The following is a 72,089-nucleotide window of genomic DNA, read 5'->3' on the forward strand; positions in this document are numbered from 1 at the left end:
AAAAACACAGCAGCAATAGTCCCAGACGAACATTTATTCACCACAGTTTTAGCGCTTTCATTTCAAAACATAGGAACTTCATCAGAAACTGTAAAAAAGTAACGTTCTTCCTTCTTCTTTTAAAACCTCAGAAGGAGGCACCATGCCTAGACCTGCAGGATTTAAAGGTACATGCACTTGTAGATGCAGACTTAAAAGTAACACTAAAAATAAACACCTAAAAATGCTTGCATAGAATATATTTGCATGAAACATGTTACATGAATAAATAAAAATAAATAAATAAGAAAAAGTTGGCATTCTGTCCTAAAATGTTCATGTAAAGGTATTAAAAATTGCAACGTCACCAATTTTTTCGTATTTATTTTTATGAAAGCTTTTAAACAACTTTTTACAGCTAAATTATTTGAAGAAATATTTATTGTCATATATTTATTGTATGCAACATATTCATGGGCTACCTAGTGCTTACCACTCCCACTGATAAGCTAGAAGGCTTCCCTCCAACACAGAAAGGCTTGGGGGGCTCAGAAGCTTACAAACAGTCCTGGATACAGCAAATCTGTATCTGGACTAGACTAGTTACAGGAAAGATGGGAAACAAGCGCAAACGTGGGCTTTTAAACCAGTAAGTTGAAATAGATGAAGAAACTGCCAAACGGCCAATAAACTACAATTTCTGGGCCAGAAACCACTCTTGTGGTAGATAGGCTACCTAGTGCTTACCACCCCCATTGATAAGCAAGAAGGCTTCCCTCCAACACAGAAAGGCTTGGAGGGCTCAGGAGCTTACAATCAGTCCTGGATGCAGCAAATTTGTATCTGGGCTAGACTAGTTACAGGAAAGGTGGGAAACAAGTGCAAATGCAGGCTTTTAAACCAGAAAGTTGAAAGAGATGGAGACACTGCCCAAATGGCCAATAAACTACAATTTCTGGGCCAGAAACCACTCTTGTGGTAGATAGGCTACCTAGTGTTTACCACTCCCACTGATAAGCTAGAATGCTTCCCTCCAACACAGAAAGGCTTGGGGGGGGGCACAAAAGCTTACAAACAGTCCTGGTTACAGCAAATCTGTATCTGGACTAGACTAGTTACAGGAAAGGCAGGAAACAAGGTTAATTTTTTTTTTTGTAAAGCGGAAAGGGAGAAAGGAGAAACAGAAGATAATTCAAAATTAAGGACCTAAGTGGCTTGCCCTTCACAAATGTTCTCTCTGTATTAGGTAGAATGAGCTAGTGACAGTAGACTGGAATAGAGCTGGGATAGAGCTGAACAGATGGGACTGGTAGGAGTGTCTGAATGTATAAGGGAATTTAAGTACCTTTATCTGCACTTTTTTTTCAAATAATACAGTATTTAAATTGATTTAACTGTGTTGCAGGAATGTTAACTGAACTGGAAGTTTTGACTCTGCTCTTCAGTCAGTGCTTGCTTGAATTTTATTATTTGTTAGTAATTGCAGGTGTGGGGGTAGCCACATTCTTTGATTTCCTGTCCTTGCCTATTTAAGTGGTACAGTTTGAAATATTTAATGCTTGAAAACCTCAGCTTTGGCCGGCTAAGATCTGGCTGTGTTCAGCTGGACGTATAAGAGAATTTAAGTACCTTTGTCTGCACTTTTTTTCAAATAATACAGTATTTAAATTGATTTAACTGTGTTGCAGGAATATTAACTGAACTGGAAGTTTTGACTCTGCTCTTCAGTCAGTGCTTGCTTGAATTTTATTATTTGTTAGTAATTGCAGGTGTGGGGTAGCCACATTCTTTGATTTCCTGTCCTTGCCTATTTAAGTGGTACAGTTTGAAATATTTTCTGCTTAAAAACCTCAGCTTTGGCCGGCTAAGATCTAGCTGTATTCAACTGGACGTATAAGAGAATTTAAGTACCTTTATCTGCACTTTTTTCAAATAATACAGTATTTAAATTGATTTAACTGTGTTGCAGGAATATTAACTGAACTGGAAGTTTTGACTCTGCTCTTCAGTTAGTCCCATCCACCCTCCCTGTTTTTGTTTTGGTGTGGAACTTGGTGGCCTTGAAACTGCCCGCCCCTCTTGTGGATTTGTGTTTGGGTGCTCCTTCTGGGCCCATCTCATTTGCTCACTCGGCTGAGTGCAGTGAGATCGTGTTCTGATTTCAGGCACTCCTTACTATGTACAAAGACAGCATCTGGGAAATAGAAAAAAAAAAAAAGAAAAAAAAAATTTAAGCTTGTTTCCTGCCTTTCCTGTTAAGTGGTATAGACTGTGGGCTTCTGAGCCCCCAGGCCCTTCTGTGTTGGAGGGAAGCCTTCTAGATTAGTTTTTTTTTTTCTTATAACTAGCCAGTTTTCTAGTTTCAGCACTCAAATCTGTTTCTTTGAACTCAGCACTTGTTCAGAACTCATTGTAAGCACTACATAAGCTGCAAATTACTACAGCACTCAACTTTCCTCACTTGTCTAGTGGAAAGCAGTTTTTAGTACTTAATAAATAAGCACTTATCCAGGCATGTCTAAGGGTCAGCTCCCAGTGATTTCTCCTGTCTACCTGATGAATCTGGGCATCTTGGGGCAATGTAGCAATTGCCTCATGTACACAGACAACCCTCTCCTCCTACCACCCAACACTACAACCTGTGAGAGATGCACTTATATAGCCAAACTGGAAGCAAAGCTCTCTTCACCCAAGACTGGACTAGACAGTTAAGAGGAGAAGGTAAACACTTGCACCACACCACACTCATCACAAAGTCCCTCAAAACCTACACCACCAAAACACACACATAGAAACACAAAACACACACCTACATTCGCGGAGGCTCTCAATAAAAACCTGCCCAAGCATCAGGGACATCCAAAGCATAAACGCAAGCAAACTCCACCCCCCCAACACAATCCAAATGACACATAGCCCACAAACTCAGTGTGCCACTCAACCACAGCCCATAAGGCATAACAACGCACCCAACACTCTAGTCATAGGTGACTCTATAGTCAGGCACACTGATATTCCACTCACTAAACTAAACAAGGAGAAAGTTACTGTCAGCTGCCTGTCAGGTGCCAGGATCCGCCACATAATGCATGCACTCAGTTCACTCCACAATAAGTACAAATATGACACTGTCATTGTCCATGTTGGTGTGAATGACCTGAGATGTACCTCCCTGGACTACATGAAAAGAGACATGGAGGAGCTCTCTGATCTTGTATCCCAGGCAGGTATGACCCTAATCCTGAGTAGCATCCTGCCATCACCCAGAATGATACCACAGTACAAGGACAAAATGATTGACTTCATCAATTGGCTAAGCTTCTGGTGTCATTCTAAGGGGATCCAGTATTTGTCTGCCTGGGACAACATGACTGACAGTCCACGATGCTTTGCAAGAGATGGCCTGCACCTGTTGCCCTTAGGATTCCGGATACTGGCTAAGGCTCTTGCCACCCCTATAGTCCCTTTTTTAGGCAAGGTTCAAATAACAAATTCACCACTGTAACAGGTACAAGCAAGCAAAATCTGAGGGTAATGCTACTCAATGCTAGAAGTCTAAACCTCAAAATGCACTCACTCGAGGCACTCCTTAAAATGGAGAACATTGACATCTGTGCAGTGACAGAGACCTGGTTCAAAGCTCCAGAGAGCACCCCTGCATTACCAGGCTTTAATTCATACCACACCTTTTGGCCACCTAACCCAGAAAGAAGCACTAAAGGTGGAGGCGTGTCCATATTCATTAAGGATATCCACACCTCCAGGCTAGTTAAACAGCATAATGCATCCGAGATTATCCAAGTGCAACTAACTCTGGGCAAGACCGCAATCCAAATTGTAGCTTGCTACAGACCCCCCACCATGCCCCAGGATTCACACTCCTCATTTCTTGATACACTGGAAAGTATTAGGATACAACCCAACACCCTAATAATCGGCGATTTCAACTACCCCACCATTAACTGGGAAACTACTCATGTACCAACTCTTTTGCTCAACGTTTTCTAGAATTCATAAATTCCAATGCCTTGGATCAACTTATTCACACCCCCACCAGGGGCAGCGATATCCTAGACCTGGTCATTACCAACATGGAAAACTGGTGTTCCACACCAGAGGTCAATTCCTCATTGGTCAGATCCGACCACAAGCTAATCAGCCTAGACATCCACATCCCACCCCCAGCCCCAATTAGGGAAACCATCGTAAAAAACTTCTCAAAAGCCAACTTCACACTTCTTAAGACAGAAGTGGCAAACTTCATGACATCCATGCAGACGGACAATAGAGGTATGACTGCCAAATCTACACAAATGCACTTTATAAGCACTTACACGAGTGCATGGATCATGCTATCCCTAATAGAACCAAGATGTTATCCTCCAAAAAAAGGAAGCCAATCTGGTGGTCCTCTGCCATAAACAAACTCTACAACAGAAGAAAGAAACTGTTGCAAAAAAGAGTAAAATCCCATGACTGGAGGAACTCCCTGGTCAACCTCAGTAAGAAGCTGAGATCCCTCATAAAATCCTCCAAAGCTAGTTATGAAAACAAAATTGCCACTGACTCTAAAGACAACCACAAAGCATTCTATAGCTATGTCAAGAATCTAAATGGGAACACTCAGATCTGCTCTGAGTTACAGTATAATGGCACTAAATATACAGAACCAACTGATATTGCCAACATCCTAGCAGATAGGTTCAGTGCTAACTTTACCCCCCCTCTCACCCCCTAGAGGGCCCATCTCTATACCGGAAGAATGCAAAGTTTCTATAATCACAGCTGCACAGGTAAAAAACACACTCTCCAAAGCCAAGAACACAGCCTCCATGGGACCTGACAATATCCCAGGCTGCGTTCTACACGAACTACAGAATGAACTGGCACCCTACCTTAGTACCATGTTCAATCATAGCCTCACCTCAGGCTTTGTACCCACTGAATGGAGCATCGCGACAGTTATCCCACTCCACAAAGGGGGAGCCACGACGGACCATGGGAACTACCGCCCCATTAGCCTGATGAGCCTGGTCTACAAGGCCATGGAATGTATCATCGTGGAACTCATAAACAAAGACATTGGTAATCTCCAAACTCTGGACCCTACTCAGTTTGGATTTGTAAAAGGCAGATCATGTCTCCTAAACCTGACTGACTTCTTTGAAGCAGTCACCAAAGCCATAGATGAGAGTAAAATGGTTCACACAGCTTATCTAGATCTCGCCAAGGCTTTCGACACAATCCCCCACTCTGGAATTATAGATAAGCTCACTAAACTAGGTATAAATCCCTATGTCACAAGATGGGTTGCCAACTGGATCACAGACAGAACCCACACTGTGAAAGTAGCGGATTCCAAATCCGACATCAGACCAGTGACAAGTAGAGTACCACAGGGTTCAGTCCTGGGTCCGCTCCTGTTTGGTATCTACTTCTCTGAAGTGCAGGCCAACACAGAAGGTCTTTGGCTAACAAAGTTTGCAGATGACTGCAAACTAGGAGCTATAATCGAAACTCCTAACGATGTGGGCAAACTACAAAAGGGCCTCACTGAGACAGATACCTGGTGTCAAAGCCATGGCCTGAAGCTCAATGCCAAAAAGTGTATTGTCATCCCCTTTGGTAAAAACTCTGTACCCATGAACTACCACATAGCTGGTAGTCTACTTAATGCCGAAAATGTGATAAGAGACCTTGTGACACAGGTGGACAGTAGTCTCTCCTTTGATAATCACATCGCCACAGTGGTCAGGAAATCCTTCTACGTGGCTCATCTCATCACAAAAGGATTCTCATCCAGAAAAAAAGAGGTCATTGTTCCCCTTTACTCATCTACTCATCACTCATTAGACCCATTATAGAGTACAACGCCCCTTTTGGTATGTACCTCACAAGACATCTACAACAACTGGAAAGACCACAGAAATACCTCACAAAGAGGATTACTGGCCTCAAACAGATGCCCTATGCAGACCGTCTCAAAAAACTACAGCTTTACTCCATCGCATATCACCTACTCAGGGGCGATCTCTGCCTAACATACAAAGCTATGTCAAACCCAGAGCTGTTGGACATGCTCCACTTAAAGAAATCCCAATCCCTCCGAGCTACACGTTCTAGGGACCTTAACCTTGTCACCACAATAAACAGAACATGCTGGAGGGATAGATTCCTGTCCCAGAGACTTCCCATACTCTGAAACAGACTACCTATCTATGTCAAACAAAGAAAAATCTTGATGATTGGATGGGAAATGGGAAATTCACCCCGGGGATCACTTCTGTGGCTCTGCTCGACAGGGGCACAGGAAAATAATTTTCTTGGGTGGCGAAAGCCAGGGTCCATTTTTTGGCTAGGCTTGTATGGGTCTTAGGGCCGATAGCCTAGTACCTACCTATGAACCTATGAAGTCAAAATATGATCTAACTGTACTCAGTTGAGTGAGCAAATGAGATAGACCCAGGAGGGGTGTTCAAACACAAATTTACAGGAGGGGCGAGCAATTCCAAAGCCACCAAGATTAATACCAGAACAAGAACAGGGAGGAAGGGCAAGAAACTAACTGCAGAGAGAGAGAGAGAGAGAGATAGAGAGAGACCACAGTATTTCATGAAACAATTAAATAGAAAAATAAATAGCTACAGAGAGACACAGACCACGATATTCAATGAAACATAAAAATAAAATGCAGTACAATCTTTAACACTGCAAGTTTGTACTTAACTCAGCTAGTAATGCAGTTGATTGTAGGTATATAGCAGAAGCCAAACAACTCAGATATTGACCAGTAATAAATTCAAAGAAATGTGACTAATACTTATAAATACAAAGAAACCCTCTCGGCTAAGAGTTTAACACTGAATATCAGTGAAGTGAAACACAATAGCCGCCACTTACTGCAGAGAGAGAGAGAGAGAGAGAGAGAGAGAGAGAGCACAGTATTCTATTCTATTCATTAGCACTACAAGAAAAACAAAAAAACAAAAAACAATGTACTTTTATTTGAAGACCTAAACTGTGTTTGGTCCCTGACCTTCTTCATGAGTGATGGTATCCTAGTGTAACTTTAGATATCAACTCAGGATCAGTATACCATAGAAAAAAAATTACTTAATGTTCTAGTGATCTTTTTTTCCAAAAAGTTCTGTTATTTTTAGTCAACTGTGATAATAAACAATGTTTTTGTGCATGATATCTTTCAATGACTGGTACACTGCCAAAATTTCTTCAAAATTTTAGTAAACAAACCAAATGTATCACTTTCCTCCCAAATGAAAGTTAAAGCTAAATACCATGTGTATAAACAAACGCATGCATACATACACACACGCGTGCACATGCGTGCACACACACACACACACACACACACACACACACACACACACACACACACAAATGTACATAAACTGAATATCACCATCATCTCGCTCTTGGACGGATTTGACTTTTCTATTTCTCAACAAAGAGGTCTGACTGACTGGTTTAGAGTTTGCACTTTCTGTTAAACACATCTTTTGTTGGCACAAGCTGCTTTTTTTTTGCTTCAGCATAGCATTTACAAGCTTGATATAAATTAGACGTACGGCCTACTTTTGCTTTTGTTATCTATGGCCTGAGTGTTTGAGATGTAGTATCTTATTTATGGGTGGGGCTTACATTTGCTGTGTTTGCAATCATCATTTCTTGCTGACATGATAGATAACTTGGCTAATGCCATACTGTTTTGAAGTATATGTGGAGGAATGTATGCCTTTTCTTCTGTCTCTTTTCAATAATTTTGAGCTCTTTCCCTCAGATTTGTCAACTGCTTTTTTGTCAATAGAGTCATGATTGTAGCCATGTGATTGCTTTGTTATAGTGTTGATATGACTGAAGGTAATGTTACTGCAGGTGCTGTAGGTTCTTTGAGGTCATGTGATTCAAAGAAAGGGAAGAGGTGAATTTCTTTTTTTAATTTTCCATTTTATGTTTCTGTGATCTTAGAGACAGTGTTGAAAGTGCAGGAGTAGGGATTGAGTACATCCCTGAAAAAACAGTGTTTTGTAATGCAAGTTGGAGTACGCATTTTTGGTGTTTACGGATTTAATTTGATATTTCAGTTATCATTATTTACCCGTCTAATCTGCTCTGTGTAATATCACACTATCAATACCATCTTCTTGAAATAAAAAGCACGGATGCGCTTTCTTTGAGTCAGTAGCGGAGGCTGATGCATTATTAATTGCCAGGGCTACAGTTAACTAGATAATTTTATTTATTTGCTTATCTTCATGGACCTTGAAATGATACAAAACTACTGGCACTGTTCCAGCACAGAGCTTGTGTGAAGCATGGGGTCCAGAGATTAAAGTGATTACATGTTATATTACACATTACACATCACATAAACTATCAGCATACTGTAGGAGATACGAGAACTGGTAATAATATGGGTGTCTCATAAGAGTTTCATTGTCTACATATGCACAAACACTCAGCGACAGGTGTGTGATATAATACAACAAAGATCAGGAATTGTACTTTTTGGCTTGGTTCGAATAGAAACAAATGTGAATGTTTTGGCCTTCTGAAATTGCAAGGAATGCAGTCAAGTGAGCTGAAGAGGAAGCAGAGGCAAGATCACTGTTTCATTGTAAAGCTTAACATTGGAATTATTATAAGATTTGTGAAACCAGAGCTATGACCTGAGCACTGGAAGTGTAAAAAGTCAATGCCTTTGAATAACTGTGAGAAGCCTTCAAAAGGAGGGGCACTCTATTCAAACTAGGACTTTAGTGGGCTCTAGCTTGAAATACTCAGGAGTTTTAATTATAAACAACATAAGTAGCAGACAGCCTAATCCTGTGCTATGGTTCAAGTACCTTACAAGAGAAACGAGCCGGTCAGAAGACTTATGCTACCCATCCCCCATCCCCTGTAGCCTGATCTCTGTTAAAAAGGCACACCCTCACATACATGCAGTTTGTAATTTCTTATCTGAGCACATCTCTCTGTTCCCTCTTATTTTTCTCCCCAGGGCCTACTTCTTTGCTTTCAGAGTAAATGTGAATCAATGGAGAGCCTATTAAGAATTAATTGACATCCTCTCTGAGCTGAGTGAAAAAGATTAGTGGTTCCCAGGAGCGAATGAAGACACAATAATAGTTTGCATGTCTGTTGTGCAAGCAGGGACACATTTGTACACTGCTCTTCCCCGAATCACTAATAAAAGCATGAACATGTGCATGCTGTATGTACAGTTATCATGGAATGGCTATTAGAGCAGTAGCTTAAAATAATAAAATACACTGCCACCCCTGGTTTCTGACTTACTTGTTGACCTTGGAAATCAAACAGCCACAGGAACTTAAAGGCCAGGCTATAAGTGTTGATAAAAGCACTCTACAATACTTGTGATTTTGTATGTTAAGCTAGATGTAAGGCTATCGATTTCTGTAAATAAATACAGTGATTTGTACCTTGGTATACAAATAACCTGACCCGGAATAACAGTGTAATTTGTCACACACTGATTAGAAGAGTTGACCTGGAGACAGAACTACAACCAGGCAGGATGGGTTATTGTAAAGCTCATTCAGCTACCAAAGACTCCCAACAATAGCTGAAAGCTTAGTACCAGGGTCTATGTCACATGAAAGAAAGGGTAATGGATAGTATGCTTTTTCCAGTAAGGGAACAGTGTGTCCTTTCAGAAAATGTCACTGTGAAGGTAGAAATGTGCTTTTATTTATCAGGAGAAGAAAATACTGAAGATAGTATGATTTATCCTTTCTGATGACTAATGGTGTTTACCAAACTGTAGAAATAAGGAACAGATCGAAAAAGCACCCAGAATGCAACAGAACAACATTCAACAGAAAACATATGACAATTAATTGCATGGAAATACAGCACTAATGATTTAGGGACTAGTAGTTGTGGTGGTAGATATCAATAGTTTGATTGGGTAGATCTGATTGCCAGACATGTGAGAAGGGGTCAGGCAGGGTGCATACATCACCACAGAGGCAGGACATTAGGACCATCACTGGACCAAAAGCTGTGGAGAAAAAGCTCTAAAATAAACCTCATATCATTTAGAACTACATAGCTTCTCAGGTCCTAGTGGTCCCCAAAATCCCAGCTTAATTAAATTCTTTCCTGTACAATTATTGTAGTACAGTATTGGCCAGTTAGGATGTGCTGAATGGATGTAGAAAAAAAGATGGCAAGGTGTGAGAAAACAACAGAAAAGTAGTCTCGATAGTATAAGGAGACAACATTGTGAGGAAACCAGGAAGGCACTGGGTGTATGCCACTGGGACAGTAGAGCTTTGGATGGCCCATGCTTTGGAGCCCTTTGCTTAGGGCTCCATATCATCTAAGGTTACCCCTGCAATCATTGTATATGGCATTTAAAATTATTGATGCTTCTGGATGTGGTTTATTAAAAAGGGTGTGATTATACCCTCAGGCAAGATCTGTGTTTTTGGTATGCAAAGGAGTGTGGCTGACTTCTTTGGAAATGGCAGGGCACAAAGGTGGCAACCCTACATTCACAGCTCCAGTTTCATAAACATTGTCACAACTGTAGAAATAAAGTACCAATGATTCAGTTACAATTCATACCTCACCATCTGAGATACAATTCAGTCTTCATCCCTCCAAAGTTCAAGAGCATAGACTTAAAGGATACAAGACTAGAAGTAAAATACAAAGTCAGTAAAAAATACTGATGGAGTGAGACAAAAGGAGATACAAGTGGAATGAACAGTATGGTAAGATAAAAGAAGAATGCTAGTCAGTGGCCTTCAGCAGAGCCGATGAGGGCATCATAAGTTAAAAGGTGGCACTATAACTGCTGAGTCAATGCATTTATTTGCCAGGGGTACTTAGGTATACAGCCCATCAGGGAAAATTGTTCTCTCTTGTTATGAAATTTCCTCTTGCTGCTACTAAACAATTAATATTAAGCATCGTTCATAGTTCTGTGATTGCTATTTTGTAACACAGAACATGCTACATTTATCATTTCTAGGATTCATTACTAGACACTCCATTAGATAGCTGAACTTCCGTTATGCTCTTAACATTATGGTATAACTTATAGCTGCACCTCTGCTGGTGTATTAAGTTAATTTATGCAGTCCAGATCTATAGAAAGACTCATGTTGAAGACAGTCCAGTAGAGAAAAGTATATATAGTACCAGAAGTGCATGAAGGTCTGGCAAGGTCAGTCAGAGATAAAGAATGCTACCAGGAGCACAATGAGGAGGAAGCATGAATAATTCAGTTTTTTTAATACCATTGGATTTGGAACAAGTTTGAAGAATATTTTTTTCAGAATACATTCCATGATAAGATGTTATAGATTGCTACAAATTTAAATAGGTCAACACAAAAAAGAGTTAATGAAATTCTTTGCAGTAAGAATAGTGGATGTTTGTAATAATGCCTCATCAAGCTAATGGAAAAAGAAAAACTGCCCATTTTTATAGGAAGGTTGGGATAGCTGTCTCATATATAGCTGCATGTTTTCTAGGGACTGATAGAATATCAAGCATGGATCTTTGTTATTCTTCTTCTGGGACATTGCAGTTATGCTTAATTTACTTATACAGGCATTTGGACAGGTGGGCAAGGTGACACATTAGATGGGCCCCATGGTCATCATCTGATTTTGCATTCTGTCTCTGTATAAGTAAGGAAATAAGTCATTCTCAGTCTTACTTAAGCTGCAATGCCATGTACTGTTTTTAGTATGACATTCTAAGAATGAGTGGGGCAGGCTAGTGGCAATGTATTTATTTCCAAAGAAATACAGAAAAAAAGCCGGTTAGTAAAGTTAAAGATCTTAGGATGTGTATCATGAGAGGAGGTGATGGAAAAGAGAAAGAAGAAGGAAGAGACATGACAGAAATCTTCCTCTACCTCCTGGTGAGGCATACAATCACCCACTCAGGTCACCCAAACTCACGTCTCTTTTGCATGGGTATAAGAGCTCAAACAGTCATTTGTGCATATTTTGTTGCTTCATTCTAAGTAAAACAGAGATCATAAGTACTCATGTAATAGTCAATTGGTGGTCAGAAGTTGTTGCATCCTGTAGAAAGGCAGAGAAAGGACTGACATTTTCCTTTCAGTGACAGCTCTGTCTTTGAGGTGTGGCAGCCTTGGCGTGTGAATAATAAATTAAGGGAATGTGTGAGGTTGAAGTCCCCATATGTAAGATGCACAGGTCTTGCTTCTCTGAAAAATGCTTTTCCCACCTCCATTCCTCTTGGTCAGCCCAACAGCTATCATATCTGCACTTAATGAATCCATTCATGCTTCCTAGCTCATTTATTCCCAGGACAAGAAAAGAGTACAACACAGCCCATTTGTTCCCTGACTGGGATGAGAGCTTAATCTGCAGACTGAGTTGTATGCCACGGACCAGGTCAGTCTCTGGACCAGACAGGGAGGATCTAAATTCCTCATCCCCAAGGCAGCTGACATGACACTATGTGCTGCTTGTAAGGAAGATGAACTATGTGTTTCAACAAGATCCAACTCTCCAGGCTTCTTTGAGCACAGCATCTTTAGCCTACAACTGATAACTGCAGTGCCTCTACAATCCTGTAGAGGTCACTGGTGTAGTGACCACATCACCTGCCTGCCCTTAGGAAGATTGATGGAACAGTAATCTCACTTTCTCTCTCATCTGCTCTTTGCATTCATTCTAGCTCCTGGACCCACTAAAGACATTTAAGTTGTAGTCAAAGCTTTATCTCTCTACATCACAGAGCTGTGACACAAAAAATTACTTTACACATCAGCTTCTAAATAACAAGCTTGAGTACCTCCACTGTGGCAATGTGCATCGGCAGGTTACTATTTACAAGCTTATGTGGGTGAGCTTCTATGATACACAGGTATATGAATCAAGCAGACATAGTGGATCCCATATTGATAAGATACGTACACAAGCGGGGCATTTTTCTGACAAAAAGGTGCCTAAAAACAAAAGGGCAGGTGCTGAAGCTAACAAGAATTAGTGAGCAGCATGAAAATATACTTCATCAAAGAAAGCATGGTGAAAACATTTTTCAGCAGTTGCTGTATAAGTAAAACTTTTTTTAAAACACCTTTATTGAATTATCACTTGTGACATAAGCAAAATCATATTCATATAAAAGTAATCAAACTGTAGTAACAAGTTAAAATTAACAAACATTATGCTTCATGTATATTACTATATCATATAACCTTAGCAACATTACATAAATTATTCAATTCCTCCCCTTTTTTAAACAAGAAACATCTTTATTAAACCATTACTTATGATATAAGCCAGTGATGGCGAATCTTTTGGGCTCAGCATGTCAAAAATTCAGGAAATGCCTAACTTGACTCTGCTGGCGTGTCACCCCCCCCCCCCCAAAAAAAAGAAAGAAAATAAATAAATAAATAAACAAATAAATAAATAAATAAAAATAAACAGAGTAGCTCTCAATATATCAGGAATAAATCTCAACAGGATGAGGGACAAATCTAGAAATAACAGACGTGGACAGTTTTAAACTACTAGTATATTAATTTGAGACACTGACGAAAAAAATAAATGTGAAGTAATATACATTTCTGAAGTAAAATAAATAGTCTTTGAGGTTAGTAACTTCCTTACCTCTGCAGCAGTATTGTTGAACTGGCTCCTGGCACAAAATAATTCAATGCACTTCATATGAGCAATGAATGCAAATGCAATTTCTTTGATAGCTCAGGTGTTGGTGAATGCTGGTGTCACCCAAAATGTCATGGCGTGTCACATTTGACACACGTGTCATAGGTTCACCATCACTGACATAAGCAATCATACATTTATATAAATGAAAACAAACCACATTGACACAATCCAAGTTGCAAGCGTTTTGCATTACAAACCATACTGACACATTTCCAGTTGCAAACATTATACATCACTTACAATCTACCCAATTATTTTCCATCAAACATTACATAGCTCCTTTAAGTCCTGCCTTCTTTTAAACCTCATTCCTCTCCTGTATGCATTGTTCCCACAATTCCCATTTTTTCCTATGTAGTTTGCTCCTACCTTTTCTAAAGATCTCAGTTCCAGTTGTTTTATCTGTGTTACTATATTCACTACTTCTAATACAGCTGGCTTAGATTTTGATTTCCATTTTCTAGTAATTGCTTTTTTGGCAGCCACCATCATTAGAGACTCCAAGACCTTACCATGTCTAGGCAATTCTGATTCTGTATCATAGCTCAGAAAAATCATCTCCCTCATCATACCAATCTGCCCACCCAGCATCTCCAACAGTTCATCCCACATGGAATCCTTGAAGTCCACCAACTCACTGCACTCCCAGAAAACATGTTCCAAATTATCTCTTTCTTCCCTGTCACACCTCCAACATTTGCTATCTACCTCAGGAAAAATTCTCTGGAGTCTACTTGGGATATAAAAATATCTATGTAAACATTTCCAAGAAAAAATCATAAATCTTCTACATTTTTGTTGCATATATTCTTCCATTCTTTCATTTTGAATTGCTTATTCAGTCTCCCTTCCCAATCCTTTTTAAACTTCTGTGATTGATTGTTATAGTTATCATGCAGTATATTTTCTATGCCCTACTAATTATTCCTTTTTTAATGGCAGCTTCTTTTCTAGACTCTACCAAAAACTGTACCAGTGATGGTCTTATATTTAGGACCCCATATTATTTTCTCTTTGCCTATACTCTGATATCAATCCTTGACAGGGAAGGCAATCTCTAACCTGCAGTTCAAATAAATTCTTGGCATCTTCCCATTCTATCATCTTTCCCTCTCTAGTTATTTGCTCCAAATACCCTAGTTCCTTTACCAGTTTTCTCCCATAAATTCCAGCCCCCTTTTAACTATTGTCTGTATTCCTAATTGCTGTCATTCCTATCGGCAGAATCTCCTTTCTCCGTTCCTATGTTTGCTTAGTTCTTAGAATACTTTCTGCTTCTTTATGGATATAATATTCTGTATGATTATTGTTATTCTCCTTGAAGGCTTGCATCCAAAATCCTAGTCTCTCCTTATTTCTTCAGCTTCCCTCCATTTCAACATAATCTCTTTTTACTTTGAATTATAGTGTTCTGCCTGTGGTATGTATAGGAGCCTTAACTGTGTAGCTCTGAAATACCCCTTCAAATTAAATAATTCCAATCTGCCCTGTTCTACTGGAATCATCTTATCCCACTTGACTTTTGTCATCTCCCCCTCCCAGATAAAGTCCTTCAATCTTTATTAATTGCTATCCACAACTTCTCTGGTTGATAAAAAATATGCCTGACCTGTGTATAAGACTAAAGGGACTAAAACATTTTCACTGCTTGTGTCTTAATATCCATATCCATATAACAAAGCTTCCATTTTCTCAATTTTTGTATTATCTTCTGTTTAATCTCTTCCCACATATCATTGGCTCACACCAGAATCATTTTAATCCATATTCCTAAATACTTAATTTTATCATGTCCTATAAATAAGTATATTGGTGAACCAATTCATGAGTGGGTAAATAATTTACTGATATTCCCTTTGTTTTAATTTCATTAATTTTGTATCTTGAAAAGATCTGAAACTGTTTCAAAATGTTCCACAACACTGTACTTTCTCTTTCTGGTTTTGTCAGGTGCAAAATAATATCATCTGCAAATAGAGCCAGCTTTTCTTGATTACCATACCAATTATATCCTTGAATTTCTGAGTCCCTTATTTTCTTTGCCAGTGGTTCTAAATATAATTCAAATAAAGGGGAAAGAGGATACTCCTGCCTGGTTCCTCTGCTCAAGCAGAAATTATCAGAAAGGACCTCACCCACTTTATTTTTCACCTCTGATCCATCATATATCCTTCTAATCAACCTTATATTTTTTTCAGGAAATGCAAATACTTCCATTGCCCTACTCATAAAGTCCCAGCTTACTCTGTCAAAAGCTTTCTCTACAAGACCCACCAACAACAATGGTATTTTCTTATATTCTGCTTCCCTCTGGATCATGAATATTTTGTTAATGTTGTCAAATGCTTGCTGCCCTCCACAAAACTACATTGATCCTTATCTATTAATTTTGGCACTACTTTTGTCAATCTTAGCCATTATAGGCATGAACATTATAATCATGGTTTAGTATCGAAATAGGACTGTATGATGCTGGATTCGATGGAACCATACCCTTTTTAGGTATTACATCTACCACTGCTTTCTTTCAGGATGTTGGTACTTCCCCTCCTCATAAAATGCTGTTAAACAAAATCTTCCAGATCTTTTATCAGATTTTCCCTCCTAGCTTCCAAACTTCCATAGGAATACCATCTATTCCTAGGGAACTTTCCTGTAGATTGGTTATACATCACAATTTTTACCTGATCTCCTTTTATCCTAAACATTAGTAATTGAGCCTCATCTACCTCTAAATTTGGCATATTTAAGATTGTCTTAAACATTTTCATTTGCATATTTTCTTGATTTCCATATTTCTCTGTTTTATACTATATATTTCATAAAATGTTCAAAATATTTCTAATATCTCTACAGGATCTCTTGCTACCTACCTTGTTATAGCCGCCCTAAGCTTGGCGACAGCCCTTTCTACTTTCTGTTGCCCGAGTCGTTGTGCTAAAAGTTTTTGTACTCTAGTATTATTATCAAAAAGCATCTGCTTAACAGCAATCTTTCTAAACATGTGCATATTATCGAGGTAATCCCTTATGTTCTGCTTAACATTCTGCAGTTGATCCTGTTTTTGTTTTGTGAGATTCCCCCTATGCTGCAATACCTTAACATTTGTTAGTCGCTCTAAATAATTCATGTTACTTCTTAACCATAGCTCCATTTCTTTTACTTCCACCCTATTTTAAACTTCACCTTAATTTTATCTTATTCCCTAGCAATATTTTCAGAAGAAATTTCTATCCTCTGTAACGTTCCTAAATAATCTCCACTACCCATTCCTTAAATTCCTCTCTTTTCAACAGATGAGATCATTACGTTTTATCTACTTTGTATATAATAAATCTAACTGTATGTTGTCATTCACTCTGTATAATGTCATGCATCTGTTGTGTTTACCACAGGCTGACACTGAAATAGATCCAGAGGGATCAGTGCTTTAACTCAGTTAACAAATTCAAAATAAATAAAAATAAATAATCTTGAGGGACATGAAACTCTGCAACAATCTTGGTAAAAAAAGATTTACACAGTCAAAAAAAAATCACACCACCATGAAAATCACTGTTACCTAACTGTTCATTCTGAATTAAAGGATCATCAGTATAGTAAAATTCTACTCTCCAACTTAATAATATTACTCTAGAGTTATTTCTTTTCCCCTGTGATACAACCAAGACATCATTTAGTACCCAGAAAGCCTTTGGTAATTTTTTTTTATGTCTACCTGCTCCCTTGCCATATATCATGAATGTCCCAGCATGTTTTTATTTTTTCAGAATGGAAATTGTCTCAGCCTGAACTGGGCTGGATAGTAGTTTTTAGATTTTATCACAGCCCAACATTTTCTTTTTTTGTGTCAGTCATGGGCAGAGAACAGCTAAAGGGAAACTATTTTTTTCAAAAATGTAGTTGTTGGATAAGTCAAATATATTTGAAGATGCTTTTAGTTTAAAACTACATAAATAAAGAGTAAGTTTTCCCAGTGTTGGTCAGTAAAATGTTTTATTTATTTAACTACAAACTTAAGTACTTTAATAAACCTAGAGGCAGCTGTCTTTTGTCTTACTTAACTCTTAACTGAAAACCATCAGACACTTGTGATGGAGGAAAGGCGAACAACTTTTGCATCCTTCAAGAGTGTGGTGGAAGGGTTTGTAAAATACTATGAGAGATTGCTAGTGTTTTGCAATAATGATTAAGTAAGCCAATTTTTTTTTTTTCAGGGAGCTGGCAATGAATGAAAAGAAAAAAGGGATATGCATACAGCACAGGCTCAGTTTGTTGCACTCAAATATGATGCTCCAACAATTAACTCACAAATGACTGTAAGAGTCGGTAATGTGGCTTCATTGTAAAAGAAGTGACAATAGTGTTCTAGGTTTATGGATGTGTCCGTATGCAAGATGTACAACAAAACTGAGATTTCATAATTTAACTGACAGGATTTATGTCTTAGTTGACTTGGATAAATAGCATGATGTACTAATTTGTCATGCTTATTTAGATTGTGCATTAGTATGCTACAATGTAATAAATGAAACAAAAGGGATATCAACATGTCACACAAGAAGACATTTGACTCTGAGTTAAAAAAAGAAAAGGAAACGTATATCATTCTGCAAGAACTAGACAAATTCTAGAACTGAAGGGTGTGTAGATTTTGTACAAATCCTAGAGGAAAGCTCAGGTTTGGAAGGGTAGAGATAAAAATACTTGAGTCATACAAGGAAAATTGATTTAAATGGATTGAGATCATACACAAGAAAATACAGCATATTTATGTGTCTACAAATTTAAAATTTAACCCAACATAGACTCCCACTGTGACTGTACAGAAAACAAGTATAGCTTGCATGTTTCTTACAAGTCTTAAAACTTCTTTCAACTACAAAAGCAAGACTTTTCAAATAGACTGGCAAGTTTGGTCCCTACATAAAAGGAGGAGCTCTTGGACTACAAATTGATAGCCTAAAAATGGTAATTTAAATGGCTTGTTTTGTTGGGATTTTTAAAATAGGAAGAAAGACATCTTGCTTTTTTATGTAGATCATGAATCTCATAAAGGGACTTAAAATGGGATTTAGGAGAGAAAGTGAAGCTGTAAAATAAGATCACATCAATATGGCAAGCCTCATAATGGCCATCTTGTGGTATAAAATATTAAAATATAATAAGAAGCAAATGACTTCTGAGGCATTAATATGACATACAAATGTCAAGCTATAATGAAAATAACATATATATATATATATATATATATATATATATATATATATATGTAGATAGATATTGGAATTTTAAGGTGGTGTTTTCCTTTAAGAAATGGAAATTCAGTGTAACTTATTTGCAAATCTGAATGATGTTTTACACAATCTTTCCAAAAAAAAAAAAAAAAAGAAGTTATGTCTTAACATAATGTTCCATCTGTGTTGTCAATCTTCACCAATCCATGACAGTGGGTTCAGTTCCGAATCTCAGAACCTAGACAGACATTTACTTCAGCTTGCACCCTCCAAACTGTTGAACCAGGCTCTATCCATAATGCTCCTCACAGAGAATTACCTCAGATCAAGTTTGCCAAGGACTGGCAGTCAGACATGAAAGGTAAAAAAAAAAAATACATGATAGATTAATTGAGGCCAGATATGAATCCTTAAAGGAAAGCAATCTAAGGGCTAAATTCAGTCTACTAAGAGTCTCAGGATGGGGGACGGAGTGTGGGGATGCCAAGGATTGGTGATCGACAACACAGATGGAACATTATGGTAAGACATACTTTCTTTATCTGATGTTGTCACTCTTCACTCAATCCTTGACAGTGGGACAGAGTCCCCAGCTACTTTAGCCTCAGGAGGTCTTATGGAAGAATATTCCTAAGCACCATAGAGCCAAAGGATGCTTGTCCCCTTGAGACCTGCTCTCATTTGTAATGAGTGATAAAGGTATAATGAAATGACCAAGTGGCTGCTGCACAAATGTCATCTAAAGAAGTTCTGGCATGAAAGACTGCAGAAGTACCTACTGCTCTTGTAGAATGGGCTTGAACTGTTTTTGGGAGTTGGAGTCCTTTAGAATGATAAATTAATGCGATGCAGTCTCTAAGCCACTTGGACAAAGTAACCTTAGAAATTGGGTTACCAAGATGGAGAGAAGAAAATGCCACAAAAAGTTGATTTGATTTTTTTAAATACTTTATTTCTGTGTAAATAAAAATGTAGTTGTCTTTGCACGTCAAGTAGATGGAGGGCATATTCTCCCTTGTTTGAAAAATTTGGGAAAAAGACTGGTAGCTGTAAAGTCTGAATTATATTAGTCTCAGATACAACCTTGGGCAGAAAGGAGGGATTAGTTTGAAGCACAACTCTGTCCTTATGAAAAATTAAGTATGGAGGTTGGCACGATAGGGCCTGAAGTTCTGAAACCCTTCTGGCAGAAGTGATAGCAACCAAAAATAAGGTTTTCCAAGACAGATATTTTAAGTCACAAGTTGCCAATGGTTCAAAGGGGTTCCCAGTTAGGGCCTGAAGAACAATAGTTAAATCTCAAGGGGGAAGAGATTCTTAAATGGGGGTCATAACATCAGAAGACCTTTTAAAAACACTCTACACAGTTTGGGTGATGTCAGAGAAGCACCTTCCAGTCCTATATGAAAGTTTGAAATTGCAGCTAAGTGCACTTTAATTGTTGAAACCGAGGAACCTGACTGGTAAAGTGAAGACAGAAAATCTAATACTTTGTGGATAGGGCTGGAATAAGGATCTGTCTCATTATCCAGAGCGCATCTAGCAAATTTCTTTCATTTACTATGGTATAATCTCCTAGTAGATGATTTGTGGTGAGCAATAATAATTTGTTGAACAGGTGAGGAAAGAGAAGGATGCCTGGCAATCATGGGAATTGGTGAAGCCATGCAGTGTGCTTGAGGTTTTGGAGATTCAGGTGCACAGTGCCCTCTGGGTGAGACAATAGATCTGGAACTAGGTCCAAAATTCATGGTTTCTGAATTAAATGGGGCCATAGGAAGGGAAACCAAACTTGTCAAGGCCAGTTAGGGGGCAATGAGAATTAATGAATTTTCCATCCTTTTGGCTTTCTTTAGGAACTGTGAAATGAGAGGAATTGGGGGAAAGGCATAAAGCAGTCTGGGAGGTCAATTGTGGAGAAGACCATCTTTGGGTGGGAGGGGGAGATTATGGCAAAGTAACTTCTGCACTTGTTGTTGAGAGGAGAGGCAAAAAGGTCTCAGCAAGGTTGGCCCCAGTGGTGAAAAATGTTGTCCACCACTATCAGATTGAGAGACCACTCATGAGCAAGAGAATAGTTCTTCTCAATTTATCTGCTATCACATTGGAGTTCCCCAGAATGTGCATTTCTATGAGAAAGCATTTGGAAGAAATTGCCCATTGCCATACTCTGAGTGCTTCTCATCACGATGGGTAGGATTTGGTTCCCTCTTGTTTTTTTATGTACCTGACTACTTACATGCTGTCCATCTGAATTGTTACTGCTCCTAGAGGAAGGGCATCTTGGAATTATTGCAATGCTAACAGTACTGTCCTCATCTGCAGTACATTGATGTCCAAGAGGGCTTCAAATTGGGACAATGTGCCTTAGACTGTCCTTCGCAGATAATGTCCCCCCACCCTGTCTAGGAAGCATCCATGGTCACTGTGGCTTGCGGCTGAGGAAGAATGAAAGGACAACCCACGAGAACCTGGCTGGAATGTAGCCACCATAACAGGTTATGCTTACAATGGTTGGTAATCAGAATTAGCTGAGAAGTAACTTTATCTCATACCCCTTCAGCCACTGCACCATTGGTTGTTGAATGAGAGACTATTGAGACGCTAGTAGCCATTGCAATATCTGCATTTGATACCTTGCCAAAGGAACTATTGCTGCTGCCTTGGAGCCTAAGGTTTGAAGAACTAATTTTGCTGGGACTTTGTTGTTGCATAGTAATAGACCAACCTGGGATCTTATACATTGTAGCCTTTCTGGAGGGAGAGATGCAATTCCCAAGACAGTGTCTAAGTGAGCTCCAATGAAGTCCAGTTTTTGAGTGGGTTGAAGAGCGGATTTTTTGAAGTTTATAGTTATTCCTAGAGATGCACAGTGATGTATGGTGTAATCTCTTGCCCATTCCAAGTGACACCTGGTGGCAGTGGTGAGGAGCCAGTCATCAAGATATGGAAATACTCAAAACCCTTGTAGCCTTAGATGAGCTGCTACCACTGCCATGCATTTGGTAAACACCCAGGGGGGTGTGGTGAGTCCAAAGGGCAGTGCTCTGAATTGGAAATGACTGGCTCCCAGCCAGAAGCACAAAAACCTCCTGGAGCTCTTTTCCATTTTTATGTGGTAATAAACATCTTGGAGGTTGATAGAGCACATCCAATTGTGTTTTTCGAGGAATGGAAGTATTGACAAACATGACCATCTGGAATTTGGTTTGTTGAACTGCCTTGTTGAATTGGCTGAGATCCAAGATGGGTCCCCAGTCCCCTGTTTTCTTGGGCACTAAAAAGAATCTTGAGTAAAATCCGGATCCTTTGGGACTTGTGGGAATTTCTAGAACTGCTGCTTCCCTGAGATTGGGTAGTACATCTGGGAGTTTTTTCTGGGGTTTTGCAGGTTGTGAAAGAGGAATTTGGTAATCTCTAGATATAATTCCCTGCACCCATTTGTCTGTTGTTAACATTTGCTAGGCAGTTTGATGCAGAGAAAGTTGTCTCCCGACTGCCTCCAGGGATTCAGGGGTGCAGGTAGAAAGCTCCAGAGACAATCTCTCTGGATCCATGGTTTTGCAGACCATTTCTATCTCTAGGGTGGTGTCTTCCATTGCTTCACCCTATGCCCCATGAGAAGTCTTTGCCTTGTGAATCCTGGAAAGGCCTTTTGGATTTTTTAAATCATAGTCTCCCACTTCTCTGGTTCCTAGAGCATGATCTCTGAGGAGTGGAGAAAAATATGCCAATGGCAGAAAGGGTCTTACCATCATTTTCACATCTGGCTAGGGTATCGTTTACCTTGGGACCAAACAGGGAAGATCCGTCAAATGGAGCATTGATGAATAACTCTTTAAATGGCTCTGCAAATTCTCACAAGCGCATCCAGGAATGCCTTCTAATGGCTATGCCTGAACCCACTGCCCCAGATGCCCCTTCAGCTGCATAGGCAGCAAGCCTCATGGATGAGTTAGAAATTGCTTCTAGGGTTGCAAGCTAAGAAGTAACTTTATCTCATACCCATTCAGCCACTGCTCCTTCAAGGGTATCCAAAAGCTCCTTGATCAGATCCCTCTGTAGTCCTGTAAAGTGCTCCATATAATTCAAGGACCTTAGAGTAAAGGTTGATGAAGAATAAACACGCTTCCCAAATCTATCCAAAGTCCTAGAGTCCTTGTTAGGAGGATGGATAGTAGGACTTTCCTCAGAAAGTTCCTTTCTGGTGGCTGCCGCTACCACTATGGCATCAACAGGAATTCCTTTGGCCCAATGTGGTTCCTCTTTAGGAGCTGATAATGCTTGATTAGGTCTCTTAGGGATTGGCTCTATGGCATTGGATATCTTCCATGCCTGCTGACCGATCAATTTAACGAGATCGTCAGCAGGTGGAGAGGTCCAAGAAGTAGAGGGTTGAGCATGAAAAGCCTCCAGGTATGCTGATTCCTCTGAGGAAGGTTGGGAGGAGGACCAGCCACCCCTCTGTTTCAGGATTTCTAGGATGTCCCTGAAGAAAACATCATCAAGCGGTGATGTGGGGGAACCTCCCCCTCCATCAAAATCAGTTATTTCAGAGAAAGAGTCTTCTGGGGAGTCTAAGTGCTTCCTCTTGTATTTTCTTTTCACAGGGATTTCCTTGGGGGGATAATCCAGGGAAGTATCCAAAGAGGAGACTACCAAGGTAGGTGTTACCTGGGATTTGTGTGCTCTCTGTCCTGGGGATGAAACTAATGGTAGCTCAGGTCTAGGGGATACAGCAACCTGTCCCGACAGGGAGGGCACTGACTCTGAGCTTCCAACAGACAATGCTCTTTTCATAATTTGGAAGGCTAGCCCTTCCATAGAAGGGTGGGAGCCCGGAACCAAAATAGACTTCCTCAGAACTGGAGTCACACCCCGTACCAAAGAGACCGCCTCCAGAAGAGAAGCCTGGGTCGATGCTGCAAAGGCAGAGGCACCGAGAGACATAAACGGTTCTAAAGGAACCGAAAAGTTACTATGCATCTTGGACTGGACCAGGGAGTCTCAACCCTGGGAAGTCTCCTGTGCCGAAAGCATGGAGCTATTCAAGGTGGTTCTCAGAACCAGAGATGAAGATGCTACTGGAGTCAACACAGTCAGAGCTGGGAGGGTCATGGCCGGGGGCTCCAAAGGCTCAGCAAGAGTTGGAAGAGGAGGATATGGAGGTGTCATAGAATGAAGAGTTCTGACATTGGTGTGGCTCAGAACTGAGGACAATCTCCTCGCCACCAGTTGCTGATCCATTAGTCTCATGATGTGTGTCTCTGAGAGACTCCTATAGATCGAACAGATGCAGTGGAAGAAGATTTAGGGGGTCTCACTTCCACAAAAGGAGCGTCTTTAAATAGGTCTAAAGATGGGGAATAAGATGTTTTTCGAGCGGAGGCAGCCCCAGTTGGTACCAAAGAGGAAGCTGTTGACTCTGAAGCCAATTTAGTGGTAGTAGCAATAGTCGATGCAGTCAATTTCTCTAGTGCCGATGAACTCTTTGGTACTGAGGAACGTATGGCTATCTTCCTTGCCAGTTCCGAGGATTTTGGAGCTGAGGAAGATCTTTTCTTTGAGGCAGGTGAAGAGGAAGAAGAAGAAGTACCAGCTTTCTCTTTGGACTCCGAAATAGCCTAGTCAAATCCAGTTTTAAGTAGCCCTTTTAAGATTAGTTTGGTTTTCCTTTATGTTAAAGTACGGGTTGAAAACCCATGACAAATCGCACAGTTTTCCTGTAAATGTATTTTATCAAGGCAATACACAAGCAGGGTATGTCGGCCAGAATTGAGGATGTTGCCCTCACATTTTCTTATACCTTTTGAATCCAGAGGTGCCTTTAGAGGGTTTAGAAGGAGAAAGTGTCTCCTGTTGTTCCACCATAACAGCTTGAAAGCAGTCACACTAAAGTTGGGAATACTGATAAATACTTTTTTATTTATTTTTTTGAAAATAGAAAATACAAATAGAAAAATACCAGTGATGGCAAGAAAAACAAACTTTAAAGGTATGAAAGGGAGTGAAGGGGAGTACCAACAGTCGTATTAGGCAGTCTACCAATGGTACAGGGAAGACAAATAGAAACCAGCTACGGAATGACGGAGGAGGAGTGGGTAGAAATACAAGGAATTAAGAAGTGGTATAAAGAGGAAAATTAGAAATAACTTGCCAAAAATTTTAAATTTACTCACAAAAACCAAGCCAAGGCTACAGAGATTGAATGAACACATCTGGTCTGCAAAGTGGCAGACGAGCTCTGGGGTAATCTCTGTGAGGAGCATTATGGATAGAGCTTGGCTTGAGAGTTTTTAAGAGCGTGAGCTGAAGTAAATGGCCATCTTGGTTCCAAGATATGGAACAGAACCCACTGTTAACAATTGAGTGAAGATTGACAACATCAGATCTACTGTTTTATATTAGTCCCTCTACCATGTCATTTCAGTTATATAAAATGTTTGATTTATGATCTGCAAAAGTGCTCAGGGAGTTTAAATGACTTTTATATCATAATATGCAATATATAAGAAATTGGAATTTGAGTTTATATGTATTAAATGTTATTTGGGAATAATAGCATACAGAGTGCAGTGTTCAGGCAAGACACTCAAGGAAGTACAGCTACTGAACTGGAAATTCTGCTTTTTTTCCTTTATTTTTAGAGTGGTGTAGCAGTTAACTACTCTAAGTGGTATAGCAGGGAGCTGCAGCATTCCTGAGAGCTTACTGTGTCATAACAGCCATGAATATATCCTTATGGTATGACATCAATGCATTTGTGTATCCCTACATGTCTGTAGTCATAACCAAGTCCGGAGACTTCTCACATGAGGGCATATAGAAACATCTACATGTTGGACAGGCCATACAACATGCTATAACATGTGGCAATATGTAGTCAGAGACATAATTTGGAGATGGGCATGCTATATTTGTAGCATGTACCTGCTTTAAGGAAAATGGTTAACAAAAAAAAATGCATGTTTACAACTTAATTTTCTGCAACAAATTCTTGACAGCCTGTTACTACCTACAAGTGAAGTTATTGATATTTGTGTACATATTGACATTTTGTATATAAAACTTGTCTGCTTGCATCTCTTCCTATGTTTAGCACACTTCTCTCTCTCTTGTTACTGTTCTGCCTTTTTGCTGTAATCTGTTTTAAATAACCTGCATTTCATTAATGCCCTTCTAATGGCACATTGTACTGCATCATATCACATCTGCCTGCTGTTGTTTCAATGCTATATTTTTGTCTATATGCACAGGTCATGGCTGAATTGGGTCTTTGGACCAGTGCACCTACCCCATTATCAGATAGTAAAAAAAAAAAATAAATTACAATAAATAAATAGGCATACCATGGCTCGTGTCAAATAAATGAAGCCCAAATCATCAAATCCATTATTAATTAAATACATATAATGAAATAAGTTAATACAGTAACAGAAAGCCACCGTTATCAAAATATTTTAAAAAGTACAAAAACAGCATATCTTGCAGGGAGTCTTTTGTTTATAGGTCTATACTAGCTTAGTGGTAGACAGGAATTGAGTAACTTAGCCACATCACCCCTGTAATGATAAGTATGGAGACGTTCTGTTTGAACAGATCATTAGCATCAATGCCAGTCATGAACTTGCAGTTAATTCAGTTATTTGCACCCAACACCCCATTACTTACTTATATATACAAACGTCCTAGTCAGACATTCATGAAGCAATAATAAAAGTCTACCATAACTGAAAATTGTTCCTGCTTCTATCTGCACATGTGTACTAAAAGTCAGTAAACTTGAACAGAAAAAAACAAAACAAGGGTGGTATTCATAGTCATTGCACCAAAATGCAGCAGCTATGTGTGCAGGTTGCCAACAAGCACAGCCTAGGAGTGACTCAGAGACAGTAGCTGCTCTTAAGCACAGCTGTAAGAAAAGGTTTGAGAAAAATGATATGCAAATTGAGAGAAAATGAGATGCAAATGAGAAAGGCGTAAAAAAATCTGGAACTATCTTATGCAAAAAAAAGAGTATCTTCCCACCTTTATGCAATTCATAATTGCATTTTGATGTGCATATGTGCTATGCAAAGATGGGATTATAAAAAGTGACTCCGTACATTTTCTATTAACTTTGCATACCTTGAAGATGTCTTCCTTTTGCTGACACTCTGTTTGTGCCCAGTTACAAGTTGCTTTCTTCGGTTGCACCAAAACCCCATGAGTGAAGTGGCAGTTAATGGCAAAGAAGAAGGAGATATAGGTGAAGGGATTAATCATCCCAACTTTGTTGAGTAGGAATTGTTGAATAAGATTAGAGTGGACACAGATATTATACAGGCGTTGGTTAGTTTCACTCTTTGGCTAATGACAGTAGTCCATAGCCAACAGGGAGCTGCCGAAAACTCTGCCCTCTCTCAGACATGGATATCCAATCTTTGACCTGCTCAAAGCCCATTTCCATTGCCTGGATGAGACAAGGAGGCCCTTAAGTAGTACCCCACTATTGCACACAGGATGTTTGCTACCTGCTGCATTCTGCACAACACAGTTATCCATTGGTCTAGTGTGCAACTGCCACAGCCAGTCACTGATAGTGACAGTGCATCACCCTTAATCATTTCTCCCACCAGTGATGATAACTGTGGTGGCCAGTCAATGGCAGAGAATCATAACCCCTCTATTAGACTTGTGCATGGTACACAGCTGTGTAAGCGAAGAGGCAGTGTCTGGTCCACAGCTATGCTTGACGAACACAGGGTTACTTGTGGGCTATGCTGAGTGGTTTTTGATCAACTCAAATAGTACATCAAACATTTCTTCTTATACCATATACAAAAGCTTTTTTCATAAGGTGTTAGTCATCATCATTTTAACAGAGTTAATGAACCTGTGGAACAAATGCTAGTTATACTGGCAAACTTTTATTGAAGTGTAGAGTATCGGGTGTTATGAAAGATGCATAGGGCTATACTGTCATTGTATTACTGCAGTGCAACTCAGTGAGTGTGACATTACCATTGACAGAAAAAGTTAGTTGTTTTTTATTAATGAATTTTGTCTTTGTGCTGTTTTGTTTTGTGGGGGGAGGGTTATTTATTCATTCATTCATTCATTCATTCATTCATTCATTCATTCAGGTACAAGGAATAATTGCAGCATTTGCCTTGTTTGTAGAGTGAGCTGTGGGTGAATACTGGTTTGTTTTACTGATGGATAAACATTAACTTAGATTTTAATGTTCCATACAAAAAAAAATCCACTAAGGGTGGTGGTCCCAGAGATTATGACCAAGTGCTAGCATGTGAGCTTGATGCTGAGTTGTTCCACTGATATGATCTAAATACAGAGAACCTCTTGATATTGACCTAACTGCTATGGAACACACACCTTGACTGAGAGGTTCCACCACATGCTGTGGAAGTCTAATGAGGCATAGTCATTCATCTACATGAATGCCTGAAGCTTGTTCCTGAGATATACAATGGTGTATGGCCTACTCATTCACTATACATATGAACAGTCCCTCATCCATGCCCATCTGCATTCCCACTGTGTGCCTGTAGGGTGTGAGTGGATATTGACATCAATGTTATATATACAAATATAATACACATGAGGTTCACCATGGCATTGTCCCTGGCCTCCACCATTATGATGCACTTGTGAATTTCTTCACATATAGCCTGTAGCACTCTAGCGACCTCTGCCTGACTCTTCGTGGGAGTAGCCTTTGCCTCATATCTGCTGTTTGGCAGCCAAGGCTTTCCATATTTATTCAACTAACTGCGAAATACATCTCCACCTGTCATCCCAATGTACAGATGTGATAATGGGTACTACTTCCTCCAAAAGAGTTTTCATTGAGGATTTTAAACTGACATAAGATGCAGGTGTTAAGCTATCTAGTGTTCCCCCCATTGTAATGTTTCCTCATTATGATGAGTATGTAAGCCTGTCTCACTGCCTATGAAGTTATCCACCTGCTGTGTGAGTAGGTGGCCCTGCCATTACACTTTGTGACTGTGTGCCACTGACCAGAGGCTGTGTTATGAGAATGAAAATTATGGCATCATTGACAGCCATACTGCTGTCAACATCAGCCTGCTGTGGTACAGCACAGCATGTCATTGTTTCTAGAAAAGACCCTATGAAGAAATATTTAAAGATGGGGTTAATGTGATGGCAGATATCATGCCAAGTACATCTAACCCAAAATTAGTAATGGCAGCCAATCACTAACCTTCCACTGTGCCTGATTGGGGATGTTGTAGGTGTCTAAAAGTAGTGTTGTCTACACCACCTTGGATGATTCATGCAGCATCCTCATCTGCACAAAAGTCATATTCAAAAAGTACTACTTACCAGTGTTAAAGGTTGGCGTGATGAAGGTCCACCAAAAGTGCTGCTTTTAGGAATTGCATTCTGATTAATTTTTGTCCTGACACAGCCCACCATGTCACTCTCTTTTCATACACTGTGCCAAGGTGCATTTCCTTCCAACAACAGCATTTATATCAGTCATTGCTTAATACCATGCCTTAGCTTTCTGTGCCTGTTTTAGCCCCCCTTTTCCAAAAATAAAATTACCTATACATTCTCAGTGCATCTTCAAGGATGTGATTTTTCTCAGGACTGAACTTGTACCTTCTGCATTTTGCTCCCTCGTGCTCCATTTTGTAACCTGCGAGTACATTTTACCATTCTCATCTACGTGACTGTAATCAGGTTTGGGTTATGCATTTCATGTGCAAATGCAGGGAAACGTTAATTCTGACTTCTGGGTCTGTCATTCCTTTGCCCTACTGTCACTGTTATGCTTTAATCTACTGCAGAATGTGGATGATCAAATGCAGGCCTATAGTGGTTTGTTGTAAGGGTGTGGTAAAGTATTTATTAATTAATGTGTCATATATTTCATTCCATAGTTTCAGGAAACCCGTCTACAGTGTGGATCTGAGGCCTTCCATTACTAGATACCATTACATGCATTAAACATCTGTTCAGCTGAAATACTAATGTAGACAAGACTGAATAAGGTACCTTACACATTCCAAATGGTGGAAGGCAGAACCGTATGAGCACTATAATATTTTCCAACATTACTCACAAATCAGATACTAATCCTGAATATATTATGAAATAACTGACTTTTTCAAAAATTCCTGCTATCTCCATAGCTTATAAAATAATTTTGTAACCTTCCAGTTAAATTTGAACCACAGTAATATCATGTGAAAGAAGAGAACCAAATCACATTCACCAAATGTTAGTGTTTACTTTTAATAAAAAAATAGATTCAGTTCTTTGCTTTGCAGTGACTGTAGATATTGCCTGGCATGCAAAATATCAAGTTTTATTTCTAAAAAATGTCTCACTTTCAACATCTGAAAAGGTGGCAACCCTAGCAGAGTATATGGGCTAGGCAGAGTGATGTCACACCTGACTGGGTGCGGTTCACACCTTTGAAATCTCAGATTCATACTTGGACATCTCATTCTGAACTTGAACCTTAAGGAACCAAATCCATTAAAGCCCAAGGTTTTCTCCCAAACTGGTCTGAGAAAGACACAGATATTCACATCTATCTACATCAGGAATTGTACTTGCAAAAGTTGGAGCAGACCTTCGAGAGCGGCAGTGCCTAGAAAAAGATCAACATTTGGAAGGAGAAGGGGGAAATCACCTTGTTTCTATAATGAATCCTCCACTCAGGAGAGCAGTGCAAGCCCTAATACAACAACTAGCAGATATGGAAGAATGAAGTAACCAGGCTTGTTTCTGATGTACAGGAACAAAGGCCAGAGTACTAGAAAATCATCAGACAGCCTATGTAGAAGTTCTATAGGGATGAAAAGTGTACTAACTGGTTCTCAGATAGCGCAGCTGATGCATGGAATATACTACCAAATTACATTAAAGCAAGTACTAGTTTAGATGTTTTAAGAAAAGCTGTTCTGGTATATTGGCAGGCTAGAAGGGCATTAATGCCTGGGCTTAAAATATCTGTATGTATGTATGCATTGTCTGTCCATGTTAATATTATTTGTCTTTAACTAAAATGCTGATAATGTGTTATACGAACTACAGTTCTGATGCTGTAATTTTATTTTATTTATTTATTTTATTTTATATTTGTTGACCGGGATAGTCCGACTGGATGCATGTGCATTTTCTGCGGAGGCCCGGGGAGAAAAGCTCCACTTTTAACACAACTACACTAATACAATTACATAGATAATACAATAGATAGACAATTCAACAATAATAGAACTGAAGTGACATAAGATTATTGGTACATCCTTTCACAAGGTTTAAACCATACAAACCAAACACAGTAGATAAAAACACATTCCACAAGCTTAAGATTTAACATAGGTATAAGCAGGCATCTCTGAACATTAAAATATAACTCAGTTGCTCAGTAGAAAGATTGGCTTGATAGTAATCAAAGGAGAAGGGGAATATTAAGTTGTAGGGTATGGTTAGTCAGGGTTAAGGCAGGGACACAGCCAATATGATTAAAAAAATTTTTAAGGCCTTTTTTTAAATATGGATAGTGAAGATTCTTGGGTTAGAACTGCAGGGAGTTGGTTCCAAATTTTACCAACTGAGTTAATAAATCCCCTGCTGTGTTTTTGGATTTTGTGGTTAGGACCAATAATTTATTTGAGGATCTAAGTGGCTTGAGGGCATTATGCGGGCTTATCGTGTTTTTAAGAGCTGGGTTATTAGCAGGCTGGTTGAGTACTTTGTATGCTACTATAAGTTGGTTGTATTGTAGAAGGGATGGAAGTTCTAGCCAGTCGAGTTGAACTAGGTTATTGCAATGGTGGGTTTTATAAGCCATACCAGTGGCAAATCTAGCTATATGATAGTAGCAGGAGGATAGTTTGTAGAGGTTGGCTTTAGAAAGGTTGGTAAATACTGGAGAGGCATAAAAGACAGATGAGAGAAGATGGCTACGTGGTATAGCAACCCTGGCAAAGGGGTAAGGAAAAGTTTGAGCTTGTAAAGGGAGGCAAGTTTTTTGTTAATGGACTTAATAGTGTGGTCAATATGTGAGTCAAATTTGAGGTGGTTGTCTATCAATACTCCTTGTAGCTTAGTTTGGTCATCTGGGGAGATAATGGTCCCATTGTTGGCGTTAATAGTGAATAATGGATGTGAGGACCTATGGGTAGGGCAGAAAAGTAGCAGCTTGGTTTTATTAGGATTCAGGAGCAGCCGGTGGTTAGTTAGCCAGTTTCCAATACTATTAAAGGTGTTCTGGGTTAGGGAAAGGAGATCTGTTTGAGAGGTGGCTGAACAGATCAAGGTTGAATCGTCTGCGTATTGGATACAGTGTGCTGTTGGGATGGTGGTATGAAGCTCATTTATGAAGATAGAGAAAAGGAGTGGTCTTAGTATGGAGCCTTGAGGGACACCTAGGGTAACTGGGAGACGAGATGACAGCTTACTTATCCTGCCATAGGACAGGACAGCCTGTTGTCTACCAAAGAGATAGGACTGAAACCAATGTAGCGAATGTTGGTCTAGGAAGACAGCTTTTAATATACTGAGCAGTAACTGATGGTCGACCATGTCAGAGGCCTTAGAAAGGTCAAGGAAGAGTGCTTAAGATAGTTTGTTGTATCGGTTAAGGTTGATTAAATTAGTGAAAGATAAGAGAGCCGAAGTGGTGCTATGGTGTGGTCTGAAACCATAAGCCAAAAACAGTGTCTGGAAAAATGAAGCAGGAGTATATGAAAATATTTCAGTCCTTTATTGAGCCCAAACACCAGTATAAAATAACACCACCATAAATGCCTTAAAACATACAAATGCGTTTTCGTCAAAAACAGTTCGACTTCATCAGATGACTGAAGCCATTTGATTCCTCATATTTATATTATTACCAATTAATTAAAACCATTTAATGTGCTTCTAACAAATTTAAAACAACCTATTATATTGATGCCATTCTCTTCATTTAAATATTTCATAAATAAATCATTTAAGGTAAATCCCTACCTATACATTATAAGACTTTGTGTTTCCATAAAACCAATCTAAAAACTATGATTCCTTAAAAATCAATATACTTCATTTTCCAATTTAAAAAGTTTTCCTTTTTTATATGAATACATAATTAAAATAAAAATGAAAGTAAAATTAAGTTAAATTCAGTTGCCTGATCTGTTTACTCAATATAGTTGTCTTTATAAACCAGTGCATTAAATCAGGTTTTTATACAATAAATTTTTTCCTTTTCCTATAGAATATTACGATACAAGAAGTTAGTCACAATTTAGCTGTTCTTTACTTTAGTAAAGGTAAAATTGAAAGATACTCATTCAATCCTGGGGGGTTCCCTGTGTCCAGGGTCAATTGCCACCACAATTCCCTGAATTCAATTTTTTTCTTCCCAGGGTCCCCCCTACCATCAATTTTAACTTGTTCCAACACCAAAAAAATACATTTTGCATCTGGGCATTTTTTTAAATGTTTAAATAAAGCGTTCGTGTCTTTACCTGTTGCCATCTCATATAAATGTTCGTATATCCTTCTTTTCAACATTCTTTCAGTTTTTCCTACGTAGAAGGATTTACAAACTGTACAGGAAGCCGGGTATATAAGCCCTTGGATTCACAATTGTAAAGGCCACTGCTCACCAACCATTTACCTCTACTTTCCAAATAAAACCTGTCAGTATTCATAAGGTGGTTACATTGGTTACAGTGACCACATTTATAAGTGCCCATTTTCTTTTTATTACTCATCTTTTGCTTGTTCTCCAAGATAATCCTTATAATCTGAGAATTTTTATAAGTCACTTTTTGGGGCATTTTAGATATTTTATCTATATCTGTAATAGCTACAAACCTTTCCCATTCTTTCAAGAACTTATTTTTAATAATATTGTTTATTGCATTATATTCTAAAACTAAAACATGTTCATAATTAGAACTATTACTATCTTTGTTAACCTTTTCTATTTTATCCCACCCACCGTTATTTAAAATTGGTTGGAACTTATTAATTCTAGCTTTTTCCACCTCATCCCTTATATCCTTAATAAACTTAAAGGGATATCCCCTTTCAAGGAACATTGACTCCAATAGGTCACATTCTAACTCAAAGTCTCCATCTGTACTAGTCATCCATCTCCCCCTCACAAACTGGCCCTTCACAATATTTTTCTTGCAGTGTAGGGGGTGGGCACTATCATAGTGCAGAAAGGAGTTACAATAAGTTTCTTTTCTAAATACTCTAGTTTACAACTTATTATTTGCCTTATAAATTTCTACATCCAAATACTGCACATTTTTATCAGAAATCTTATGTGTAAATCTTAAAAATGTTGTAGTTTTGTTTAGGTATACTATGAACTCTTCTAGTTTCTCCCTTCCTCCACTCCAAAAAATTACGATGTCATCTAAAAACCTACCATATAGTTTCCAATAGTTTCTAAATTCTGTGTGGAGAATATGTTTCTCCTCCCATTTAGCTAAAACCATATTTGCAAAAGTTGGGGCACAAGCTGCTCCCATAGCTACTCTTTGGGTTTGTTGAAAGCATTCACCTTTGAAATATAGAAAATTGTTCTTCAAAACCATTTCCATTAACCAAGTGTTAACTAATTTTTCTTCTTGGGATAATTCCTGATCTTGATAAACTATTTCTTCGAACATTTCCATACCTTCTTTCCAGGGTATGGATGAAAATAAATCCACAATATCTATAGATACGAATAACAATTCATCCTTGCCCAAATCATAGGAAATTGCTTTCAACAAATCCCAGGAGTCTTTCAAAATAAACTCTCTTCCTACCCAAATTCTTTTTAATTTTGTGTCCACGTATTTAGCTAAAGGATGTGTTTTAGAACCTTCAGCAGAAACTATGGGTCTGAAGGGTGGGTCAGTTTCACTTTTGTGAATTTTTGGAATCCCAGATAGGGAAGGAATCCTAGGTTTGTCCACTTTTAAATACCTATAGGTGTTAAAATCTATGAGCTCTTCTTGTACCATGTCCCATAGACACACATCAATTTTGTGGTATGCAATATTTACTTCATTTTTTGAGACAAAAGAATATTTTCCATCATCCCATAAAATACTATTCATTTTACTTTCATACTGAATGTTGCCCATTATTACCGCCCCTCCCCCTTTATCGGGATTCATTACCCTGATTTTGGTATTGTTCCTCATTTCATACAAACATTCTTTTTCTTCTTTGCTTAAGTTGTCTTTATATCTAATGTTTTTTAGTTGTTCTTTCCTCACTTCTTGCTCTACTATTTTCTCTAGGTTTTTTAATTGAGGATGAAGTGGGGGGGGGGGGTTGTAGGTGGTTTTCCATCTCAATTCCCCATTGTTCTTATTAATTGGGGTTTGTTTCACAATATTCAGATTAACCTTCCTTAGGAACATTTTTATATCCATTAGGGTTTTAGCAATATCTCCCTTTTTATAGGGAATGAATTTTAAACCCTTGGAAAGTACTTCAAAATGCCCCTTCTTTATGTCAATACCACTAAAATTGTATATAGAAAAAATGTTAAAAGTATTTTTGATCCCATTTGTAATAACTATCTCATTATTATGTTCCATGGGGGGTTGGATATCCATCAAAATCTTCCTCTCCCCCTTCGCCCCCCCCCTCCACTGAAAATTTGGTTGTGGAGATCTCATTTTGTTCATAAGTCTTTCCGATCTCCTTAGCGGTGGATATTCTTCATGATAATTTTCATTCTCGTTTTCAAACCCATTTTCTAAATCGGAACCCTCATTTCCCCTTTTATCCTGTTCAGTGGAGCCATATATTTGCCTATCTCCACCAAAATAATTATTGTTTCTGTGTGGGGGTTTGGGATAACTAGTATCATTACTGTAGTCTTTAATATCTCTTTCCAATTTTCTAAGCTTTCTGTTTACAACTTCACCACACTTGAAATCAATATCCTTTCTTAACTTAAAGTATTTATCTTTTTCTTCCTGAATCGTAAACATCAAATCATTCTTAATGCACTGGTCAATTTTGTCAATGTCTTTTTGTATAATTTCTAAACACCTCGTGTTTTCTCTAATCATTAATCTCAAAACATCTAAGCCACAGTTGTTAAAAACAGTAAGCAATTCTTTATGGAACACAGACCCTGTAACCATATTGTTGGGAAATTTCCACACCCTAAGTCCCTTAGGGACAATTTCCCTGGTTATACATTCCCTCAAATATTCATTCTCAATATATAACTTCCTGTATTTATACATTAATTTAGATAAATTATCCAACATGACAGCATAGGAATTGTTGGCCTTATTGGGGCCATTACTATTACTGTTTAATTTAAACACAAATTTAGTTTTGAGCCACACGTTGGTTTCTTCACAAGAAATGTTTGTCACAGTACCTGAATTATTTCTTGAATGCACAGGCGACTTCCCCAATGTTCGCCCTAAGCCATCATTTGTCTCTACTCTTTCTTCATTATGTTTAAAAATGTTCGGAGTAGATAAAGCATTAAAAGTTCCTTTATTACAATCCACAGGGTCGCCGGCGTTCCTAGTACCGCCAATAAGCTCCCTTCCTCCTCGAACGCCACTGTCGGTTAGATTAATCAACCTTTCAGTTCTCAAGGAACTGGGTTTATTCAAGTCGCCGTGCATTTGTAACAAGGATTGGCTTAATGGCGTCAGGAGATCAATCAATTCCATAAGCTGTCCAATCAGCTTGCGGGATAGGCCCAAATCGTCTGAAACCATGCTGAGTGTCAGCCAGCAGTTTGCTTTGATTGAGGTAGTACATAAGTTGTTTCTGGATGCATTTTTTCCAGGATTTTTGCTAGTGGTGACAAAATGGCTATAGGCCTAAAGTTGGACAGTTCAGTGGAACTGCTTCCTTTGTGGAGGGGTATTACATGTGATATTTGAATGAGATAATGAGGTAATGAGATGTGAAAAGGATGAATCTGTCACCTGCATGCACCTTTTGCCATAGTCATTGCTAAACATACCCTTGATTGTATTTAATTTACTGTCAGATGTTTTATCTATCATATTTTTAATGCCTTTTCCATTTGCTCTCCACTCAGCAGTGAGCAAACACAATTCACTGATTAAGGAGAAAGCTGAAAAAAATTAGTTTATGGAGTACAAATATGCCTAATGTCAGTGCAAAGCCCCCAGTCCCATGACTAGAAATGACTGCAAAGACTCACCTGGCAGATTTGAGTTATTCATAATATATAATAGATAATATATATTTTTACATTTTTAATATACATTTGCTCTCTGCTTGGCAGTGTACAAATACAGTTCACTGCCTAAGGAAGAAAGTGAAAAGAATGCACCTGATAGATGTCCATCTCTGTGGCACAAGGTGTAAATAAATAAATTGAAATAAGGAACACAATGCAGTTTTCAAATCATGTTTAGAGATCACTTTTCAATTATTCACAATATGTAATTTATATTTATTTGTTTGTTTGTTTATTTTTGTCTGCATTTGCTTTCCCCTTAGTAGTGCACAAACATGGTTCACTACCTAAGGGAAAAAGTGAAGGGGGATTATACCAGGCCTCAGCATAAGGCCAAGGCTTGGAATAGCTTAGCCAAGGCTGTCTCCAGTGCAACCTGCATTTTATGTACTGGGGAACAATGTTGTCACCATCGTAGTGACCTTAAGAAGCACTGGCAGGACCTCCTAAGCCAATGGGAGGCTGAATTTAGGACTGCAAACACCCTTCAGTTGTGTAAGTATACTGACCCATAAACTATCTATGGTATGGCATTAATTATTTAGCCAGCCAATGCAGTTACTCACTATGCTTTCATGTAAATTTATTTTCTTTTCTTTTTGTTTTGTACTGTACAGCTGCACTGGAAATTACTTCAAATCATGAGGATTTACCAGGAGAGAATAACTCACCTCAGAGAAGCATGGGATAAGTATGACTCTGGTCCATACTGAAGCCAGAAAATTATTTACAGTTCTTCAATCACTAGCATCTTGAACAGGCATACCTCAGCCTTGATATCAAGCATTCATGCCTTTCCCAATAACTCTTGCTGCTTGCATTAGACAATGGGAACACCAGCTAACTTGTTTACAGATTCAATACACAGAAGAAGCAACCAGTTTTATTTTAGGACAGTATTTCTAAAATATTAACAGCAATAAGCTCAGGAATAATTCAAATATGGTAGTTGCAATTATTATATTTGAATGCATATATTCTATCCATAGTAGGGAAATAAAGGCTTTTCTTTCTTATATCCTAGCAGTAAGATTTCTCAATTTTATGACACATTCATTCATTAACATCACATATGGATGTGGCAAAGTATACAATATAAAATTATCATAATTGTTGATGTATTGCCTCCAAAATTGTATTGAGTTAAAAAAGTAATGTGACTTGCCATGGATCTAATTATCTTTTTTTTTTCTCACCACCCTCTCTCTTTTTTTTGGGGGGGGTATAATATATTAAACTTATTCTGTTTGTATACCTTGCTGCTGAAAACAAAATGGCCAACAGCACAGAGAGGTTGACCAACCACTGTAGCTTGACCAACCGTACTTCCATCGATGGCAGCACAGGCACTCAGCACTTTGGGTTCGTAACCTGTAAGCATTGCTTCCTCAACCCTTTACCCTATCTGCTACACCTGTGTCAGGTAGCTCTGCCATAGCTGCAGGTACAGTGGTATAATCTGGGAGCAGTACTAGTGGGGGTAAGGATTTTGTCACCTGGAAGGGGCTGACAGGGCTGGTGAGGATATCAGAGAGAGAGCCCCTGGTGCACATATTTATTGGGTTGAAGAGGTCCTTCATCGGACTGCTAAAACAATGCCAAACATCTGATAAAAAATATATCGATGATAGTTCTGATGGTGAGCACTAGATTCTCACTGCTGTTGAGCTGAATGTGGGTGTGCCTCCGCTGTTCCCTACTTATCCCCTGTTATGGAGTCTCAAACCTTTTGTCTCCATTGCCATGCCTAAATGTTTTGTATGTCCTGTATGTTGACCCATGCTTCCTAATATACCCTGCCTACCTGACCCTCTCATTCCTAACAACCTTTCACAACATTCCTCTTTCTTCCCAAAAATAAATAAATAACAAAAAATGGGCACCTGTCCCACAAAAAGGGTATCCTATAAATAGCTCTCCTCCTTGCCTGTCTTGACACACCTGATTTGGTCCAATTGGCTATGTAACATCATTCTGTTGTTGTCATCCATCGCTGGTGTGGTGACATTCTAAATCATGAAATTGTGTGTGCAATTGTACATTTATAGTGTGAAGAAGTAATAGTTATGGTGTTTTCCCACCACCCCCTGCAAATTCTTCTATTTTTCCCCTGTATCTTATCCTCTGTTTGCCAACCCCATTTTCACCACTGCCCTATCCACCCCTTTTTCACATATTTAATCTGGTCAGAAAATAGATTCACATACAACACACATGGCCAGAAATGGCCCATGGAAAAGCTTTCTCTTTGGGATTTCATTGGCTTAAAAGTTGGCATAGTGGGTAATGATTTCAGTTTAGTCCCCAATGTTCCAGTTACCTTGACACAGATGTGTTTAAATCTGCTGAACTAAGGGAATACAAAGTAAAGACAGGCTAAAAGCATACTGTAAAATAGTTAATGTAATGGCTCTGAGGCTGCTGGATGTAATAAAGTAGGAGTTACTGTGGGGAATGTTAAGATAATTACCCTATTTGCAGACTGATGTTTTTGCATAATGTCATGGGTTCAATTAGCTGTAAGTCAATTTATTATTTCATAACATTTCATATTACTCTCATATATTTAACTCCCAACACCTGCATTTCTCTCCATATACAACATTTCCTTAACATACCATTTGAATAATGCAGCAAAACATCATTTACAAAATACTGCAGCACCAAAAGGGAAAGTTATTAAGCCAACATTATCGTGCTCATTTATTCATGTTTGTAACTCTCTCCTATGCCTCATTTGTCCATATCACAACACTTTGTACAATATATGATAGACCAATGATCATTTAAAAGGTAAGGCTAACATACAGATATTCCTACATGTCCCATGAAATGTATTATTTCTATTCCCATCTGCATCTGTCTCTATCCATTGCTGTTCACTTCTTCTGCTTCAGTACATTGTAAGTGTTTCAGGTGTGTTACTTAAATGTAGTGAAGTAGTAATGCCTTTGTGGAGTGATGAGATAATGCTCACATGTATAGAGAGAGTTTTGACTATTTTCAAGGATTCTAATCATGTCATTAGCTAAGTATTACTGATTGGTTTTGGTACACAATTTTATGTGCACCTGTTGTTATGAGCCTCAATTATTCTTCTGTCATAAGCTATTTTGTCCCTGCCTCTATCTCATCATGTTGATGTATATTCTCCCTTCTGGATTTTTGCAGAGATGTTGACTCAACTAATTAATGTATGTCTACTCTCCAATGGTTACAGGTGTAACTGTGTTACAAATTTAGTTAACTTATTCACACATAATCCATCACTGTTATTCTGCAGTGCACTGCCCTATGTATGACATTTATGTTTGTCTTGTTGAGGCACATTGTGCAAGTATGAAACAAAACAAGTATGCAATCATCCTGGCATGAAGTGGCAGGAAAGTTTACTTTATATTCCACTGGTTTACAAGTATGAATTTCTTTGGTATCCTATATTGTGAAACAGGCGAATGCCATTCACAGTTATGAAATGTACATGAAGGACAATATCTAAATGTTAGTAGAGAAGTATGTTATTTTATGGGACAATCACAGTGATATTACATTCTCCTGTGCACAAATATGCATTTGTTCCACAACCTTTGATGCATAGTACCATCTGTTCCAAATATTGGATTTTCTACAATTAAAAATGTGCTTTTTCACATCCATGAAAGTCAAACTTCTCCTGTAACACTTGCAAATAATACTGTGATCTCAAGACTGAGTAACTAGATAGGTAAGATGTTCAGTGTTCAACATGGGAAACTTTTGTGTGTCTGTATGTGTGTAACACTTGGTCTTGTATACACTTCCTATGAGGCAAACACATTTAACTTTGCACACAGCTCCCTCATTCCACTTTTTACAGAAACATTTTGTCTGAAACACACTGATGAGGTCATCTGGTCAAAAGTGCACTCTCTCCCATTAAGTGTCAGAATTCTCCTGTGGTGCTTGTGATTACACTGTGTTCTCTAGATTGTGTAACAAGATAGGTAAGATGTCCAATGCTCAACATGAGAAACGTGTGTATTTTTGTGTAATTCTTGTTGCTGTATCTACTCCCCATGAGAAGAATATATTTAACTTTGCACACAACTTCCTTATCCCACTTTTTACAAAAACATCCTCTTTGCAACACACTAATGAGGCCATCTTGTCACAACTACACTCTATCCCCTTAACTCTTCTCCTGTGGCACTTGCACCTACTACTGCCCTCTGTAGATTGTATAACTAGATAGGTAGGAGATTCAATACTAAATATGGGGAGTGTGAGTGTGTGTGAGTGAGTGTGAGTGAGTGTGAGTGTGTGAGAGTGTGCTCGCGTTTCTGTGAACAAAAGGGGGATTATTGAGCCAGATAAGAATGTCTTCCAGTGCAGCTGTGCTCAGTAAATTTCTAGTCTGGAGAAACTTTTTAAACTGCTAGATGATTCTACCATCCCTTTAGTCCACCTTTCACAATCACATCTTCAATACACTGAAGATAGACTGATACACTGCAATACACTGATGAGGTTATTCCTTCTAAAGTGCACTCTCGCACTTTAAATGTCAGACTTTTTTTGTATTACTTGTATTCTTTACACTATTCTCTAGAATATCCAGCTAGGGAGATGGTTCAAATTCAGCAGCGATTAATTTTTACAGCTATGCATACGATTGTAAATAAATTCAGGATCGGTTTACACATATTTGCAGTGGCAAATTTTACAACCCTAGATGGCTATATGAGTCATTTTACCACATACTGTATCTCTCTCTGGCAATACACCGATGATGCGATCTCTTTATACATGCTGCATGCCTCGTTTGTACTAAGTATTCTCCTGTGTCACTGGCTGCTAATAGTATGTTGTATAGATTGTGTAACTAGTTAAGTAGGTGAATTCAAGACAATCCTTGTTTAAATAATTTGGCTGTGATTACTGTCATATAGCATGGGCCACTTCACAACCACATTTATGTACACTTCCACTTATGAGACTGATTTACAGTGGCACAGTGTTACACTAGCAATTCCTAGCATCCCTACCGACAAATATTTTGGCCACACAGTGATGATATAATGCTACATAACTGCAGTATCTCACAGTTGTCATTCAAATTCTCCTGTATTGTGTGACTTTGATGCTGTGCTTTGTACATTGTGTAACTACATCTGTTGGATGTTTGAGTCCAGATGTAAGTGTATCTTTCACCCATATAATGTGCAGACTACTCTTCAAATACATATATGATGTGTAGTTGTACAGCGTTATTGTGCCCTTCAACCTGTTTTTACCTTCTTACACTCTGTAAATATTGTAAATAGCTTTTGACTTTGACTTTAACTGTATGAATTTGTTAAAATGTATTTGCATGATATTTTTCCATTATGGGCAATATTGCTCACACTTTGTATTATTTGATATGTATTTGTAGTCGTACCCTATTTTTATTGGACTGCTATCTTTACTATAATCTGTTTCACGGAGCTTTTCTCCCCGGGCCTCCACCGAAAATGGGCTTTCTGAGCCCAGTGGACTTCCCCGGTAATCAAACTGGAAATAAATAAAATAAATAAATAAACATCCAGCTAATAAACAGTGGTGAGGTCATCCATTCAGTTGTACACTGTCCTATTTGTGCCCCAACATGTAGTATGTCACTTGCGATTCAGTCACTGATCTGTAGCTTATGACCTTAAGATAGTTAATTCAAATCCAGCCATTGCTGTTCAGACTACATTTTGCCAGTCTTATCATGATTCTATATGTAGCTAACACTGGTGTCAAAGGCATCTGTGTACATATATAAATGTTGAATAATCTTACAAAAAGTTATGATAATTTCTCACTTAGCTATGCTTTTATTCAGAATAATAATGACATGTGATTACATTTTCCTTACATAACGTACATAGGAAGTGTTACCCTCTGACATGAGGGAATGATATGATATTCTGTATGTTGCTGCAGGCACACATATCCCTTGCAGCAATAACATGATGTTAACTTACCAACATATCTCACAATTATAGTGACATTTCTACCATGGGGCACTCGTTCTCTATAATATCATGTATTTTCTCTTGTGAAATGCTCAAGTGTTCAAATCCACATTCTATGACTGCTAGCATTGTTTGGTCTTATACTGTGATGCGTGAATGGCATCCACCACAGTTGTAATGTGTATATTTACATTGGGAGAGGCCTACACCATCCAGTTTATCTCAAAGAGATTGTTTATGACAAATACATGTGATGTAATAAAATAATATAGGTGCAGTGTCACACTTGTGTTAAGGCTTGCACTGTAGTTGTTGTGGTTTATCCACGTCATTAGTCCGCAGAGTCACATAGCTTGCTGTTCAGTTGCTGAAAGGGCAACATTATATGAATATAATGATTTTACACAAACACCATTGTATCTAGTCATTCATATCCAATTTAATTTTGAACAGTGATATATAATCACATGTTGGGATTGTATAGCAGTGAAATGGTTATTCAGGGCATGTTATATTGTGACTGCCTGTTTGGCGCATGCAGTGAGTACTGGCTTGTATACCATACCTACACAGATAGACTGAAGTTTAATTCTGGGACAGTGTGTATGTACTACATAACTGAAACAGCTTCCTTGTCAAAGAAGCATTGCTATTATATTGCTCACTGTTATATGAATAGTAACATGTGTAACTCCTTTTCAGCACTCTGACTAAATCCAGTTCATATTATTATATTCATAGCTCCTTTCTTACTGCACACATTGATTTCAGTTATTTATGGCAGACTACACTGCTATCTGCTGTGGTACATACTGTCACTACAGAGGTCTGTAGACAGCCTATTAACATAGGCAGGGGTTTGAATCTGGTAGCATCTGTCTGTCAGAGAGCACCGGCTTACACACAGATAATAGTTTTGGCACAGTCACAGGGCCACCTCTTTCAGGCTACTGTTCCACAAGGTAGGGCATTCACATGGCTCTTCCAGTGTGTATTCTAATCAACAGATCCATATCAGAAAATATATTTCACTTACTTGAAATCAATCTTACATAATACCATTACACAAAGGATGCCCATCAACAGATTTCAATAACTACAGGCCAATTACTATTCTATCACCACGCTCAAAAATTCTAGAGAAATGTATCCACTCACATCTGATACACCACCTTGTTTCTGATAAACTTCTTTCAAATGCCCAGCATGGTTTCAGACATAACCATAGCACAACAGCACTCCTGAAACTCACCAATATCTTCAACCAGTATAAAAATGACAGCAAACTAGTATCTACCCTCTTCTTAGACCTAGCATATGCATTTGATAATGTATCATACGAATAACTTATCATAAAAATAGAATCTATTGGCCACTCCCATCCCTCCATCTCTAGGTTCTTTACCTATCTCTCCCACAGAGAACAACAACAAACATTTTTGTCTTTTCTATCAGTAACTATTAGAGTTCCACAGGGATCAATACCAGGAGCTGTTCTCTTCAACATCTTTCTTGATAAGGTTCATACCAAAACCCACCCAGTCGATATAGTACAATAAGTTGATGACTCAGCTTTTAACACCCAAACCACATTCTCTGCAGTCAAATTGTGGCTAAAAATCATAACTTACTAATTAATCCTAATAAGACAAAACTGATGCACCCGCAAATCATACCTTAATCAAAAGTAATCCTTTAACATAATATCTGCCAACAATACCAAAATTGAAAGAATCTCAAATTAAGTTCACAGGCATTATTATGGATGATAAACTCAAGTTTGCTCAGCATGTCCAAAGCCTATTAAAAAAACACATCAGAAATTATTCTTTCTTTATAGGACTAAAATCTACCTTAGAGATACAGCAAGGACATCCCTAGTCTCAACCTACTTACTTCCATCCCTACAATATTTCTCCCCCATCCTCACTAACCTAAACACTACACAAATAAAAAAAAAACTAGCATCATGCTAATACAAGATAGCTAAGTTTGATACCAACCTTTCATACAGACTTCACCTTTGCCAAGTGATAAAACAACTTCATTGGCTATAACTCCCCAACTACCTTACCTACACACATTGAACACTGTATTTAAATGTAACCACTACCCAGAAAAATGTCCATCACTACTGCAAACCCTGCAGTGCTACTTACCTCCAAGATACCTGTGTTCTAGTGAACTTCTACTACATACAGAGAGGGCACAAAACTCTGCAGGCAATGATATGCTCTCATACTATGTCTCACAGCTCTGTAACAACATCCCCACTTTTGTAAAACTAACAGAAAAACTCCAAAACTTTAAAGCACTCCTCAAACAGCAGCTCATTCACTTCTGGTTGTGTTCCTGTCTCTCTCCTGATTAAAATGCACCATAAGGATTCAATCACCCTTCCTATCTCTTATTCTTTTCAACTGAACTTACCTCAACCTTAACCGTATGTTCACTCAGTTCTAGCCATTCCTACATATATCTTAGCTTTTCACTGAAACAACTCTCTCCTCTCTGCTAACATCATTAACTCATCATCCCTACCTGTCCTACTCTTGCCTCACTATAAACATCAATAACAAACAGTTACCTCACTACCATCAATAAACTCTTACCTCACTACCAACACCAATAACACACTCTTACCTCACTACCAACACCAATAACAAACACTTACCTCACTACCAACACCAATAACACACTCTTACCTCACTACCAACACCAATGACAAACACTTACCTCACTACCAACACCAATAACACACTCTTACCTCACTACCAACACCAATAACAAACACTTACTTCACTACCAACACCAATAACAAACACTTACCTCACTACCAACACCAATAATGAACTCTTACCTCACTACCAACACCAGTAACAAACTCTTACCTCACTACCAACACCAATAACAAGCTCCTACTGCACTAGCAACACCAATAACAAACTCTTACCACACTACCAACACCAATAACAAGCACCTCACTACCAACATTGATAACAAACACTTACCTTACTACCAACACCAATAACAAACACTTACCTCACTACCAACACCAATAACGAACTCTTACCTCACTACCAACACCAGTAACAAACTCTTACCTCACTACCAACACCAATAACAAACTCTTACCACACTACCAACACCAATAACAAGCACCTCACTACCAACACCAATAACAAACACTTACCTCACTACCAACACCAATAATGAACTCTTACCTCACTACCAACGCCGGTAACAAACTCTTACCTCACTACAACTCCTACTGCACTACCAGAACCAATAATAAACTCTTACCTCACTACCAACACCAATAACAAACACTTACCTCACTACCAGCATCAGTAAAAAACACCTCACTACCAACACCAATAATGAACTCTTACCTCCCTACTACCAACACCAATAATGAAGTCTTACCTCCCTACACCAGTAACAAACTCTTACCTCACTACCAACACCAGTAACAAACTCTTACCTCACTACCAACACCAATAACAAGCTCCTACTGCACTAGCAACACCAATAACAAGCACCTCACTACCAACATCGATAACAAACACTTACCTCACTACCAACACCAATAACAAACACTTACCTCACTACCAACACCAATAACAAACTCTTACCTCACTACCAACACCAGTAACAAACTCTTACCTCACTACCAACACCAATAACAAACACTTACCTCACTACCTACACCAATAACGAACTCTTACCTCACGACCAACACCAGTAACAAACTCTTACCTCACTACCAACACCAATAACAAACTCTTACCACACTTCCAACACCAATAACAAGCACCTCACTACCAACACCGGTAACAAACTCTTACCTCACTGCAACTCCTACTGTGCTACCAGCACCAATAACAAACTCTTACCTCACTACCAACACCAATAACAAACACTTACCTCACTACCAGCATCAGTAAAAAACGCCTCACTACCAACACCAATAATGAACTCTTACCTCCCTACTACCAACATCAATAATGAACTCTTACCTCCCTACAAACACCAGTAACAAACTCTTACCTCACTACCAACACCAATAAACTCCTACCTCACTACCAACATCAATAACAGACACTTACCTCACTAGCAACACCAATAACACACTCTTACCTCACTACCAACACCAATAACAAGCTCTTACCTCACTACCAACACAAATAAACTCTTAACTCACTACCAACACTAGTAACAAACTCTTACCTCACTACCAACACAAATAACATAACTATCCTACCCCAACCTCTCTACAAACACCAACATCACAGCATTTTTTTCCTATACATCCTTTTCTGTACCTCTCTACTAACACCATTAACATAATTTATTTAATTCTCATTGGAATACCTATGAGTACATAAAATAACTTTGTACTCTATAAACATAAATTCACACTTCTAATATATCATTACTTTGTTTATATCCATCAGAATTTTTTTCACCTCCATGATGAAAACCTACTGTTGATTCAAATATCGTTAACTTCATAGACTGTGTTATATATACATTTAACTTATCGGTTAACCTGCTGTAAAGTATCTGTTACTTCTATAAGGAATTGGATAAAGAAAAATGTAACATTAATATGTAACTTAAGTATGTATATATGCTGGAGCTTTTCTACCCAGGACTCTGCTGAAAAAGGGCAATGCCCAGTCAGACTTTCCAAGTCAACAAAGACAAATAATAAATAAGTAAAACATATATAAATGATTATAGGAAAGTGTTGAATGCACTTCAAGGGTGTGCTTCATGAAACAACTGATATGCTTATTTCTCTGGTGTCCATGATTAGTATGCATCTCTCTGATATCTGTCCTGGCATGTGTTTGAAAATGACATGATGCAAATGTTTATTTTGTCATTCTTTGCTCAAAGGCATTACCTATTTCCAAGATAATTATGGTCTGTATTGCATGTCTTCATCAGGACATTTCTTTATTACTATAAATGTGTTTGTCACACTATACAGCTTAATGGCAGATGAGAACTTCCATAAACATGTCTTGCTGTTTGGTATGCTGCCAGACTATCAGAAACCATGACTGGTCCTCTGTTATGGTACTTTATTGTGTCTTGGTGCTGTTGAGTTGCTGTAATGTTACTATTTCCTGTAATTTCATGTGAGCATGCATAGTATAACGATGTCTGGGATGTTTGCAAATTACCAACAGAAAACTTGAAATCATGAAATGTCATCTGATCTGTGTTGTAATTTATTACTTATGTATGATGAGTGTAATTATACTGCCATTTAGCATTTACATAACTATACAACACTTGCTTGTCTATTACATGTTTATAGGTGATAAACCCCTTTCTTATGAGTGCCACTGAGATTAATTTGCAAAAGTATGTCCACTTCTGATGTGCATGGCATTACAGCTGAAAGGTCCATTTGTTCTTGTATACACATGCTGAGTTGGAAAATACAGCACTGGTGTCAGCTTGCATACATACATTCCCTGCATATAAATCTCATATGCAATACATGCAGTCTATGCATTCATCCCATAATCCATTATTTTCACATAGCATTTTATTACTATGTATATCGCATTTTAAATCCCCTTTGTTACACTGCAGCTTTATATCCTGATCACATCCTTTGTTAGCACTTCTGTTTTTATTTCTGTGCACAACTTCACTGTTGTCATTGACATTATTTATGATTACATCAGTATTGCACGATTATGTTAGAAATGTTTCTTTGATACGTCAGCACATTTACCTGCAGTATATATGTGCACATTACCCATTTCCCCTTCCCTATTAAGTAATCAGGCAGTACCAATAATTATTATTTATGGACGATTCCCGCGTTTCATCTATCCTACTTCAGAAATCTTTCACTGTATCTAACATTTGAAGCCTACAGCTTGTGCTCATACCCTAGGTTTGTCTACAGCTTGTGCTCATACCCTAGGTTTGTCTACAGCTTGTGCTCATACCTAGATTTGTCTACAGCTTGTGCTCATACCCTAGGTTTGTCTACAGCTTGTGCTCATACCTAGATTTGTCTACAGCTTGTGCTCATACCTAGATTTGTCTACAGCTTGTGCTCATACCCTAGGTTTGTCTACAGCTTGTGCTCATACCCTAGGTTTGTCTACAGCTTGTGCTCATACCCTAGGTTTGTCTACAGCTTGTGCTCATACCCTAGGTTTGTCTACAGCTTGTGCTCATACCCTAGGTTTGTCTACAGCTTGTGCTCATACCTAGGTTTGTCTACAGCTTGTGCTCATACCTAGGTTTGTCTACAGCTTGTGCTCATACCTAGGTTTGTCTACAGCTTGTGCTCATACCTAGGTTTGTCTACAGCTTGTGCTCATACCTAGGTTTGTCTACAGCTTGTGCTCATGCCTAGGTTTGTCTACAGCTTGTGCTAATGCCCTAGGTTTGTCTACAGCTTGTGCTCATGCCCTAGGTTTGTCTACAGCTTGTGCTCATGCCCTAGGTTTGTCTACAGCTTGTGCTCATACCTAGGTTTGTCTACAGCTTGTGCTCATACCTAGGTTTGTCTACAGCTTGTGCTCATACCTAGGTTTTCCTACAGCTTGTGCTCATACCTAGGTTTGTCTACAGCTTGTGCTCATGCCCTAGGTTTGTCTACAGCTTGTGCTCATGCCTAGGTTTGTCTACAGCTTGTGCTCATACCTAGGTTTGTCTACAGCTTGTGCTCATGCCCTAGGTTTGTCTACAGCTTGTGCTCATACCCTAGGTTTGTCTACAGCTTGTGCTCATACCTAGGTTTGTCTACAGCTTGTGCTCATGCCCTAGGTTTGTCTACAGCTTGTGCTTATGCCCTAGGTTTGTCTACAGCTTGTGCTCATACCTAGGTTTGTCTACAGCTTGTGCTCATGCCCGTTTGTCTACAGCTTGTGCTCATACCTAGGTTTGTCTACAGCTTGTGCTCATGCCCTAGGTTTGTCTACAGCTTGTGCTCATACCTAGGTTTGTCTACAGCTTGTGCTCATGCCCTAGGTTTGTCTACAGCTTGTGCTCATACCTAGGTTTGTCTACAGCTTGTGCTCAAGCCCTAGGTTTGTCTACAGCTTGTGCTCATGCCCTAGGTTTGTCTACAGCTTGTGCTCATGCCCTAGGTTTGTCTACAGCTTGTGCTCATGCCCTAGGTTTGTCTACAGCTTGTGCTCATGCCCTAGGTTTGTCTACAGCTTGTGCTCATACCTGGGTTTGTCTACAGCTTGTGCTCATGCCCTAGGTTTGTCTACAGCTTCTGCTCATACCTAGGTTTGTCTACAGCTTGTGCTCATGCCCTAGGTTTGTCTACAGCTTGTGCTCATACCCTAGGTTTGTCTACAGCTTGTGCTCATGCCCTAGGTTTGTCTACAGCTTGTGCTCATACCCTAGGTTTGTCTACAGCTTGTGCTCATGCCCTAGGTTTGTCTACAGCTTGTGCTCATACCTAGGTTTGTCTACAGCTTGTGCTCATGCCCTAGGTTTGTCTACAGCTTGTGCTCATACCTAGGTTTGTCTACAGCTTGTGCTCATGCCCTAGGTTTGTCTACAGCTTGTGCTCATACCTAGGTTTGTCTACAGCTTGTGCTCATACCTAGGTTTGTCTACAGCTTGTGCTCATACCCTAGGTTTGTCTACAGCTTGTGCTCATACCTAGGTTTGTCACCAGCTTGTGCTCATACCTAGGTTTGTCTACAGCTTGTGCTCATACCCTAGGTTTGTCTACAGCTTGTGCTCATACCTAGGTTTGTCTACAGCTTGTGCTCATACCCTAGGTTTGTCTACAGCTTGTGCTCATACCCTAGGTTTGTCTACAGCTTGTGCTCATACCTAGGTTTGTCACCAGCTTGTGCTCATACCTAGGTTTGTCTACAGCTTGTGCTCATACCCTAGGTTTGTCTACAGCTTGTGCTCATACCTAGGTTTGTCTACAGCTTGTGCTCATACCCTAGGTTTGCCTACAGCTTGTGCTCATACCTAGGTTTGTCTACAGCTTGTGCTCATGCCCTAGGTTTGTCTACAGCTTGTGTTCATGTCCTAGGTTTGTCTACAGCTTGTGCTCATGCCCTAGGTTTGTCTACAGCTTGTGCTCATACCTAGGTTTGTCTACAGCTTGTGCTCATACCTAGGTTTGTCTACAGCTTGTGCTCATACCTAGGTTTTCCTACAGCTTGTGCTCATACCTAGGTTTGTCTACAGCTTGTGCTCATGCCCTAGGTTTGTCTACAGCTTGTGCTCATGCCTAGGTTTGTCTACAGCTTGTGCTCATACCTAGGTTTGTCTACAGCTTGTGCTCATGCCCTAGGTTTGTCTACAGCTTGTGCTCATACCCTAGGTTTGTCTACAGCTTGTGCTCATACCTAGGTTTGTCTACAGCTTGTGCTCATGCCCTAGGTTTGTCTACAGCTTGTGCTTATGCCCTAGGTTTGTCTACAGCTTGTGCTCATACCTAGGTTTGTCTACAGCTTGTGTTCATGCCCTAGGTTTGTCTACAGCTTGTGCTCATGCCCTAGGTTTGTCTACAGCTTGTGCTCATACCTAGGTTTGTCTACAGCTTGTGCTCATGCCCTAGGTTTGTCTACAGCTTGTGCTCATGCCCTAGGTTTGTCTACAGCTTGTGCTCATGCCCTAGGTTTGTCTACAGCTTGTGCTCATGCCCTAGGTTAGTCTGTAGCTTGTGCTCATGCCCTAGGTTTGTCTACAGCTTGTGCTCATGCCCTAGGTTTGTCTACAGCTTGTGCTCATGCCCTAGGTTTGTCTACAGCTTGTGCTCATGCCCTAGGTTTGTCTACAGCTTGTGCTCATACCCTAGGTTTGTCACCAGCTTGTGCTCATACCTAGGTTTGTCTACAGCTTGTGCTCATACCCTAGGTTTGTCTACAGCTTGTGCTCATACCCTAGGTTTGTCTACAGCTTGTGCTCATACCTAGGTTTGTCTACAGCTTGTGCTCAAGCCCTAGGTTTGTCTACAGCTTGTGCTCATGCCCTAGGTTTGTCTACAGCTTGTGCTCATGCCCTAGGTTTGTCTACAGCTTGTGCTCATACCTAGGTTTGTCTACAGCTTGTGCTCATGCCCTAGGTTTGTCTACAGCTTGTGCTCATGCCCTAGGTTTGTCTACAGCTTGTGCTCATACCTAGGTTTGTCTACAGCTTGTGCTCATACCTAGGTTTGTCTACAGCTTGTGCTCATACCCTAGGTTTGTCTACAGCTTGTGCTCATACCTAGGTTTGTCACCAGCTTGTGCTCATACCTAGGTTTGTCTACAGCTTGTGCTCATACCCTAGGTTTGTCTACAGCTTGTGCTCATACCTAGGTTTGTCTACAGCTTGTGCTCATACCCTAGGTTTGTCTACAGCTTGTGCTCATACCCTAGGTTTGTCTACAGCTTGTGCTCATACCTAGGTTTGTCACCAGCTTGTGCTCATACCTAGGTTTGTCTACAGCTTGTGCTCATACCCTAGGTTTGTCTACAGCTTGTGCTCATACCTAGGTTTGTCTACAGCTTGTGCTCATACCCTAGGTTTGCCTACAGCTTGTGCTCATACCTAGGTTTGTCTACAGCTTGTGCTCATGCCCTAGGTTTGTCTACAGCTTGTGCTCATGCCCTAGGTTTGTCTACAGCTTGTGTTCATGTCATAGGTTTGTCTACAGCTTGTGCTCATGCCCTAGGTTTGTCTACAGCTTGTGCTCATACCCTAGGTTTGTCTACAGCTTGTGCTCATACCCTAGGTTTGTCTACAGCTTGTGCTCATACCTAGGTTTGTCTACAGCTTGTGCTCATACCTAGGTTTGTCTACAGCTTGTGCTCATACCTAGGTTTGTCTACAGCTTGTGCTCATGCCCTAGGTTTGTCTACAGCTTGTGCTCATGCCCTAGGTTTTCCTACAGCTTGTGCTCATACCTAGGTTTGTCTACAGCTTGTGCTCATACCTAGGTTTGTCTACAGCTTGTGCTCATACCTAGGTTTGTCTACAGCTTGTGCTCATGCCCTAGGTTTGTCTACAGCTTGTGCTCATGCCCTAGGTTTGTCTACAGCTTGTGCTCATGCCCTAGGTTTGTCTACAGCTTGTGCTCATGCCCTAGGTTTGTCTACAGCTTGTGCTCATGCCCTAGGTTTGTCTACAGCTTGTGCTCATACCTAGGTTTGTCTACAGCTTGTGCTCATACCCTAGGTTTGTCTACAGCTTGTGCTCATGCCCTAGGTTTGTCTACAGCTTGTGCTCATACCTAGGTTTGTCTACAGCTTGTGCTCATGCCCTAGGTTTGTCTACAGCTTGTGCTCATACCTAGGTTTGTCTACAGCTTGTGCTCATGCCCTAGGTTTGTCTACAGCTTGTGCTCATGCCCTAGGTTTGTCTACAGCTTGTGCTCATGCCCTAGGTTTGTCTACAGCTTGTGCTCATGCCCTAGGTTTGTCTACAGCTTGTGCTCATACCTAGGTTTGTCTACAGCTTGTGCTCATACCTAGGTTTGTCTACAGCTTGTGCTCATACCTAGGTTTGTCTACAGCTTGTGCTCATACCTAGGTTTGTCTACAGCTTGTGCTCATGCCCTAGGTTTGTCTACAGCGTGTGCTCATACCTAGGTTTGTCTACAGCGTGTGCTCATGCCCTAGGTTTGTCTACAGCTTGTGCTCATGCCCTAGGTTTGTCTACAGCTTGTGCTCATACCTAGGTTTGTCTACAGCTTGTGCTCATGCCCTAGGTTTGTCTACAGCTTGTGCTCATGCCCTAGGTTTGCCTACAGCTTGTGCCCATCGTAAAACTTTTTGTAGTGTTTCCGCATCATATTTCTATTACTTGCTAACAATGTTTCATTTGCTCTTTGTTGTACATTGCAGTTCAATCAGATCATTTTATTCTATTGATGTTATTACTTGTGGTTTATTAAGATGTTCATACCTCCATTGGTCTGTTCAAATTTTTATGCTAAAATGTATTTTAAAATGCATTACTTGTATGTTGTACTGCAATGTGAACTAATGATAATGCATTTGGGGATTTCTAGACCTTTCCTTAACTTTAGCAATGGCTACATGCAGAGGCACTACACTCAGAATAGGAGAGGTGGTTGTGCAGAATCTTACTTAATGGTGTAGTATTTATTAGTTTTGCCTTATTGCAAATGCAATGCTATGGGGCATGATTAATGACATAAAGAAATAAAATAATGAAGACACCATTGCAATATCATAGAAGTAGTGGCGATAATAGAAATACAGATTAAGAGCTGAACAGTAATAGCAATAATTCCTTGCAGCTTACACTGGACACTTGTAAACTGTGAGCAGCCAAAGCAACACCTGCAGGTTTCCGGTCTTCCTGAAATTGATTACTGCTGAATTTTCCATGATTGCAAACTGTTCAGCAGTTGATACTTCAGTAGATTCGTTCCCCTTTTCCCAGCAAAGGTATTTTGTGCCTCTGAGTGTAACAACTCAGGAACTTTCAGTACTACCTGTAACAATTTATTTAAGGCTGCTCAACATTCTTTCCTTGCAGTAAAGGCATACAGAAGATAACAGTTTCACAGGTGGATACCTTCTCATTTTTTCAGCCATATTTCTAAAATAACTATTTCTTTATGGCCCACTGTGCATACATTTACAGAGTAACATGCTGATTTTTTTAATAACAAGGAGGAAAGGAGGGTACTGCCATATATTTAGCTTTATTAACAAAGATAGTAGAAATAGGAAATATTGCAGACCTTTAAGACACAATGCAGACACATTCGAAATCAATAAGTCATTATTCTATTTTTTGTATTTTATATCATATCTCCGCATCACCTGAAACTGTTTCTTAGAAGTAGTTCTTAGAGGTTTGTGGTCTGGCTGGTGTCACAAACTTTTAAGTATGAAAAATACTCAAGAGAAGAAATACTATGCAATTTAATAAAACAAAACTAGGATAATATTGTATAATTAAGTAACACATTTCAACTTGTTAGGTTGTTTTCCTCACAGCATCAGTTAGTGGTAAGTACATATACTCGCTGATATTTATACAACTCTATCTGTCTAAGTGGAAGGAGATGTAGGATGTCAGTAATGGCAGGTTGCAAGTGAAAGTGTACCAGTTCCAGAATCAGAGGTTGTCATTATGTACTGTTTCGGTACTTTGTTGCAGATAGTTTCCAACATTTAGTGCACACCTTAATGCATTCATTCAGTCATATTACAGTAAATGCAGTAATACCAAATGAAGCACACCTGAACCTCAAACAGCACTTGTCACAACTCACATTAGCACTTGCAAAACAAGTGACACTGTTTAAAGATGCTTTCAGATTCAGGAATAAAATGTTTTGTTTCTGTCATTGAATTGTACACTTGTTGTATCAATTTGTAATGCTCTTCTTTCTCTCTCTTTTTCTTTCTATTATGTTCTTTTTCTGCAAATCTAAGGATTGCCAGTGATAGCTCATCCACAAAATTCCAGGTGTGGGGCAAAATAACTTATTCCACTGTCACCTGGGAGCCAAATCATAGGATGGGTGGTGGTGGTTGCCCTACCCTTGTAGGTCCCCAACACTTGGCAGCTTGGTAAGCCAAGCATATAGGCTAAAGGACCTGGTAAAAGCTGCAGCTGCGAGGGAAATTGAGAGAAAGTGGTACCTATGCCAGTCGGTCTTACATTCAGTAGAAGACTTGCTCTCCTGGTAGGTGCAAATGAACAAGCAACTGGAGGCCTCATCCACCACACCATTGGGAACACCTCTCTCAGGCACCTCACAGCAGGGGGATATTTGAGTCTACCAGACTGGGAGTGTAAATGGCCTTTTGGTCTTCCTCACTCTCTCTTTTATTTCTGTCTGCAATCTGTACATTTCGTTTGCCCATCCCATCATCAGACCACTGTAATGTTCCTTCAGTCTTTTATGGTTTTGTCTTTAAAAAAATCCTTAACTCTTCTCTAACCCTCTCTTGAACACACACACTCTGCCCTTCTCCCTTTTCCTTTCTTCCTTCTCCAATTTCCCTTATTAAAAACCAATTGGACAAATGAGGGTCTATCCCCCCAAAAAGTAACAGTTCCACCTGAGCCATGAAGCTAATCCCGAAGCAAGGAAGCAGTACAATGCATAATCACACATGTAAATACAAGTCACATCTTGAATGAGGCTGAACAGAGTCATAAAAGCAGAAAACTGATGTATAGCATGCAATATAATGCACTCAAATCCAAATGTGGGTTTGGCCATGTATCATGGGACAGAAAATTGACATGATACTTGCATCTAAGCTCTGTTTTTGGCAGCATAACATAGTTGCAGCATATTAATGTATCATGTGAGACATAGTGACCATATCTGAACCACGACGCTGGCTATGCAGCTGAAGAAGTGCTATTTTGAACTGCATGAGAAATGGTGGTTAAACCTCCTCCTTGAAGCCACTATATGGCACGGAAGCAGTGCATTAATGCATAATGTACCACATCAGAAATAATGGCAAGGTATGAGTTCTAATCTTAACCACCGAGCATGTCAACATTGCTCTGAGGTACATCATGAGGTATAAAAGTCACAGCTGAGTGCTGGTGACAGTGTTCCTCTGCACCACCTAACAGAGGAAAAAAATAGAGAGGGCACAATGATGACCAGTAGTGATACACATGGAATGGCAACAGAAAATCACTATACCACAAGAGAGAAACAGCAGTCATATGGATGTGTCATTGTTATTCAGAAACTATGGCAATGGAACACTGCTTTAGCATTTAGAAACCTCTAGTGGGTCAGGAACCATTGCAATAGGCCACTGATGAATCTCCTTAACCTCTATTTTGTGTTTAATAATTACTGCTAACAACAACTGCTGTTCTTGTGACCTAGAAGCAGCATGTTACATTAGTACATACTAAAAAAATGATCACATTCAAAGGGTGGTCACATAACAGAAGTGCATTGATGCAGAACCCAAAAGCGAAATGTTTGATCTCATATCTGTGGCCTCAAGCTTGTTACATGGTACAACAGCAGCAATTTGGCAGCACTATATGACATAAGATGGTCACTGGCATGGCAGCAGTCCATTGCTACATTCAAGACTGGCCTTACCACCTATGGATGTCAATTTGAGGGGGGGGGGTCCCAAGCACAACTCTCTTATCACCCAGCCCCACCTCTCCATCCTCAATGATTTGGCAGAAGATCACAAATATTATTAGGAACAGATAAAAGTATGAGGCAAACATCTGGACATTCTGTGAAAATCTCAACAGTTGAAATACATGTTACCGACATTTGTTTATGAATGCCGTTACTGCTTTTATGACATACCTCTAAACTTTTTTGCTCAAGAATCCTGGGCAATGTCAAAAATTACAGGGGAACAAATGTCCAAAATCAGGGACAATTTTTTTTAAATATTACACTAATTCACTTAAAAGGTTAATAGAAAAAGATAATAGAATAACAAGTTTTGCTTCAACTTGCATTTTTCTGAACAGTATGAAATAAGAAACTTTAAAGTCTGGAATTATTGATTGACTGTAATCCACAGTAACTAACCATAGAAACAAAACTCCTTTAAGGGACAGAACAAAAATATGAGGTAAAATGAATCAGGGAAAGTCTATTAAAAATGGGACAGTGTGTGGTAGTTCCCCCCCTTTCGTCTTGAAAGAGAAGTATTTGTTCTTCTTGCTCCTGAAGCTGTCAGATGTAGTGACTGTCAGGTTCCAGTGATGCTTGAATGCAGTATTGGCATTGCCCTGCAGTCACAGCTGAAGCTGTGAAGCTCTAAGTGTGTGGTAGTTTGAGTGTAACAAGATGCTTGTTTATATCTAATTGTAGCAAGTAGCTTTCTAGAGTTTCAAGTAGAATAGCTTATTTTGGTCTTCAAAGTGAGGACTGCATTTGTTCATAGGTTCCTAGCTATTACTAGGCTAACGACCACCAGGCCCTTTATAAGGCTAGTCATGCAACCCAACCTCATTGTGTTCCTATGTATCATAAGCATTTATTAATGAGGGGATATGTTAGTTAAAAAGTCTCTAAAGGTTGTGGGGGGGTATGTTCATTTAGCCTGCTACTTCTTCAAGTTAAAGTTGAGCTGTTTGCTGATTTAAGTACTTTTTTGGCTTTCTCTTAGCTGTTTTTGCCTAATCAGACTTTAAAAAGCTGTTTTGCTGCTGTTTATTGCTGGATTTCAATTTAAAATATTTTTTACTGTGTATGCACTTGTTTTATCTTAAAGTATTATAATTTAAACTGAATTTGATTCTGTAGGTGTCCCACTCAAGTGTGACTGCCTTTTCTGTGCATTGCTACTGTTTAAATTGCTTTTTACTGTTTAATTCCTAAAAAAAAAAAAATATTATCGGTACTGCTGTTTTCCCGCCCTTTCCTATACTAGAATAGTCCGGATCCTAGATCTGCTGGTTTCAGGACTTTAGTGTATTTTCTGAGTATCCAGACCTTGTTGTGCCAATGGGAGGTCTTTCTGCTTATCAGTGAGAGTAAGAAGCACTAGAGCAGCCTATCTGCCATAAGAGGAGTGTCTCCAGCTCTGAAAAGTTACCTTATTGGCCATTTTGGGCTAATTCCTATCCCTTTCAAGTTTCTGAGTTAAAAACCCATGTTTGCACAGGTTTTAGCTCTGCGGATCCTGTTTGGGCATCCTGCAGAATATACGGTTACCACCTGTCCCACTTTCTGAGGGACAGTCCCTCTTTGGGCAGTTGTGTCCTGCAAAAAAATTGTAAAAATGGCAGATGTCCTGAGATTGTAGGACAAAATTATTTCCTATATTTTATGTAATAGTTGCATAAAACAGTTATTCTGTATCTGAAACACCTAAATGTTATAAGAAACAGAATAAGCAACTAAAATTATACAAGAATAAGCTTTGATTTAGGCAAAAAAGTGAGGTTCTGTCCTTTGTACTGGCTGTGGGTATGTTTCGGCCTGCAAAATCTGACATTTGTACCAAAAATGTCCCACTTTGGGCATTTGTAAAGGTGGCAACCCTAGCAGAATACCACAGCATCAGAAACAAGAAGGAGATACTTTTTGCTGATTTAAGTACGTTTTTGTCTTTCTCTTAGCCATTTTTGCCTAAAAACACTTTAGAAGCAGTTTACTGCTGTTTATTCCTGCATTTCAGTTTAAAATTGTTTTTACTGTGTGTGCACTTGTTTTTTGCTTAACGTATTATAATTTAAAGTGCAATGGATTCCGTAGGCATCCCACTCAAGTGCGACTGCCTTTTCTGTGCATTGATACTGTTTAAATTGCTTTTTACTGTTTAGTTCATAAAAAAAAAAAAAAAAAAAAAATATTCTCTGTACTGCTGTTTTCCCGCCCTTTTATATACTAGAATAGTCCGGATCCCGGATCTGCTGGTTTCAGAACTTTAGTGCATTTTCTGACTGTCCAGACCTTGATGTGTCAGTGGGAGGTCTCTCTGCTTCTCAGTGAGAGTGGTAAGCACTAGAGCAGCCTATCTGCCACAAGAGGAGTGTCTCCAGCTCTGAAAGGTTACCTTATTGGCCGTTTTGGGCTAATTCCTATCGCTTTCAAGTTTCTGAGTTAAAAACCCATGCTTGCGCGGGTTTGTGCATCACACAGCACTGCGGGGCTAGGGTTAAACTATTCCCTGTGCCTGAAAGTCTGCCTTTCAAATTTTCCCTTAGATCTTGCTGGTTTTTCAATAGTAGCACTAAAATCTGAATCCCTGTGACTAACACTTGCTCTAGAACTGCTAAAAAATACTAAGAAACCGTAAATTAATATAAGCACTAAAATCCTCCCTGTCAATAAGGGAATTAACCATAGGCACTAAACAACCTAAAATTGCAAAGTACCTTGCCAAGATATGGAAAAACAGCTATTGAACTTAACTAAAAAGCACCTTACCAGGCATGTCCAAGGGTCAGCTTCTGGTGATTTCTCCTGGCTACCTGGTGAACCTGGGCATATTGGGGCAATGCAGCAATTGCCTCATGTACACAGACAACCCTCTCCTCCTACCACCAAATGTTACAACCTGTGAGAGAAGCAAGTACATAGCCAAACTGGAAGCAAAGCTCTCTCCAACCAAGACTGTCCTAGACAGTCAAGAGGAGAAGGTAAACATCTGCACCACACCTCAAGCAACACATAGCCCTACAACACCCACACCATCAACACGAAACCCACATATGCGAAGGCCCTTAACATTAACCTACCCAAGCAAGGAGGACCTCCGAAGCTGAAATGCAAACAAACACCAATCATAACCCAAGCGACACATAGCTCACAACAGCAGTGTGTCATGCAAAAACAGCTCTTAAGGCAAGATAACGTACCACACACTTTATTCATAGGTGACTGTATTGTCAGACACACTGATGTCCCACTTACCAGACTGAACAAGGAGAAAGCTATGATCAGTTGCCTGTCAGGTGCCAGGATTCGCCTCATAACACATGCATTCAAGTCACTCCACAACAAGTACAAATACGACTCTGTCATTGTTCATGTTGGAGTGAATGACTTGAGACGTACCTCTCTGGACTACATGAAAAGAGACATGGAAGAGCTCTCGGACCATGTGGCCCAGGCAGGTATGACCCTATCCCTGAGTAGCATCCTGCCTTCGCCCAGAATGATACCACATTATGAGGACAAAATGGCTGACTTCAACAATTGGCTAAGCTTTTGGTGTCATTCAAAGGGGATCCAGTATCTGTCTGCCTGGGACGACATGATTGACAAACCATGATGCTTTGCCAGAGATGATCTGCACCTGTCACTCCTGGGATTTAGATAACTGGCTAAGGCTCTTGCCACCCCTATAGTGCCTTTTTTAGGCAAGGTTCAAATGACAAAACCACCAACGTGACAGACACAAACTTGCAAAATCTGAGGGTAATGTTACTCAATGCTAGAAGTTTAAACCTTCAAATGCACTCTCTCGAGGCACTCCTAAAAATGGAGAACATCAATATCTGTGCAGTAACTGAGACCTGGTTCAAGGCTCCAGAGAGCACCCCTGCATTACCAGGCTATAATTCATATCACACATTTCGCCCACCTAACCTGGACTGAAACACTAAAGGTAGAGGCATGTCCGTATTCATTAAGGATATCCACACCACCTGGCTAGTTGCTCAGCATAATGCATCTGAGATTATCCAAGTGCAACTAACTCTGGGCAAGACCTCAATCCAAATTGTAACTTGCTACAGATCCCCCACCATGCCCCAGGATTCCCACTCCTCATTTCTTGATACACTGGAAAATATTACGGTACAACCCAACACACTAATAATGGGTGATTTCAACTACCCCACCATTAACTGGGAAAACTACTCATGTACCAACTCTTTTGCTCAAAGTTTTCTGGAATTCATAAATTCCAACGCCTTGGATCCACTTATCCACACCCTCACCAGGGACAGCAATATCCTAGACCTGATCATTACTAACATGGGCGACCGCTGTTCCACACCAGAGGTCATTTCCTCACTGGTCAGATCTGACCACATCTAATCATCCAAGACATCCACATCCCGCCCCCATCCCGCATTAGGGAAACCACCATAAAAAATTTCTCCAAAGCCAACATCACGCTTCTTAAGACAGAAGTGGCAAACATCACGACACCCATGCAGATGGACAATAGATGTACGACTGCTGAATCCTACAGAAATGCACTTTATAAGCACTTACACTAGTGCATGGATCATGCTGTCCCTAACAGAAACAAAATGTTATCCTCCAAAAAAAAGGAAGCCAGTCTGGTAGTCCCCTGCCATAAACAAACTCTACAACAGACAAAAGAAACTGTTAAAAAAAAAGAGTAAAATCACATGACTGGAAGAAATCCCTGGTCAGCCTCAGTAAGAAGCTGAGGTCCCTCATAAAATCCTCTAAAGCTAGTTATGGAAACAAAATTGCCACTGATTCTAAAGACAACCACAAAGCATTCTATAGCTATGTCAATAATCTCAATGGAAACACTCAGATCTGCTCTGAGTTACAGCACAATGGCACTAAATATACAGAACCAACTGATATTGCCAACATCCTGGCATATAGGGTCAGTGCTAACTTTACCCCCCTCCCACCCCCTAAAGGGCCCATCTCTATAATGGAAGAATGCAAAGTTCATGTAATCATGGCTGCACAGGTAAAAACCACACTCTACAAAGCCAAGAACACAGCATCCATGGGACCTGACAACATCCCAAGCTGCATTCTGCATGAACCACAGAATGAACTGGCACCCCACCTAAGCACCATGTTCAATCATAGCCTCATCTCAGAATTTGTGTCCACTGAATGGTGCATAGTGACAGTTATCCCACTTCACAAAGGGGGAGCCACCACGGATCCCGGGAGCTACCACCCCATTAGCCTAACAAGCCTAGTCTGCAAGGCCATGAAACGTATCATCGTGGAACTTATAAACAAAGACAGTGGTAATCTCCAAACCCTGGACCCCACCCAGTTTGGGATTGTAAAAGGCAGATCATGTCTCCTAAACCTGATTGACTTCTTTGAAGCAGTCACCAAAGCCGTAGATAAAGGTAAGGTAGTTCACACTGCCTATCTAGATCTCGCCAAGGCTTTTGACACCATCCACCACTCTGGAATTATAGATAACATCACTAAACTAGGTATAAATCCCTATTTCACAAGATGGGTTGCCAACTGACTCACTGAGAGAACCCACACTGTGAAAGTTGCAGACTCCAAATCCGACTTCTGACAAGTGACAAATGGAGTACCACAGAGTTCAGTCCTGGGTCCTCTCCTGCTTAGTATCTACATTTCTGAAGTACAGGCTAACACAGAAGGTCTTTGGCTAACTAAGTTCACAGATGACTGCAAACTATGAGCCATAATTTAAACTCCTAATGATGTGGACATCCTACAAAAGGGCCTCACTGAGACAGAGGCCTGGTGTCAAAGCCATGGCTTCAAGCTTATTGCCAAAAAGTACATTGTCATCCCCTTTGGTAAAATCTCTGTACCCATGAGCTACCACATAGTTGGTAGTCTATTTAACACCGAAAGTGTGATAAGAGACTTTGGGACACAGGTGGACAGTAGTCTCTCCTTTGATAATCACATTGCCACAGTAGTCAGGAAATCCTTCTACGTGGCACACCTCATCATAAAAGGTTTTTCATCCAGGAAAAAAGAGGTCATTGTTCTCCTCTACTCGTCATTCATTAGACCTATTATAGAGTACAATGCCCCTTTTGGTATGTACCTCACAATACATCTACAAAAACTGGAAAGGCCACAGAAATACCTTACAAAGAGGATTACTGGCCTCAAACAGATGCCCTATGCAGACCGTCTCAAAAAACTCCAGCTTTACTCCATCGCATATCACCTGTTCAGATGTGATCTCTGCCTAACATACAAAGCTATGTCAAACCCAGAGCTGTTGGACATGCTCCACTTAAAGCAATCCCAATCCCACCGAGCTGCATGATCTAGGGACCTAAACCTTGTCACCACAATAAACAGAACATGCTGGAGGGATAGATTCCTGTCCCAGAAACTTCCCTTACTCTGGAACAAACTGCCTGTCTATATCAAACAAAGCTCCTCATTAGCACTCTTCAAGAAAAATCTTGATGATTGGATGGGAATTAGGAAATTCACCCTGGGGATCACCTCATTGGCTCTGCTCGACAGGGGCACAGGAAAATAATTTTCTTGGGTGGCGAAAGCCAGAGTACCTTTTTGGCTTGGCTTGTATAGGCCCTAGGGCTGATAGCCTAGTACCTACCTATGAACCTATAAACCATAGTGCCAATTGAACTAGTGAGTTAGCTATGGTTCTGACTGCAGACTGCATTGTCAAGTGCAGGAAGCCCCTTAGGCACAGGGCTTTATTGCATCCAATCAGCTCACTCAGCCTAAGGCTTGCCCTGGCTGCATTTCCTGGTGATCACTATGCCAGTAGCACATTACTGCATCACAAAACATTCTACTGTATTTGAGACAGTAGTAGTACATACACTTTATGGGCAGCTGTGGTTACTGTCATGGTAGGAGTGCATTTCTGCATGTCATGATATTTATATCTGTTACAGTAGCAGTACATATGCCCTATGAAAGCCAGTGGGTACTGTAGTGGCAACCTTGCACTGCTGCATCACATAAAGCTCCTTGATCACCAATATGATAATTGTATTGGAATCGAAACAATAGTGTGACTAGTGGCATGGATGTAGTAAAACAGGGATGGAGATCAGAGGGATAACGTGGTTTCTTCATATGATGGAATGTCAGCAGTATAGTGCTGTGGTGCACGAGGGCCTGTAACACTAGTTAGACAGTGGTGTGCTGCTTTCCTTTTGGGAACTGTGGCCATAGGTCTGGCCACATTGCATGGTAGCAGTGCCTCACTGTAAGACTTAAGGTGTAGTAACATCTCATTCCAGGGGTTAGTGAAACAACATAGTAGAAGCACATTGTTGTGCCACAGTCCATGGTCACCTATCTAGCCTTGTAGATGGTCAAATGACAAGACAGATGTGGTATTGTACTGTTTCTGGGGTTCAGTTCTACAGAAAATTAGAATTGTCAACTCTGTATATCAAATATTGGATTGTTTTTCTGTTGATTAATGATTTGTAAGTGTGGAAATACATAGATATCAGTTAATTTTGTTTGCTTTATACTTGAATGGTTTTAGCCTTTGTGCATTTCAACTCTAATGGATCATTTAATTCAACAGCACTTTAAATACATTATATAAACTGATAGAATCTCTAATGTGTTGTCTTATAGGATTTTAACTAAGGTTTCATAGTTGCAAAGGCATGAGATGTAGACTGTCTGACACATCCATCAATCTCAACTGAGTCCATCTGTTTTCTAATACAGGAATATATTTTGTTATTTCTGTATGTCCTTTACATAAGACAAAGGAGTAAAGCTGTCACTTTACTTCATTAGGAAGGGAACAATGGTTATTCATCATAACCATCAGCAGCAAAGAAGGATGAATAAAATAGGTATACAAATCTTGACAACCCCCAACTCCATTTACAGTGCATTCTGTGAAAGGCCACTTATTGTTTCTTCATTTGCAATGCACAGAGCTATGATGTTCTCTCTGCTGTACCAAGACATGTGGTAAACTGCTAAGTTTTCTTAAAAGTAATGCAATTCTTCATAGTGCCTTGAGTCTAAATGCTGAAAAGCCAAAGATGTAGTAGTTTTGTTATAAATCAAAAAGTATTTAGTTACAAGCATGAATATGAGGAAAGACAAATGTCTAAAGTTCTAAAATAATCTTGACAATTTGCTCTGACAAAGATCTGTCTAGAAACATTAATGTCAGAGAAATCAGAGCAGTGAAAAACCATCATTAAATTTCTCTGGAGGATAACTCATTGTTTTGCAAAAGAGATGTCAACAACATACAAACTGAAAACAACAAGATGATTTTTTTACAAGAACTGTTGATTCCTTTTACTTAAGCCCTTTCTATATTTAGTTACAAGAAGCCTTGCAAAGTAATCCTCATAGATTCTATGGTATGTTCACTGCTGCTAGAAAGGGAAATACAGCTCTCAGCTGTTTGACTCCAGCTGGCAGGAGCCTTTATCCTTTGGGGAGATGCAGAAAATAAATTCCCTGAAAAAATTGCTGCTTAATATCCCCCACTAGGCTGCAACAAAAGCTTGACAAGTTGGCAAGAACAAAAACTCATTACCTCTGGCACTTGTAGCTAGGTAGCAAACAAACAGGAATCAAGAACGATGCCTGAAATGACTCCACTCCTGGGGGCACTGTTTTAAACATAGGATCCAGGTTAGCAGATTTACATATGCTAGGAGTGCAAGTACTTTTTGCATTATTTTAGCATCCATTTCCAATGTTAGGAGTTTACCTTTGGTAAATTATATTTCTTTTGCTATATATAAAAACAGTTGAGGTTAATCATACATTTATTGAAGACTTGCCATATGGCTTAGACTGCCGTTTTCATTCACGAAAAATTGACTAAACACAATTTGTACAATACAGCATGTCTAAATTTTTGTTGACAGACGATTATCTATTAGACTGTGTTTACTGTTTTTTTATCAGCACTGTCAAAATGATCCATACAACTGATCACACCCTTCATGAAAGCATTATCCAACTCCAGCTTTTTTGTGGAGCCACTTACTGATTCAGTACCTTTATATGAAATTGACATAACTGTTGTCTGAATACCAATTCAATCCTGTGCCTTTCCATGTGCACTCAGCAGAAATCTGTGGGCAGCATATGTTTTTGTGAGATCTCCTAATGTCACGTCCACTGGCATTAAAGTACTTGCGTGCCTGGCAGTGTTCTCACTGTTGCTGTTTTTGTACTGATTATGCTGAATTTGATGTTTGTGCCATTCATATAATTCAAGTGAGTTCTCACTTTTTTGTATTTTCTTTGGTAAGAATTTTACATTTTTATGTTGTTTTGTCCAATTTGAGATTATTTTTAGTGGTGGCACAATGATTGGTGAGGGAAGACTTTAACCACTTCAGGATGTCTGCACTCCATTTGTGGTTATGTAGCTGTGGAATAGGTGTATACATATAGGATAGGACAAATACTGAAGCCCTTACATAGTCCCTGTGTGATTGTTTTTATTTTCTGTTCTTTTCATTTTAATGAAGTTTTTTTTTTCTGGTTGCTATATATGTTTGGGATTTGAGATCTGAAGACCCCACTGTTAGTTTTTTTTGCTCCATCAGGAATTTTTTTTGGCATCAGTCCTCTGTCCTCAGCCTACCTCGCTAAGTCATTGTTGTATATAGATGAATTAGAACATAGTACCTCATGCACTGGCTTATAGCACCTTAGGTGCTAGCCACAACTCTAATGGCTGTAAGATTAGCTCTATTTCTACAAGTCAGTCAAGACCAAAATACTAGTCCTCTCTGACTCCTAAAATACAACTCCTTTGATATCCTGACCTGTCAGTCAGTAGATTTATTCAGCTAAAGTGATTCAGAAACCAAAGGATTATCTTTGATTAGCTACATGCCTTCAGCATGTTGATTTGCAGCCTATAGAATTATATTGGTTCTATATGAATTTTCTCTCTGCAGGTGAGTGGGAAGCAGATTTAAATAGTTTGAAGTCTTATTCACAAGTAATGACTGAGGGTGATTGGGAGACTGGTTAGTGGGTGGATGCTGTGGCAACAGTTCTCTTTGCTGTTTAAATGGAATGCAGTGATAAAGAGAGAACTGAGTCATACAGTAAAACTCTGAATTTACTGGTCTGTGTTCCAGACCTCACATAATGCCCTTTGGATAGTGTTTAGAAGGATAAGCCAATGGATTCAAGTGGCATAAAGGAGATTCTTTTCAAGTATGCATGGGTAATTTTCTATATTCCAGTGTAGAACGTTACAATTTGAGAGGATCTTGGAGAATAATTACTGCTCCTCTTGTACGAGAACAGAAAGTTAATGAAACTTGGGCTCTGTGTGTAAATGCCCCATGGGCAACTCTGCCAGGACACATACTAGATATAATCCACCTAGAAGAGGCACCAAGTCAGACCTAGGGCATACTAGAGGGATTAAGTTTCTCATGTGACCAGTTAATTCCTGAAAATTCCACAATATGAGCTGGAGACTGTTGTTGAGGATAATGAAGTCTGGGCTACCCTACTCATTTTGTAGTCAGTGTTTTGATCACTTGGACAGGTTGTTTAGAAAGTGGATGGATGGGTAGATCTAGGTTCATTTTCAAACAACAGATGTATTCTTCCTATTAGCTTGTAGCTGTGTGACCAATACTACTGTCCTACCTGTCGTGATTAGAATCCATCTATCAATGATGTCGCAACACAGATCTCACTCTTCTATCCTGGCATGTCCATAAGTAAGAGACATTGGTTCCCTCTGATTAGTCCTGTACTACCCATACCTGCAGTTAACTGTCTGTGTACTTTAAATCTTCACTTTCAGAAACACAATACTGTGTATTTCAATCAAAAACCTTTTGATTCCTAAAGTAATTTCAGGTTGCTTACATATTTCCTTTTCATATATGACACTATCTTGGCATCTTCATTTGTTCATATTTTTAAGCACACAGCCAGTGGAAATACAACCAGTTAAAAGACTGACAAAATCTACATATTAATTTGATTTTCCATTATTAATAGTCCTGTATCACCCAGAATGGTTAAGTGGGTATTATCTTTTAATTTTTTCAATCTCAAAAGTGCCAGATGGGGACAATGATATCGGTGTGATTATGGCTTTCAGCTATGGTTTCTCCACACAATGCACTTTGAGTTTCTAAAACGCATTTTTTTCAAAGTTTCCTCTTCTTCAGGATGTTCTGTATACTCACTTAAAATAGGAATTAAATTACTACTTACTTTGAGAAAACTAAGAGATCATTTTAGTATGTTTTTCAACCCATTAGCTTCATTTGTGTCATTTGCTATCTACTAAACATATTGTAATTAAACCTTTCAGTTCACAACAGCAGAAACTCCCTAAAATAAATTCATTTTTAAATGCTAAACATTTTTGGATTTTTATGTCTACACACCTAGAGCTGTTAACAACTTGTAGCACAGGCTTTAGCTGCACTCAAAGTTTGCATTGTAATGGGTAATAATATAGACCACTGAGGCACATTTCTAGATAATGTGGTGGGAGAAGTCACACAAACTTAACACCGATTTCACTGTGGAGTTTATGAGAAACAAAGAAATACTGCACAAAGGAAGAAACAGCTAAGTCATGTTTTCTTTATATGTGGTAATGTAGACATTGCTTTGTAGTGAAGAAGTATTCCTGGAATGAAAAAAGCATTTGGCAAGTGTTTTTTTCTTTTAAACTATAAACTGCTGCAAGCCTTCTGAATAAAGTCAGAAATCTGTAGCATGCATGATTCATGATTTGTTACTTATTAAATGATTTTTTTTGAAAATGGGTAAAATTTCAATATATTGTTATTACTAAAGCATACAGTTCACTAAAAAATCCCAGGACATCCTGTAAAAGGGCATATTGTGATGAGATAAACTAAGTGATGTGGAATTCATATTTATATTCTGAAGGTAATGGGCTTTAAAATTACATTGTATGAGTAAGGTCAGCATGTAGTTAGTGAAACTGATCTTAGGCTTAATTAGTGCCATGGACAATTTTGCAGATTAGCAATGTTTAAAAGACTATTTAGGAAAACTGCAAATTTGCAATACTTTCATTAAAACTTCATTAAACAAGCAAGTTACAAAAATGTATGGCATTATTTATAATTTCACATCATGAGAGGCAAAACTGGTGGTCATATTTTCATTTAGCGTATTCGCTTTCTGAAATAATAAAAAAAATGTTATTGATTTTACCAAAGTAATTGTGGTTGTATTACTTCAGTCTTAAACGTAAACAAAATAATTTCCAATACATTTATTAGTACCTTTGCAGTAATCATTTTCTATAGAACAAGGTTATGGTTTTACTTACTTTACTGCATTCATTAAAAGTTCTCAAACCATTTTGCCACAAACTATTACCAGTCAACTTACTACTTTACACACTTCGAGTAACTTCCTTCCCATTCAAGTTTGCTTTGTCACATTTTTTTATGTCTTTTTCCATGTTATGCCCTCTCCATACCCCAGTTTCTACTACCCACTTATCCCTGTTACCTATGCAGTTTCACATTTTACTCCTATTTGGCTCTATATGAATCAATTTACCCACCAATGCGGTTATTTCCTACACCCCCCCAAGCAGCATATCTAGTATGTCATCCATTCCAACTGCTAAAGGTCACTTCTATTTAGAATTCTGCTGTTGTCAGCTTCCATCATTGCTGCCCTTATCATATACTTTGCGCTATATATCATCATACTGTAAAAGTGAATAAATACTGTATTACTCTCCTACATGAGCTTGAATTCACACACTGCTTTAACTTTATTCTGCATCTTCCTGCATATACAAAATTTCAAAAGAATATTTTTTACAAAGGTCTTCAAAAATGCCAGTAAACAAATACATATATGTGTACGTAAACTTTGTATTTGATTACCAGACATGTGGACTTAAAAATATACTCTTTTCAACCACAACCTGGGCATAACACTATTCTATTTGCATTACTTAATATAGCAGTGTTACTAAAAACTTCAACTGCAGTAAAGATATAGCAGAGTGAATTATTATAGTCAGTGTACAAAAGCTATTAATAGATTATAGGGGCCAACTGCAAGAAAAATCCCAGCCAAACTAAAGTTTTCACTGTGTGATATGTTAAACCTGCTGTAGTGGAGGTCCATGGAATATATGCAAATGACCCATTAAGGACATTAAGTGTTTCAGCTAGATGGCTTCTGAATGACCATGACTTTTTACTCGTTAAGTCTTTATGGATACATTCAGGACATTTAACTTTATTAGCTTGACTGCAACCATAAAGACTTAAAAAGTAAAAAGTAAAAAAAATCATGGGCATTCAGAAGCTGTGTAGCTGAAATACGTGCATATACATACATACATACATACATACATACATACATACATACATACATGCATACATACATACATGCATACATACATACATACATACATACATACATGCATACATACATACATGCATACATACATGCATACATACATACATACATACATACATACATACATACATACATACATATATCTCATGGGTCTCCATTACAGGAGGTTTATGGTATCAGACAGTGAAAACTCTAGCTTTTCTGGGTTTTTTTCTTGCAGTTTGTACTGAATGGTTTGTCTGTGTGACATGTTTACCCTTTGGTTTATATTATAGAGATACATTTAGTGTAAAATAGACACTACCAAAGCAAGTGAAAACCAGCTGATTCACATACATTTACCACTGTACTTAGATTTTGGTAAAAAAATACAAAGCAATATTCATCTGATGTAGTGACTACATATGATACTAAGATAAGCTATACATTCATAAATACAAGAGACAACAAAAAACTCACACCTCCATCAGCTTTGCTATACAGATGGCAGCTTAGTAGTAAGGTGTATGTACCTTATAAATCAATGGGTAGGTGTCAATGTCTAGCACAATTTCTATAAGAGATGTATATATAAAAGCTGCATGGCTCATTTTTCTGTGCTCTACAGTCATTTATCATGGAATGTCATATTATATGGCTATACATTTAATACAGCTATTGTACATTACTGTCTACAAGCTTAGCATAAATAATTTACATGCACATAATTAAAAAATGTTGGCTAAGAATAAATGTGTTGCACCGTATGTCATTTCTGTGTGTCACAAATGTCTACAATTACACAGATCTACTAAATGTTATAAAAATAATCTGATAAAAGTGCTGTTACTCTTTTTCATGAAATGACTGTGTTGTGATCACACAGTCATTCGTATGTATTTTTTAACTTGTTAAATGTCTAAATAAAGGATATTGAGAATTACTGAAGTTAGGAATCTAAAAAGAAAAAGATAAAGCTCATACACATCTGGTAAGTTTTATTAATTTGTCCATTTATCCATTCAAGCACTCATTTGAAGGAGTGCAAGGAACTTTCATAGTGTTCAAAATAAAATCAGACATAAACACTATAAAATGTTCCATTTTATCATCTCCCTAAGCCCTAAATAATCACATCTGTTCATTATCCACTTCCCACTCATCTGCTGTTTTGTAGATATATTGGCCCTAATTCTGGCATCAGTGCTTAAGTTCTTACTGAAAAATGTACTCCTTTCCTTCAAAAATGTAAACATATGAATACCTGGTAGCTCTCTGAAAAATGTCCACACTGATACCACAAGGATCTTTAGAAGCTACTACTCCTCTAAACTTGATTCCTACACTATGCCTCCAGTTTTAAGGTCTGAAATTTTTTTTTTACTATCCTAAACCTCTCTGGCTGCTGTGGCTGCTGTACTGCGTGCTTGCTCAGCCCCAAGCTCTATCTGTACTCCTACCATA

The sequence above is a fragment of the Protopterus annectens genome, chromosome 4.part0 (assembly GCF_019279795.1).
Source record: "Protopterus annectens isolate FY-2018-M chromosome 4.part0, PAN1.0, whole genome shotgun sequence".
NCBI classification, from domain to species: domain Eukaryota; kingdom Metazoa; phylum Chordata; order Ceratodontiformes; family Protopteridae; genus Protopterus; species Protopterus annectens.